A 72089-nucleotide genomic window follows, 5' to 3' on the forward strand; every position below is an offset into this window, starting at 1 on the left:
ATCAGCAGCTCAGGGACTGCCTGAGTCGCAGGTGCTATCTTTGGGTTTAATGTCCTTGATGGATTTTTTTTCTTCCATTAAGTATCTAATAGCTTCACAGAATGCATAGTTAAGCTGTAAAACTCTGTTTTTTGTGAGTGCCAGAAATTTACATGGGTTCAAAAAGTAAAGTGTGAAACCACATTACATTTCCACCTTCTGGATGTGCTATCAAACAAACACACCTCGATCAGGAAATCTCTTCTCAGGAGACACCATGACTTTGATACATTCTTCTTTTTTTCCTTTTTTAAATTTTTTTAATCCATTTCTGGAACAAACATGTTCCACAGCAAATCTTGCAGGAAGAGTGTTTTCCTGCAATTAGCAGCCCTGCTGAAAATGGCTTGCAGTGCTCCTCCAACCCACCCGCGAGGGGGCTGCTGTCAGGGCTGGTACCTGATTAGAGCCAGATGAAATGTATCACAAGGCATTTGTTCTGCTGCCCAGAAGCGGAACATCAGGAGCTGATGGACTGTGACCAGTTGAATAATTTTCGACAAATACATGGAAATAAACATAATCATCTTTATCACATTAATCACAGTCTCACAGGAAAACTTCACCTGGATTTCAGTGATTTCAGAGCCAGTTCGTTCATCATCCCTGATTCCACGGTGGCCCTGGGCAGCCAGAGCAGAATTCACCCTTGTGTAAGAGCCCGTGCAAAGCCAAAGCATCACCTGAATGCCATTTGCATAGATCTGCAGTCTGTGCTCTTTGCATATGTCTTCTGCAAGGTGATGTGGTGGTGAGGCCTTGCAGGAGCTGAGAAGCCCAACACCGTTAAGGCCAAGCAGCAGAGAATCAAATCTTTTTCTTAAGTCTTTTCCACCCTACAGGTAGTTTTCTTCCCTGTCAGGCTGTCAAGACCCTCTGCATGTTACACAGGCTCTAAGGAATAACCCCTTCCCTTACATACGGAGGGTTTCAACTCCCACCAAACCTTCCCACTTCAGGAAACTTGTTCTAACACCTGCTTTTGTCAGTAAAGAAACAGCAGTAGAAAGTCAAGCCTGCTGGCTTCAAGAGGAAGAGTAAGCCCCCACTTATGCAGCAAGCACCATGGGCTCTTTAAAGCTTTCCCAGTGCCAGGTTTAGTCTCTCTCACTCTCTCTCCCCCTTTGCTCACGTTTGTGCATGTTTTCCAAGAGTCTGAACTTCTTGTCTGAACTGCTTTTGAAGCTGAACCTGTTACAAGTCTCTCCAGGTCAGATCCCTGTCCATCTCCATTGCTGTTGGTTTGAGCTTGCGCTGCTGACAGTGGGCACTCTCCCTCCATAGCAAACGCCCTGGCAGGCCTCCCCTTGCAGCCCCACCACATACTTCAGATAGCTTCAGATCCGCATAAACAGACCTTCTGCACAAGTAGCTGAAACCTTTTCAGCCTTGGTTTTGCCAAGAAGAGACAGAGAGATGCCCCTCAGGCAGAGTGAAAAGGGCCCAACTAACGCTGTGATGACAGCACAGTAAAATTCCCTGGGCCCTAAATATTTTATCATCATAAAATAAACATAGATCTTCTCATCATGAAATATACATTAAAAAATGTTTAAACATGTTAATTATTAAACCAATATTGATTCATATTGGATGAAGTATTAACGGGTGGAGTTTGGAGGAGGAAAATTGGCAAATGTATTTAATGTCGAAAGAGCGCTTGCCACATATCAATATTCATCAGGTCTAACCACTAATAATCATAAAAGTGACAGGCCAGATTTACGACTCCTGTGCATGAAGGCAAGTCTGTGCAAAGGGACAAACTAAAATATTGAGATGGGAGGCACAAAAATTCAATTTTTTTTTTTCCTCAGCTCATCATTGTGATTTTAGGGATAAACGGGGGATTTGTGTATGAAAGTCTGAGCAAACAGTGGGAAGACTCTTGTGAGTTTATTTCAGAGGAAGTTGCCAGAAGGATATAATCAGCTGCTCATGATCACGACCACGATAAGGCTGTGTTCTGATATAGGTGCCATCGCAGTGCACAAGGAGTTAACTGTTGCTCATGTGCCTTCTCTTTGGACATTTATTCAAAGAATCTTAAATGGATCTTCTGAAAGTGGGAGAGTGGGAAATGGATCATGTGCCACCTTTAGCATTTGCAGGTTTGAAGGTGAAGCTTGAGCTGAGGAGTTTTACGGTGCAAGCCAGTTATTTTGATTTTGGGTTGTAAATATCCTACCCAGAGGAGAACACATTGCTCAGTGTGTCTGCAGGAATTCTTTCGCAGCATTTTTTCCACTGGAAGCTCTAGCTTTGATAATACGTTGGGATCTCAGCACAGGTAGAAAAAGAAGGTATTTGGGACTGTAATTGCCATTAGTATGGGAGACCTGCCAAAGGTCCTTAATTTGGTTGGTTTTAAATGCAAACATCCATCCAAATCACTCAAGGAGAAGGAATCCTAATGTGAATACAGTCTGTCTCAGGACATTCCTGGCACTGTTGTCTGGGTCTGGTTTTCATTTCCCTCCCCACCTAGACTTTCTTCCCCTTTCTTACCTCAATGTGAACAGGTATACCGAGACCTGGTTCCTCAATCTACAGTATTGTGAGACTATCTGTATTTAACAGTATTTTTGCAATATGCTGGAGTCTTAAAGAGCTGTAGAACTGCAGAGAGTTCATAGTATTTAAAAGATTTTCTTGAGAAGAGTGTCTCCTTTTTTGGTCTTTAAACAAAAAGCACAGTGAGGTTCAGTGACTGTGTTCAAGGACTACAGTTTAAATTTGTTCAGTCTACAAATCAAAAAAGAAATTTGTTTTCTTAACAGCCACCTCTGCAAACGTGCTATGGTACCAGAAAGTTAACAGGTGCTCTCTGTCTTGCATACCAAATTAATTTAATACTTTCTATTGCTGTGTCACTTTGCAGGACTAATACAGGTCAGAAGCAGCAAATGTACAGAAATCTTTCCTTCTGAGGTGAGGGGGGGGGGGTCATATGACTACTAATGGACAGAGTTATGCCAAGGAAAGTCAAATTAATTGTTCCTCTCCTTGCTGCAACTTGGTCTCAGTGTTAGGGCTGGTACCTGACTGAGCTGCTGGCATAATTTACTGCAGATATATAAGTGTGTAAGCTGTTGCACAGAAGACAAAGGTGGTGGGAAAAAAGAGTAGATTAACAGGACATGGCCACTCAATTGACCAAATACAAGCCTGGAAACAGGACTCTTTTAGGTCCTCTCCTTTACCCATCAGCCCTTATTGCCTTCAGAATAGAATTGCAATTTCTTTTGTCTCACTACAGAATATATGCCATCATAATAGCAAATGGCAACCTTTTTCTTTAGGACAACACATTCAAAGGCCAAAACCTTTAACATCTGGCAGCTGTAGTAGTCTGTTGAACAACAGCTTTACTGTCAATGTTTATCAGCTGGAGAAATGATTCTGAGCCTATGCATAGAGATGATACACTAAATTGTCCATTTAATTTCCACTTACTGTGAGATTCGCACACATTAAATAATATTTGATCATTAAAAGCATGTTTATGGACTCTAATATTGCTATCAGTGATATGTGACTAATACGTAGTAAAGCGCATTTTGTCATGATCGGTTGATTTCAGAGTAATTTGTCATTGACAATTGTTAATCTGGGGGTTCTCTTCCACTCTCTTCTAATGCAGCTCCAAAAGATGTGTCTGGAGGGAGTCCTGCTATGGTTGTGTCCTTGTATAACATCCTTACATAAAACAAGGAGTAGAGTGATCCACTCATGGAGAGACCTACAGTATGGAATAGTCTGTGGCACTGATTTCCTGAGTGTTACTGGGTTCACTGGAAGCATCTGGGGAGCAAGGGAGATTTCTAGTGTGAAGACTGTTCATGTCTCTAGTGTCCAGCTGGAAAACATGACATACCTCAATCAACGCAGAGCCAAATTTATCCTTTAAAAGGACTATAGTCCTGCTTCCCTAACAAAACCTGTTAGTCCTGCTCTGTGTTTGAACATGCAAATGCATGAGAATACCTTCACCTACCTGCTCCACTACACAGTCCTGTCCGATAACTTTTGTACTGATTGACCAGCTTCAATCAAATGTGATATAGAGATTATCAGCCTCAAAAATATTAAGTTCTCACAAGTTTCACGAAAAAGCTGATTCTGTTGGAGTTCCTAACTAACTACACACCCAAGAATTCAACCTCAGGATACATATCCATGGAAAACGAGCTCCATTTCCACCAATCACAGAAGTAGCTGGCATCTTGATGGAATGTGAAAACACTGGAAAACATTCATTTCTCAAAATCAAAATTTGCTTCAGAAATAGGCACTGATTTCAGTAAAATTTCAGTTGAAGACAGCTGTCTAGTCTGTGGTAACAGAATATTTTGATTTTTTCAGTCTTAAGGAACTGTCCTTCCCCTTAATGTGTGTTATCCTTCCCACCAAAAATACCAAACAAAACCGCAGAAACCCCATGTGTATGCTGGGAGGGAAAACTGTTGGAGATTTGTAAAATATTCTTTTCTTTAGAGTTTTCCCATCATAGGTCATGGGAAAATGGTTTTTCAGTACACCTTAGAAAAAAAAAGGTTGAAAAACTGGAATGTGCACTGAAAGATGAATTCCAAGTTTTGACCAAAGCATTAAAAATTCCTTCAGAGTGAAAGGACCAGCTAATCAGTAGCTATATCCAAAGAAACTTCCTATACCCACCTATACTATGCAGAGCAATGAGCAACTAAGTCTTCATCCACTATTTACCCACTGTACCCACATGATATCATCGGTAATGCTCATCTAACAGGATCAGTCAGAACACCTGGCATTCCGGCAGAAAGCAGAGCCAGGTACTACATACAGCTCACCTTGCCTTTGTCTTTGGCTACCTAATGCTCACATCCCCCTGCCGAGCTGTTAGTCTCTTGGTAACCAACCGCAGCAATGTCCCACTAGCTGATGGCATTGCTAGCAAGGGAATGCAGACCTCTATTGCTTTAAGTGGCCTTCCACAAATCCCTCCTATATGTCATTGCAATTACTTCAGCACTTTCTCTCTCAGATTAGGACCTTCTCTCATCCAAGAAAACCAAACTAGCTGCTTCCGTGACCTGCATATCAGAAAAGGCTCACCCAGTACTGCTCTGGGTGCATGGCAAACAGTCAGTCTTGGTCTATTGTTTAGGGAATCTGCAGTGAAACCAATTAATGGTGTATAAAGAATCGAGAGCTAGGTTTGTTCAAACGAGATTTATCCAGAGGGTTGGGATCCCTATGCTTCAGCTTCCTCTGGCTGTCCAGTTTGGTGGTGGTAACTCCTCTTGTGTCACCTCCCTGTTGAGAGTGTTCTTTTTAGGTATAGACTGTGTCAGAGCCTGGGCAGCAGTTAGTCTACTGACAGCTTGATCTCAGCTGGAATCACTAGATATTGCAAAAATAAACCGTAAAAGGCACCATTTGGCATGGTATGCTCGCTTGTGAGCTGGGATATAATGACATGGGACATACTTTGCAAATGCATCTGTCTTCTGGGCCTGAGAGCAGCCACATTGTGTGGGGTGCAATTAGGAGGTCACAGAAATGCTGTCACTGATGGCTTTCTGGCTGCCTTTGGAAAATGTTCTCAACACATAGCTAATAAGTAGGTTTCTTTGATACCACTTTGATAGTTAGGGACAGCAGGAGGAAAACGGGGAGAAGACCCAGCTCGATGCTATTATTCCTTTTAACTTTGCTTAGCAAATGATTCTGAAGTGCTCAACACAATAACTCTCCCTTTTAAGCATAGGTTTTCCACTCCTCTTCCTTTGCTAGGGTCTAATTTTAAGGGAGCACTTTGGGATTTTAATAACGGAATTATACACTTTGCCCACAGGTCTTTAATCTCTCGATGTTTATCCCATCAGTTGCGTCTCTGGTGAGCCTTTATCCTAGGATGTTTGTCTATTAAATTAACAGTATTTCAGAAGAAGAGAAGCCATTTACAAACAGTAAATCACAAGGCAGTAGCATTCACTTAGCTCTCTCACTGTTACATTACTCAGTATATTATACAGTGTTCTATATACTCAGTATATCACTGAGTTCTTCATCTTTCCTGCCACCCCCGCCCTCCGCCTCCATGCTGTCTGCAAAATGCACAAACCTTTCAGAGGCAGGCGAATCAAAAGAGGAGACAGAAGAGATTCGCGCAAGCAGAGAACTGGGAAGGTTTTGAGTGTTTGGATGGCACTGCTGGATTTTGGCTGGGGTGCCTATAGAGAAGAGGATAGATCAGAGCCCTACACATCTGAGTATTTTGAAGCATGCCAAAAGCAGTGACTAACAATGTCCCACGAAACGGCACTGTCGGAGTGAAACACAGCAAACATGGTGCTTTCCACCTACTGTTGAAGTAAAACCATCCTGGGATGGAGGCAGCCCACGTTGAACAATGTATGGTGAAGTACCATGGTGCTGCATGATCAGAAAGATATATATATGTTGTAGGGTGAAGGAAGAAAATTAGTTGGAAGGAGGCCAAGAAGATGGAAATAATAATTCTGTTTATGCACGAAATACAAATGAGTGTGTGCATCTTGAATGGCTTTGGATGTCTTAATTCTTGGTCTTAATTGAAGGGGTCCTTCCTTAAGAAAGCAACTTGCAGAGGGTGTTTAGAAATATTTTCAGAGCTCAATGCATTGTAACAGAATCACCAGCACTGAGAAATGTTCATTTTTGCTCCTTGGATCCAGCAGATGGAGTGGATTCAGTTTCATTTAAACATTGAGAAGTGCCAGCTCCCTAGCAGAAAGCAGGCATGGTGCATCTGCAAGCAGATGGGAAACATCTCCATGTAAGCTTTTATGAGATGCCTAACAGAGTTTTCCTCTCACAAAAAGGAGCAGACAGATGAAAATCTAAATGTTAAGGGCAGTGTGAACCAATAATTTTGGTAAAAAAGTCAGAACAGGTTATACAAAGCAGTCTGTGGCAATGACTTCCATTTTATTTGCCTGTTGACTTCTTGCTTCCTACCCTCCTTGCTATCACCTTTTACAATACATCCATGCAGAAATCCCATGTTCTGAAACAAAACTCTCATTGAACCAAATCAGTTTAGAAACAGCAAATTCTGGTCACAGACTCCACAACTCTGGAAATTTTGTCTTCCTGCACTCCATAATTTAACATCTAAAAAAAATAAAAGACAAAATGAAAATGTCCTGGTTCCTCTATTAGAGCATGCCTTTTCCTCTGTATCCAGATGCCACACCTTGACTAGTGACTTTTCTGATTTTACAGATTTTAAAGCCCAAAGGCCTCAGCAAGGCACTTGGTCCACCTCCTCCCGTGGACAGGCCATTTGGGTTCCTCTCCTTATCTACGAGCTAAGCAAGGTGACTGAGGTCACGCGAATCCCTTTCAGCTCTCTGAAGACTGGACAGTTGCATGTTATACACAATGGGTAACAGACATTGAGGTGATGCCCTAGAATCAGTTGAAAATGAGTTATGAGAAGCATTAAAAGTAGACAGATTTTTTCTCCTGGCTGGGGAGGAAATATGAAATGCAGAGCATATTTACATTTTTGCTCCAATCTGGAGCAAAACTGGTACCTTTCAGCATTGCCCAGAACTACTCCAAGTGAGGGATCCCCAGCTTCAGGCTCGTTCTCTGGGGTCTGGAGATTCAGCCTTGTTCTCCACGCTCCAGTTCTATTCTCCTACCACCCGCTTTTAGAATTGGGCTCTGTCACTTTGTTTGTTTGTTTGTTTATTTGTCTCTCTTTCTCTCCTGCTTCTTTAAATTTCTCTTTGGATCTCATAAATCTTCCTTATGGAAATATTTTTGCACTTGGCATATTTCCAAGAAATGCTTAGACTTCCATAAAGCAGCTTTTTTTTTCCATGGGGAGAAGTTTGTAGCAATTTTTCTGAATGGCTTTCCTCCATGAATCTTGGCAGCTTAGGAGTCCCCTCCAGTAGGATATAATTGGAAGTAGCTGCTCTGTCTGATAGCCTGGCTTTCAGAGAGTGGCCTCCAGTTTAGTAGCTGCAAATAACTGTGGGCAATTTTGCCTATGCTTAATTGCAACAAGGTTGTTTCCTCCAATTTTTAAGTCTTTCGTTTTCAGGCAAAAGCAGAGCTGAATGCTCATGTGCTCTCCACTAAAAACCCTCTATAATAAGTGTTAAGAAAATATTCTCTGCCACTGCTAACAATATTTCGCTCACAGACTGGAGATCCAGATGATGCTGGGACCATCGGGTGATATGATCAGCAGAAGTAAGACTATCTCTTGGTTGAGCTGACTGATAAAGCTCTGGCTCTGCCAAAGAGCAAATGTATAACTCGTTTACTCTTTCTCTTGGTAAATTTAGCAATTTTTCAAGCTGGGTTAATATTAATATCAGAAAACGTAAGACCACAAAGGAACACAATGGGCATTTCAAGTCAATCCCACTTGTCCAAGAGAGGATCAACCCTGACAGTGCTGTAACCAAGGGGTGTTCTCCAGTCTCTCCTTTGAACTCCCCAGTCATCATGATTCCATCATCTACGTGGGCTATTTTCTTCCAGCACTTCACTCACAGTAGTGTCAGAAACATGATCTAAATATCTTCTATAATGTAAGACTATGTTTGACCCACTCCAAAATTAAACTGCCTCATGTTTAGAAGAGCACAGATGAACCTCAGATACTAGATCTTACGGCAGTACCAGCTGTCAGCCCACAGAAACCTTTGCAGGAATAGGAATAACCTCAGTGTTATTCTGAATTTCTTAGAAAAATATTTTCCCAGGAAACTGAGCTAGTGCTTTTCCATGCTCTACCATCTGCGCTTGCTGGAGACCCGCTCGGTTACTGGCATCCCACAAATACATCAATAGGAGACAAAACCATTAAGAAACCAGCAGAGATCACTTTAAAATGCAAACAAAGCAGAATACTGAGACACTTCAGGCCATATCCCGAACTGCTGTAAATCAGCAAAACTCATGTGTTTCAAGCAAACTATGCCAATTTGCTCCAGCTGAGGATTCAGTTCTTCATCATTAACTCCTCCAGCAGTACACAACCAGGTTTCAGAGGCTTTGAATGACTTCCTGCTTTGAGTTTACAGCTGTTCCAGCAAGGCCTTTGGTTTATCCCATTAATTTATCATTAGCCTGTGCAAACAAAAGAACAAAATAAAAATGGCTAGGAAAAAAGAAACCCAAACGTACGCACTCACTTTTCCTCCACTTCAGACAGACTTTAGGCAAGAAGCATTGCTGAAGTGGAGACCTACTGGGACCTGTTTCCTAGTTAGGCTAAAGATGTTGGTTGAGATCTAAGGCTTGAAGAATCTTAGTTCAGATTAATGAAAAAAAAAAAAAAAAAAAAAAAGCGCCTTCAACTCCTACCCAAGAGTCTTCTTTTTCATTAAAAGAATATTTCACTCTTCATTTCAATGTTTTCCAATCATTCTGATTCCACCTGGAATCAGATGCAGATGTCCTGAAATACCAGCAAGGAAGAGAATTCTGACAGTATTTCTGAAGGATAAGCAAAGAGAAAATTACAAAAATACCAGGAAGAAAACCTGCTCTCCTGATATTTTCCATCCATTTTGCCAGATTAATACGGGCTAGACAGTTTGAAAAAGCTTCAGGCACACACACAGGAAGGGTTGAGTCCTCACCTGACCACAACCTTTGTGCCAGTTTGATGCCAGCTTGCAAATATCACCTTGTAGTTGAGCCTGGACTGCATCTTGCATTCATTCTTGGGGGTATCTGTGTATCCAAAGGTAACATCCACATGGACAAACTATTCTGAAAGTTTGGAAGTGAAGATCTGATATTTCATTTTTTTTCAAAGAAAAAATTAAAAGAAGGATAGTTCTTCCCTTGCCCACAAAATAACCTGCCTAAACCTGTCTAATTAATAGTTCAGTTGTTTTGAGCTCCAGTCACCTAATATATCTCCATTTTTTAATCTTCAGACTGATTTTCCACATTAAGGAGATGGATGAAGACTCACAGAGATGGTTGGATAGTTGACAGCGTGACAGCATTTTCAAAAGTACATGTGCAAGTTAGATCAACAAGGAAATAAATGAGCCCAAAGTTTTGCATTTGTGTAAGGACTCTTGTGGATCACCATAGGCATTATTTCTTTTACCATGTGAAGTTTTTTGTAAAGCTGACTTGACCGTGATCACGGTCGCACTGGCAGCATACAGCACTTAACAATTAAACCCCACTATACTCAAATCAGAAAAAATGCATCCTAAAAGGTTTTTTACTGATCTTGTTCCTGGTAACAGCACAAATACAAGACAAAGTTTTCACTGAGTAGGAGCCAACCAGGATCAATCTTTTGGCTAGCAGTAGCAGACTCAGAAATCTGCCCCCAAAAGCTAATGAAAAGGCAGCATCCCTGTCTTTTCAGAAGGATTGTCTTGTGCTCTTCCACAATCTCAGCTGTCGTCGTGTGAACCCTGCACAGGAGGTAATTCTGCCATTTCTGATACTTGTCCTGTTGTCTCCAATACGTGGCTTATCAGACCGACAAAAACCCATTCCTTTTCTGTCCTGTGGGTGGGACGGGGCAGTTTTATGCATTTCTTTCCATAGAGATCCTTGGAATGTATTTATGTAGACTTTTGAGCTGCAGGCAGGTGGCCATGTACATTCATGTATTAGCATGCAGGCAAATGTGCATATACACTGTGGCAGGTGTATGTACTTACTTCTTTGCAGAGGTGTGTTTTCCTAAGTACAGTGTCAGGGCATCTGTCCTGTCACACTCCTCCTTGATGACGGAAGCTCTGCGTGCTGCTGCAGCCTCATCACACTGACAGAGGCACTGCAATGTGGAGACAGCAGCAGTCCTGGCCGTGGTGCTCAGAGAACAAGGAGAGCAGCTGGACAGGGTTTAGAGCAACAGTAAATGAAATAAACTGGCGCTTCTCCAGGATGCTTCTTCTGAGGGGTTCCAGTTGCAGAATGAGAGTGGGGACCTGGCATCTGCTCCCACAACAGGAAAAAGGAGGAAGAAGAAACTTGGTGAGACTAAAGGCTCTCCGCAAGGCCATCATAAACTCTTCCGCTGATTTGATGGAGGAGATAGGCCATGTTTCAGATGGTCAAGACCGGTGCTGAGTGGGGTGTTTGGATCACAAAATGGCAGAACAATTGGTGTCATCACGATGGGGCCTCTTTTACTCCAAAGCTACTGCTCACAGTGTCCTGGAGTCACTTTGAAACAGACTGGAATAAGGTCTCTATTTTACTTTTGATATTTTGAAAGTCAGTTTGACATTTTAACTCATGCCTAGGTTTTTTTGCTCATGTGTAGTGTTGATCACTGCTCTTTTATCTTTCAACATGGACCTGAAGAAAACACTAGTTACCTTCTAGTACCTGTTTCTGATTTAGAAAATTCAGGGCCAGAAAGCTGCACTGCTCCATACGTCCCATATGGTGTCTGCTTCATGCTATTATTACATGGGATTAACATAATGATAAACAATGTTCTCCAGTTTTGGAGTTTTGCAGTGATCTTACATTTAAAGATAAAGCAGATGGAGAGAACTTGGTATCTGACACTAGAAATAAGACCAAAACTCAGGATGTTCTTGTTGAAGAAACACCCCAAATTTCACCAATATATCCAGATCAGGAAAAAATTACCCTGGAAATTTCGCTATATCCAGACAGGCTTCCTTTATGGGTTTTCCGTATTTCTAGCTGTCAACTGTAATTAAAACATGACATCAGAAAGCCTCATCCCATAATATTCTGCTGCTTCATTCTTTCAGTGGCATGAAAGTATGAAAGAAGTTGGGACAAGCACAAAACTGTAAATCAAAAATTACTACTCGTAGTAATAATATTCCTGTTAATTATTGTAATATAACTCCATTTAGGAACCCTGCCAGGGACTTTGTTTTAGGTCCTGCTCAAGGTGAGGAAGCAGGTGGCAAAATCATTTTCTATCTCAACAAATTTCCCCATTCCCTGTTTGTAGCACACATCAACCTGGCCCTTTGATCTGGTACATGATACTTTGCTTCCCTGGAGAATTTGGGGCCAGATGCTCTAACACAAAGTAGCTCCATTAAATCTCTATTGCCTTCCACAGGGTATCACGAATTTAAATTGGCTGAAGCCTTTGCTCTCGAGAGCCATTGGAGTGAACCAGGGAAAAGGTACAAGTTTTATCAGTTTTTGCAAGAAAATGCCAAAACAAGAGTGGAAATAGCAATGGGCTTCCCCCAGGAATGGAGTCAGCCCTTTACACAGCAGAGAAAAAAAAATAGCTGAAGTGTTAAAGCTCACAAAAGTTTTAACACTTCGGGGCAGGTGAGCAGGGGAATCAGCAGGTTAGTTATAATGCCCATTCTTGCCCAAAAGTGTGTTTAAATCTGAAAGCTGAGGAGCAAGGCTTTCTACCTCATGCTTGACACTGCTGGACTCAGTCTCTGTGCAATACCAGCATCATTACCAGCCTCCCAGAGAGATGGAGCCACAGGGAGACAGAGACTCCAAGGGAGAAAGGACAGAGTGATTTCCTCTCTCAAGGTGAGGGACACGCTTCACCATGTGCCCCATCTCCACAACCACCAAGAGTCGGCCACGCACTGGCAGCTGTGACTTGCTGTTGAGCATCCCAGGGGAGAGAGAGACCTGGTTCTCCAACCGCTTGGTTTCCTTACCACGATCTCTCATCATCTCCTCTCCAGCTGTATTCTCTCTCTCCATATTTGTTCATTACTTTTTCAGACCTGAGGTCTCTAGCTAAGATTTCTAAAGGTACATTTGACTTGATTCGCCTTTCTAAGGGCTGTTCACACCTGGGGCATATTTGTATGAGCGGAGGGAGGTTGTGCACTCACGCATGCAACAGTTTTTCTGCGCATCCACAGCAGTACATCCACAAAGGACTGGAGAGCGCTGCCTGTGTTTCTGTGCATACCCACATGTAGGTATTCCCAGTTTTACACTGGTGACTAGGTAGCTTATATCCAAAGGTGTGTGCAGCTCACTTAAATCTGCATATCACAAACATATTTAACTTGCTTCTGTGTTCATGGAGATATATCTTTTCTTACATTCATGTCAGCATGTAGGAGCTTTGTCTTAAAAGCCAGTCTATTCAGGAGAATATACGTTAACCTAGCTGGCTGCACAAACAGTCAGACAGCACCGTGTGTGGTTGGTCACATATACATAATTTCATATAGCCTGTGTTTGATTGCTTACATATACATACTGTCACTGCATGCACTTTACTGCATTGCCTTGGATGCTCATGTTTAAACCCATCTATATGGATTACATCTGTGCATTTAGCCGTTTTCCAAGTGCAGATAGCGCTGAAATGGCTTAGGACCGGATCTTCAGTGTTCCTCCAGCAATTCAAGCACAACTTTATAGATATTCTTCAAGTGAGAATGTAACTCAATCCTTTCCCTGCAGAGCTCAGGTTTTACTGCTGTATTTTATCCACTAAGAGGACATCTGTCAACAGTGGGGCTGTGCCTGTGCAAGTGTGCTAGTAATGGTAAGGGATGGGGAGCGTGGATACAGTCACACCTTCAGCTGTCATCAGCACTTCGGCAGAGACACCGTGAATGCTCCAGCAGCCTTCCCGCATGGGGGTGAGTGTACAAAGCCGTCGCGTGTGCACTGCTGTACGCTCACCCCCTGTGCATGTGAATGCACTTCCCTCTAGTGGGCAAAAACACTGCAGAGCTTGGGATTTTCTTGCAGCTGCAGAATATTTTCTTTAGCTCAGGCAGCAAAGTCTTGTGGTTTTAGTGCTGAAGGTCACAGGTTAGATCCCAGCTGAGGACATCAGAGCCTTCATGGTACCTGTCTGAGGGCTGACTCAGTTTCGTCAGCACAAAGGCATATGCGAGTCTTCGACATATGTACTCGGCTGTGCCTCTGCGTGTAATCCTGGGGTGCCACATCAGAGCCTTCGCTGGGGATCGTGTCAGGTGAGATGTGCCTCTCCATCGCTAACTGCTGGGCCGGCAGCCTCCACGCGTTGCTGCCTGCTGGAGCCTTTACAAAGCAGAAATCTCATTCCCTCAAATCAACCTGGGAAGTGAATTCTCAAAACACTGTTTTGATGGAGAATTCCAGGATATTTTTGATCAAGGAAGATCAAAACAAGCTTATTGAAAAATTCGACTTCATAATGTCAAAATGTTTCATTTTGAGAATGTCAAAACACTGCAACCTAAATGTTTAATCAAGTCGCATGTATGTGCAGAATATTGTTATTATTTCCACTTAATTTTAGGGGTTTTGCTAATATTTTCCTTAAACTGAAGCAAAATCAAATAAGAGGGCAAAAATGTCAAATCAAAAGATTTTCTTTTGATTGCTAATTGTTTCAGCATTTTTCTACTGTAAGTGGCTCTATGCTGGAAAATATTTTTAAACACTTTTTTAATCAAACTGTCCTTTCAAAAGAATATTTTAAACCATCATGCTCCTAATACGATTCTGCTGTTCTGTTCTTTTCAGCTGGTTCTATGGGTTATGCCTTTTTATCTGTGTTGAATTAAAATCTCACATTGCCTGGCTCACAAATTGCTGGGCTTGATAGGCCATCATGTTTGGAAGGTTTAATCAGAAGGCTAAGAGTCCTCCTTCACCCAGTTCCTCTGCTGTTTCAGATGGAGGGCGGTGGGAGTAATGAATGCTGATTGAACCTCGGCTGGGAATGAGTCAAGGAAAAAAAAAAGAAAGCCCCATCACTCTTGTGTGATTCAATTACCTCCGAGAACTTTTATTCTCTTGGGGATTTATTCATACGTTCATGATGAATTCAATTTGTGAGGAAATGTAAGGGACAGCGATGGCACCCGCACGATGCTGCTGTGACGTGAGGACACGGAGGTGGATGGGAGCCAGGCGGCCAGAGGGAGCGAGAGAAAGTCCTTCTCACCAAGGTGATGCAAGGGACTCAGGCAGAAGGAAGGGACTGAGGAGGCTCCATGGAGCCGGGGCACGAGGAGCAAGAAAGTGGTGGCAAGCAGAGAGGTGTCAGGGATGTGGCAGACAGAGGCGACGGGCCAGAGAAGCAGTGGGAAGAAGAGGAGGCCAGGGAATGTCACTGCAAGGGGTGCTGCCATTTTCAGACCTTTTTTTTTACTCTCCAGAATGCAAAGTCTGGTCAAAATATTGTCAGATTTGTGTCAAAATTTGTTACAAATCAAAACATAATCCTGGCCTGCAGAAGAAGAGATGAGCAGAGAGACAGGTTCTAGTACCTTAATTTGACAAATAAGACAGAGTTTTGGTGTTTTTTTTTTTTAAATTCTGTATTTTTAGGAAATCTGAGTCATGGATATGAGGCTCTTCCCCTAGTATTCATTCAAATCCAAATCGAGAGAGAACTAGTTGAAAAAAATGTGGTGGTTTTTTTTTTCCCTGAAAGACTCTTCCTTAGCTAAACAAAATTTTGTTGGATTTCTAAAGCACTTTTATTTGTGTTAATAATTAATTCTTTAACATCACAAATTTGAACTGTCAACCCTCTTTAATTATAGCAAAAAATTTCCTCATACTAAATCAGCAGAAGGGCTTCTCATCACGACCACTGTCCAAACACAATCACTGGGAAATACTCCTTGCTGAGAATAAGCAGAGCTAATTCCCTGAAATTTTAACATTTGTTTTTGTTATACACCAAAATGCAAATGCAAAATTACCCCAGCTCAAAAATGTCAAAATATTATTGGAAAGCATCACGATGCTTGATTTTTATGAACTTCTTCAACAATGTCGAGCTATTATAATGAAAAGTGAACATAGCAGAAAACATCAAATAATATTTGTTCGTTGTTTCAATATAAGCCATGTGTTTAAAGAGTATGACTTCAACAGTATCATCAAAATGAACATTTTTACCACAGCCAAAAAAAAAAAAAAAGTCCCACTTCAACAAAATGAAAAGTAAAACTATGTGTTTATGTTTTCTTCTGCTGAAAATGTGATGGAAATTGAAGCATTACTGAGACATGCTTTTGTTTCAATAGAATGCTATTTTTGTTTCAATAGAACAAGGAAAAAATATGTTGTTTTTAATTATAGACCAAACCTATTCTCCTAAACATCAAATAATCTTGCTGGAGATTATGCACAGGGGAGAGGGGAGGTGGGGTGGATGAAGCTGCAGACAGCATGATCCAGCAGAGATGGGGTTTGAACCTTGTACTTGGCTTATTATTTCCTGGCAACTTGCATGACTCCAGTAGATGTTCGAAGACAGAAACGACAATATGTTGTCTAACCAGTTTTGCAGATCCCGCTGTTATGAGTAGTGGGACTCCAAAGGGGTCCATAATGGGATGGGGAGGCCCCTGTTTTACTTTCTGTCTCTGCTTGAGAGCTCACCGCAGCAGCTGGCGATGGACCATCTCTCTCCTGCCCCTGTGTCTGTTCCAGTGATGGTGTTTGCTTGTTGTTCCCTAACATGTTGGATTCAATCAAAGCAAAGATTGACTCACAAAGGTGGACAATAAAATATTTATAGGTTCCGTCTGTGGGAAGTGGGTTGGCCCAGGGAAGAGAGACTGGGTTGATGAGCTGAGTAAACCAGAGAGCGAGCAATGTGAGGACCACAATGAGACTGGTTCAATTTGTATAGGAAAAAAGTAACAAAGAAAACTGGACCTTAAAATGACTGCTTTAAAAATATGATGTTTAGGCAGAGGAAAAGTAAGGCTTTCAGGATAGGAACAGGAGCACGGTATTGAGTTGTAAGAACACCATTTGAGGGAACAGAGGTTTTGTCCTCTCACTGTGGCAAGGACTGGGACAGCTCAGTTTTGCAGTCCACCTAGATTTTTAAACTTGACATAGTGCCAAGTTGCTTGAAAATAACAAGTGTTCGAAAATTCTCTACAGAGTAGCAGCATTAAAAAAAACAATGAAAAAAACCCACCCAAGCAAATAACATGTCTGAAGTTGGATGAATGTCTTATTTCCAGAAAACGTTTTGTTTCTATTCTTCAATCAGCAAAACTGTGCACTAATAATGTAATTCAAAGCGGAAAGTTTTTAAAAAACTCTAACAAAAATGTGATACAGTAAAAATGTTGAAAGAGCTAGTTTGACATTCTTTAGTTTTCCATAATTTTCCCATACTAGATTCTCTTTCCAAAGCAACATTTCAGCAAAGCAACATGACTTCAGGAAAGGTTTCAGCTTAATCCAAGATCCAGCAAAGCCTGAGTCCCTCACATTTGTTCTAGTAAGCCCTGATGAGCCTTAGCGAGGTGCCTTCTAGCAAAGGTCTACCATGGTTAAATTTATGGGGATAGACACCTTCCTCACTCTTTTCAAGTGAGGAAAACTTGTAGCTGTCTCCTTCATTCAGGATTGAAGGAGAGCATCACAAGGAGCTCACTAGCATCAGGCTTAGACCTTCAGAGGCTGTTTGGGAGAACAAGTGCACAACAGGGAAGTGCATTTCCATCGCCTGTGATTTGAGTGACCAGCTCAAGGCCAAAATGAGAGAGGCATGGTTGGCAGGTGGAGGCTGGACGAGATGACAAAGGAATCAGAGTGAAAGGCAAGAAGAGAATCCTAAAGAGTGAAAGGGAAAAGAAAAAAAACTACACAGACTTGAAAGGCAGATTGAAATTAGGGAGAAAATAAACCAGCCTGCCCTGGTCCGTGGATGCTGCAAATGCCGGGGACTGGTCCTGAGGCACTTAGAGCCCAGCCCAGCATGCCTCACTGGTGCTGGCTCAGTCGCGGACTTCTTGCACCCCTGTCTCCGAAAAGGCAAATGCTGCCTCTCTTTAAACTTGCAAGTGCAGACAGAGTTTGACACCAGCAAAGTCTTTGCAAATGTTTTTTTTTTCTTTCAAATGGGGGAAACGTCTTTAAAAGACAAAACTTTATTTTATTACTACTCTTACTATTATTATCTTTTGGGGGGATCTTTTTGTTGTTTTCCCAAGGTTTTTTACTAGTATTGTTGTTATGCACAAACAGAACTGCCAAGGGAGAATCTGAGCAATTCTCTCAGAACTGCACATGAAAGTAATGGGCTTCTTAAAGATTTTATTTACACTATTGAACACAGGGAGAACAGAGAACGCGAGTCAGACATGCTCACATATTAAAAGGACAGCTTGCCTATCGCTTCAGTATTAAGCAGTGGAATGTCAGATCATCCATGGCTTAGTCCCTCTCAGGTGTTCTCCCCTGATAGCTTTAGGGATGGAGCACAGGTCAGTCCCACCTGGGTGGGAAGCAGCTCTTCATCTCTTGTGCCTGGGCAGACCTTGCCGCTGAAAGTGTTCAGGCAGGCCTGAATTTCAAAGCGTCAGCAGCTTTTCTGGAGATCAGGAGAAGCTGAGAGGCTGGACATCACTTGCTTCCTTTTTTCTCCATCTTTTCAGCTCTTCCTCCATCCTTTCCCAGCTCTGCAATAGGGAGCTGAAATTTTAAATTTTAAAAATGCTGTGGAATTTTCAGTCTCAGAAAGATTGTCAAAAAAAATTGCTCTTCTGTGTCTCCTAGGACTCCTGCAGCCCCCACAAACACAGAAAAATTCATAAGCTTGTCATCATAACTTTTCTGAGTGTGATTTATCATAATCTGAAATTATGGCATTTTAATTTCATTTTAAGTGGTTCTAGCTAGCTCTGTGAACTCTATTTTGAATACCTGTGTAGTGCCTGAAACGGGAGATTTAAAAGCACTTCAGGAAAGTTAATGAATTGTGCTTGCTGAGAACTATGTTAGGAAGCAAAGTGTAATAATTTATATTCTTCAGATAAGGAAGCCAAGACCTGGTTTGATTAAAATTCTTCTTCAAAACTATGCTTCAAAACTGTAGCAGAAGAAAGAATAGATCTAGATGTCCTGTCCATGGTCATTTTTTTTCTTGCTAATCCAGAATCAAAAGAGCTACTGGATGTAGAAGATATTTTATGTTGTAACATTGTCTGCCCTTAAATTCTTTTGGATTATCCTCTAGCTTTTCCCTTGCCACAAGCTGCTCTTCCTGCAGATATTACCACAAACACAACAGTCACAACCATCACAGGATATAAAAAAAAAAATAATCAAAAGACTGCTCTTCTCTGATATGCACTGAAATTCTCAGATGATGTCCCGGCTTTTTAGGACATGGCTCACCGCCCTGAAAATTCACAGACTGGCTGAAGATTGTAAGAAGAGCCGATGTCCAGCCGAGAGCCTCCCGCCGACTCCTGCCTTATGCTGCAGCGAAAGCCGAACTTGGCTTCCTCCCACACTGCTGTTGTTGCCGGCACCGGGGACGGGGATGGCCAGATGGCTCGTCTCTGCCAGGGACCCTGTGCTGGCAAAGCCGGTGCAGCGCTTGGCTCGTTGCTGGCAGATGGACACAAAAGCTGGAAATACAATTAAAGTGCAAAAAGGGTGAATAGTTGGGTTGACACACGGCGGACTTGATTCATCCCGTGGGTAAATCAGCCCTGTTAGAGGTTGATCTCTACGTCCATTATATATTAATGTGTATTTTATATTCAGGATATATTTGCTGAATTTTGGCAGCACTGAAATGCTACAAGCAGTCATACAGCCTGACCTCCTCATATGGTTAAAAAAAAAAAAAAAAAAACAACAAAAAAAGAATAAACCATGTTTTCTGTGCTCATGATTTAGACTAAGAGCAGTGCTCAGCAGACATCAAGAAACTAATTTTATTTTGTAGAAATGTACCTGTCTTTCCTACCATAGAGAAGTTCTTTCCTTCTGTGTTTATTTTCAGATGTTTCTAATAACACTTTTTGGTTGAAAAATAGCAAACTGTCAAAAATGAAAATATTTTCAGTAAAGAGACAGTTTTCATGACTTTTTTACATGAAGCAAAAACATTATTCCTTTTAAGATTGCCAGAATTTCCATTTTCTCGCTTTGAAACAAAACCTTCCAGATTTCCCCTTTAAAATCACTTGTCTGTTACAAACTGAAGTAGTTTTTTAGAAAATGCCCAAATCAAAGCATGAGATTTCAAAATTATTTAAATTATATTTTCCAGAGCTCAGTTTTGTGAACATTTTCATGATCCTGGCTTCTCATTCTGACTGAGGATGAAACCAGGTAAAAAAGGAGGTTTGCAAGACAAGGAAACAATTTTCTCCTTCTTTCACTAAAATGTTGTACTTCCTATAATACAAAGTGACTGATTAATCCTTCACATACAGGACAGAAACAGCTTCACTGGGCTCTCAGGCTCTGAAAGTCAAATCTGATATTTTTTGGAGGCTGGGATGTGCAGCTCTAATTGCGGAGAGCTGGGCTGTTGCTGCCACCCGCTCCCGTGTGAAAACAATAATAGCAACCAGCTCTTGCTGTAATTGTGTTCCTTCAGTTAATTCTGTCCCATTAAGCTTAAAAAGCACAATCACACCAAATCTTGGCTTTTCCCTTGGTGGCAGTGTTTCAGGATGCTGAAAGCTACGTCCAAGGAGAGAAGCACGCACTCTGGACACAGGTCCCTCTGAATGAAAATGTCAAGGCTCTCCTGCCCGCCAGGACCCAACCCTGTCAACCAGTGACTGCTTTTTTTTCCCAGCAAAGATCTTCCTTCATTAACACTTGCCCTCACTGTAGTTCTTTTGCGCTTTCAGCTTCTTCCTCAGCTGCTGGATATTTAACCCCTGTCTGCTGGAGAGTATTGCCTTTTCAGCAAGAACAGGCTATTGCAATCGAAACACGGGGATTTGTTAAAGTGTGGAGATAACCCTGTAATTCATCCTTCGTAATTTCCCTAAACTGGACAGTGGGCCGATATCTGCGTGCTGCCTGCTCAACCATTTCAAATGAACTGGCCATTTATTCCCCAAGTTTAACAGAAAACAGTTTGCAGAGCCCGCAGCCCGCTACGCAGCTAAAATGTTCCAGACGGAGAATGTGTTAGTCACATCTATGGCTGAGTTAATTTGCAATTTAGGATCCCGGGAAGGACAGACATTGAGCAGAGCTGTACCCTGTCAATCAGTCTCACAGAGCGAGCTCCCTCATAAGAGTGCCCTCAAGAGATGTTTTAAGTGCTTTCAATACCAATAGGCCATGTTCACCTCTCACTTATGTCGGCCACTCCATTGGCATCAAAGGAATTGCTCTTGATTTACATCCGTGTAAGTAGAATCAAGCTATTCAAGCACACCACCATGCCCTGATAAAAGCACTGCAAACCTCCTAACAAGAGCTTTCCTCTGATCAGTGTTGCAGCAAGACCAAGCCTCCCCTCTCCTCAGTCCTGCTCAGCAAATCCAGGAAAGGTAATGCCCAGTATTTCCCCACCAGCAGAAGCGAGATCTGGCAATTCCCTCGCTAGGCTCAGCATCAGCCATGGTATTAAATTGAAAAATAGTGTACAATTATTTATGCACAAACCTCTTCTATTCTAGCAGAAGTGGCTGCAATTTCCGTCCCTGGCATGGGACTGTCTGGGGCAGGGGATAAATGCTTTGCTTCTAAAATGCACGCATCCCTCTGAGTTCACACACAGGACTCACACTGCAGAGCCAGGATTTGGACACAGGTCCTACAACCCTGGTCCAGCAAACCATGCTGCCTCCACGTCTGCTGGGAACTGTCAGATATTCTGCAGACTCTCGCTCCTCTTCTGACTTGCTCTAAACCCAGGGAGAAAGGAAAGCTTTCTGTAGATTTACAAAAGCTCTTTCCCTGCTCCCACCTCCACCTCCAGCCCCACCAGAGAAAGAAGCACTCAGAGGCAGGAGCCACAGCCTCACACTCTGAGATTGTTAATGAACACGTTTTCTGTAGATAATTATAGGGACTGGCATATTGAAAGCACTTAAAACATCTCATTCTTTTAATTCATTAATTATATTGCAATTATGCAATTCTCAGGCACTCGCTGGCACTTTGGAAATCAGCCATTCTTGGGAGATATAGCTGGGTTAGGAACTGGTGAAAGGGGAGAGGAGAAATGCGAGAGAAGGGGTGATGGGAAAAGTCAGAGGCTCTGGCAAGGCTAAATGAGTTTGCACAACAGATAACTGGAAACCAGTCCAGCCGAAACCCCGTTCCCATGAGTTCCAGTGATGTCTAGTAGTCTTGAACCTATGCGCTACTGCTGTTGCTAGGAATATTGTTATTCTAGACATGCTGCTGCAGGTATCTGCTTAGGATGGATTGATTTCTCCTTCTTACACCAAAGTCCCAACTCTACACACCTGAGAAGGTTTTTCTGATACTAGTCAATAACGTTATTGACTTGGCCTTACAGGGTACTCTATGGACTGGATGCCGTGCCACTTATGGGGACCTTGAAAGGTTATTGCAAAAAGTCAATGTAGATGATTTCCTTAAGATTCCTCTTCTATTTAAAGTTCTTTGCTCCCCCTACTCGAAGGATGCAATAGAGGAAAAGGATATTCCAGAGCAGTCCTGATGTTTCCCAGCTGACTGACCGCTTTATAGAGGTCATTATTCACAACAGTCATTATCAGTTCCTCCCAAAACTGGGAATGGTCAAGGGAAATATTTCACATCATCTTTTATGCCACCACACAGAGTCTCAGTGTAGCTTACCCCCTCAAAGCACTAAGCAAATAGTGATAAGCCAAGGACAGCAAACCATTTCTTGGCTCCTCAGAGAAGCAAGGTCTCACTATGAAGCTTACCTCAGATGCAGGCCTGCAAACGTAGCCTCATCATGCTTGCACGACAAGCACTGCCTCCTCTGTTGCATGGATGGGCTTCACTGTGCACGTCGCAGCTGGAAGCCCCAGGGTGTGTCCCAGCTCTGGATCAGCATAAAACCTGGCTCTGAACCCCATGATTTTCATTAATACTCTGCAGCAAACACTTAGTGTGGGCAGGTTGGAAGCCAGGAGAGCAGGGAGCATCAGAAAGCCCCCCTGCCTTGCCACACACACGCAGCCTGGCAGTCCCCAGTGCCAAAACCCCGGGGTGATCTCAAGTGTTCACCCCACCAGGAATTCAGGCCAAAGCATCCCCCTTAAGAGGACAAGCAAGACCTACATACAGCTGAAATAAGTGGAATTAGCAGGAGGGGCATTCCCCTGTGTGGCTGGATCCCAGAGGGCTTTGGTCAGACTTGCTAGCTCGTACAGAGAAGGTGAAAAAACGCCCTTTTGTCTGCAGGTGTTTCAGGGAAGGCAGCAGTAGACAGAAAGCTGCCTGGGATGTAAATGCTCTGTACTGCGGCAGTGCATGGGCAGAGCAGGGAAATGCTGCAGGCAGGAGGGTCACTGGTGGCCAGTCCCTGAATATACTGGGAATTTGCACTCCCCATAATTCTCATTTGTTTTGTGTGATTTTCAGAGAAAGGGAATAAAGCACAGTGGAGTCGAGAGAGACTATTTGGCAAGGGCTGATCATGTCTCTCTCTCTTTCTCTCCTGCTCTCTTGGGATGTTCGGCCTCTGTCTGAATTGGCTAATTTTGTATTCACCAACCACTCTGTTGGCTGTAGGGAAAGGGAAAAAAAAAATGAAAAGAAGAAAAAATGGAAAAAAAAAAAGAAAACCCTGATAGGAAAACCTGAATGCAGCAAGCAAAGAAGCAGGGAGAAAAAGCTCCGCTTCTCTATCATCTTCAAGATGAGAAAAACAAAACCAGGAGAGAATAAAGGTGCTGGGATTTACCAGCAACGAGGACTTGGATCTGCTCTGATTCAAAGCCAATATTTTTCCCCTGCACATCTCAACCTGACCATGCCTAAGTGTGAAATAGAAAGATGCAGATATAGGTGTGACGTGTGACATACATGTTTAGACAAGATGGCTTCTGTATTTGAGGCCAGATGAGAATAATCTTTAGAATAAAAACATATGTGTGTGTATTTCTCAGGAATTGTAGCATTAGGACTCCTGTTAATTGCTATTTTGGTCTCATTAGAGAAAGAAACATTCACTAAGCATATTCACACTGCAAAAGGGATTCATAACAATTTGTTTGATTCTGAAACCACTTGTACCTCCTCCTGGAGCAGAGCCAATCCCTATATTTAAACTAAAAGGCTGAGGGGAGCTGACATTGAGGCTGGTGCTGTATCGGTGTGTTTATTTATAGGCAGTCGTGTGTGGTTTTTGTGCAGCAGGAACCTGAGCACAGCAGGGGAAGCGCAAAGTGCTCGTGGGTGGCTGCATGCCGGCGTTTCACTGTGGGTTTGCTCCACGTGTGTGCTCGGGTCCATCGGTGTGCGCAGGCTGGATTGCCACTTGCCCGTGGAGCTGTCGCGGTGAGGGATGGGGGAGTACTTCTGGGGAGTCGATGTGAGTGCATTGGCTGGCTGGTCTCTAGCCAAGCACCTGCATTTTTTCCGTGTGGTACAGGACGGCACGAGGCAGGCACAGGACTGCGCTTGCAGAAGCCTGCTGGGTTCTGCTCTGCCGTTGCCGTCGCTGCCTGCGTTGCGTGCAGCCAGCCGCGCGGTTTGACAAGGAAAAAGCTGGCATCTGCTCGCTGCGAGGCCACAGCTGTCCAGACACCGAGCAGGAACAGTGACACAGCACCCTGGGGTGGGGAAAGCTGCCACGGGGAGAAAAACCAGCTCCGAGGCTCTGCCTTCAGGTGTCAAAGCTACCTGAGAGCAGCAAAATACCCACGATGATAGCAAAATACCTGCCCTGCAAAGCGTTGCTGCTCTGTGTGAGTTGTACTTGCCCCTTGCAGCCTGTGTGCCTGATTCCTGCCTGGGTCAGACTGCAGTTCTCTGAGGGATGGACTGTTTTGCCATTTTATTTCCTTCCTTTTCTTTTTTTAAATTTAATTTTCTTTTTTCCAAAGTCATGCCTGGGAGTCAGGAGAGTGAGCCTGCAGGACACCAGGGCAGGCACAAGGCTAAAGCACTGCGATTGCTTCATAAGCTACTTCATTGAAAACACAGAAAGCTCAAAGGCTTCTCTTCTGCTATTGCACTCTGATCACTCTTACAGAGGGATATTTTCCCTCCAGCCCTTCCGGGGGTGGGTGATCTCCGGTGGGGAACTTAGATGAAGGCATCAAAACAAGAAAGCTGCTGGAGGATGTGGCAAGGAAAAGGAATGGCATCAATCTGATAAAGTGCATCTGAATCCACATATGACCCAGGGTGACTTTCCAATGATTGCGACTCGTAACATCCGTTACAAAGGATTGCCACAGCCGAGCCAAGAAAGAGCATAAACTGAGATGGATTTGATCATATCAAACTGCTGGTCTTCCTAAGCTGAGGGTGACACACAAAAACGGGATGCAGTAGGAGGAGCAGGGATGCCAAAATAATTGCAGTGGTGAAACACGCTGCTGCTGGAAGGATCCGTACAGTGGCCTGAGTGTGGAGCCTGTCAGCTGATTGTCATCTGAAGGTCTTTAAAAGACAAGAGGGGTTTTCAGCTAAAGAGATTGTCTCTCTCTTTCAGAGAATGTTTGGTTCACTTAATGTTTTTAATTATTTCTTTTCCTCGGGCAACCAGAAAGCCTGAGGATCAACAAGTCTCTATTCTCAGCAGTGCTCAGGCAAGCACTGGGAGAGTTTCCATTTGGTTTTGTTCTTTTTTTTTTGTTAATGGAGTCTCTGAACAGATGTATCTCTATCAAATTTGGTTAGGTATTTCTGACAAAAAATGTTGCTTCTTTTCTTTTTTTTTCCCTGTGGAAAGTGCTGAAAACTATTTTTCAGTGTTGTTGAAATATTTCAGAAGAGAGAAAGAAAGAGAGAAGAGGAGGTGGAGGGGAAAAGCCACAGTATTTTCTTGCCATATAAGTTAGTTAAAAATCTAAACTGAAATCTGTCCTAAGCAGAGCCTGGAGACTGCTAAATCTATGGCTATGTCTACCTCAATCAACTCAGCGCTGTAGGCAGGATATAACCAGTTTTATAAAGAAAGAGGTAGAAATGTTCAAAAAACTGAAATTTTAAAGAGATTTGCATTAAAAATTCAAATTTGGATGAATAAATCCACTTACATAAAAGACATGAGTTTTTTGCCTCCTCTTTACCTACAGCTCTGCTATTGCTGGAACAGATTTTATTCTAGCACTTCTCAGCCACAGCATGGGGGCTGTTCCCCAAGGTGGGACATATGACAAAATCTACACCAGCAGAGGAGGTTAGTTCAGCAGCCAGGAGGGATTGTGTGCAGTCCCCAATGGGCTTATGGCGCTTCGTTAGAGCCCTGGTGGAGGGGACAGCGGGTGCCCCGAGGAAGGCTCTCCGTCCTGGTATCCTCTGCTGAGCGAGATGCACATTAACAGAGGGTAAAAGCCCTAGTAGGTTCAAGGAGAAAGACCATACAGCAGGGCTGAGCACAGAGATTCATGGCGATTTATCCATCTAGAGCAATTTTCAGGATGCCCAGAGTCAGTTCATTAAATCCACCCTCTGCACACACACACACACACACACACACACGCGCGCTCACAGCAACGCCATCCCCAGGCACACAGGTTTGCTGGCAAGCGCCGAGCTGAAAGCACGCTGCCGTTCTTGTGTTGGAGAGCATTTCTTTCCTTCTGGTTCTGCATCCCATTGCCTCCCACCACCTCCCTAGCCAGGAGGGCTCTTGAGGGATCACTGCCTTTATCTAGGGATGCAGAAACTGCGGGGAACTCTCATCAGCCAACAGCACTGATACTGGCTGCCATGGCTCTGCCACAGGGTGCGGGTTATTAAATTTTAAGTAACTTATATTTGGCCAAATCATGAGATATTTAGTGAGGTTTTATTCATGCTGGAATAAGCTGGAGAATTACTATGGAAGGAATTCAGTATCAACCTAAACAATGCAATCCTTCTGTATAATTTCTGCCAGAAAGGCATTTTGCTTCCAGAAAGTTTTGACCAAGTACTCTGTCCTGGACGTAGCTACCTTATGATAACAGGACACAAAACAATGAAAAGAGAAGAGTGCACAGTAAATCCACCTGTAAATGTGCATTTAACTCTGTTAAGCTATTTCAAAGAGCCTAGTCTCATGGACTGGTAACTCAGTTTCTGCATAAAGATCTATGAAAGGAGAAAAAAGCTTTCAAACATAAGCAGCCCTGGGGTGAAGAATAAATACATGTCATACAGACATGGCCTGGCACATGAATGATTATTATCATTGCAGATGCACAGGCTTGCTGTTTCTTTAAACCATTTTTTTTTTACATGCAGGCAGCCTGTGGAAATCTACTGCGCTCACTAAAAGAAGGCAACACTTCCAAAACGGGTAATTCAACACCTCTAGAGTTATAATTGTTTCCAAATGCAACATCTTTATCCTATAACACAAATAAACACTTGCTGGTAATGGTGTGCTTTGTTAATTACTATGATTCTTAAAATCTGCCCTAAATATGCATTATATTACAGCAACGATATTATAAATGAGTATCGAGTGACATTCACGTCACCTATTAATAGCTGGAGGGTTTTGGCAGGTGGGATTCTGGGGTTTATGCAAATGAGGAATGTGTTCTATTATAATTTCAGTGGATCTCCTCTGTAAACTTCTGCTGTGCTGAATTAATGTCTACAGTGCATTTCCTTTTTTTTTTAAAAAAAAAAAGAAGCCACTTACATATATTATAGGGAGATAATGAATTATTATTATTCAAAATGTAGGTTTGTTGCACTCATTTGCATATAATGTTTAATTTTTACAGAATATTTCATTCTAATGCATGCAAAAATGATCAAAAAACTCTCCAAATATGCTAATGTAAATTCTATTGCAACTACATTGCAGCCTTTATTTCTGGGACTTTATTATAAAACATTAAAAAAAGGAAACCTCAACCTTAGGATAATCTTTTTAAAATATTGCAATTGTTCTGATTTAAGTGCTGGGTGAAACTCCCCACACATCTCCAATTACTGAAAAGCCTTGGACAAAAATACCTTTGTTCGCGTGTGATAGAAATCCCAATGAAATCAAGAAAAAGTCATCCAGGGCTGTAATTGGCTTTTTTTTTAAAAAAAAAAAAAAGAAAAAATTTGCAATGGGAGGTGTTTGAGAGCCACTGATGAGCAAGCAGCTGAGCTGGATTTTCCTTCCAGCGTGGGAGTGCTCTGGGAAAGCCCCAGACCCAACCTGTCCTGAGGGCTACGAGTTTGTCTCTGTTAGGATCAGTCTTTTCCAATCTGTGTCAAAGGAATTCCATCACATAGCTCAAGACAGACCATTAGGACACAGTCATTAGCTAAAGATGCTTTTATACATCCTAGCCTCATCATCAGAAAATCCTCGCTGGTTCCCTGCTAGTCATCCTTTAACGCCTTCCGGTAATAGACCTACAGTAGCCGATGCCTCAAGGTCCCCATCCGCTATCGCTACGTCTGCACTGCTAAAGGCAAATACTGTTAAACGAAACCAGGCTCTGGGACAAGTGGTGGAACAGGCCTTACCTGCACTGCTCAGGGCTGTACCCAGATGGTGCAGCACTTGCCATAGGTCTCCTCTGGGCTCTGTGCCTGCAGTTCAAAGGTGGGAGCAGAGTTCAGGCGTACCGCTTTGCATCATTCATGGTCCATTCTTCCTGCTCTTGTTTCTGACACCAAATCTTTCTTTTAAATCTTCCTATGAATTATAATGATTGCAATCACACCCTGTTCTGGATTTACACACACATGTACACGCATTCATCAAAGGAATACTGAAACGATCCCTGTCAGTCCATATCTAAATGTCTTCTCCATTTTTTTCCATAGAGTTCACCGATGGGTCTGTGTTTTGAGAGCCTATCTCTAGACATCTGCTGCTAAAAACCTCCTTTCTAGGTATATAATTAAAGACATTATTTTACAGCATTCACATTTTTACAATCTGGCATCGTTTCTGTACATAAAAGCTTTGGTACTTCCATCTCTCCCTTATTGCATTACACTTGTTTAAGTTCAGTAGTTCTTATTCTGGGAATAATACCGGCGGCCATTCTGCAGCCACAATTATTAAGCTAGGGCCTATAAAAGGAGATGAGTTTTGGATTGCACCTATAAATGATGATATGTGGGTTTCTAATGCTTTTCAGTGACTAGAAGTCCTACATTACAGGAACTTCACAGAAAACAACGTGCACCCATGCTCTGGGTTGATAGTGAAGGTCAGAAAAGCTTTCTTCTGGGCGTGCTTGTAACAGAGAAAAGGGAGACAACAAACTCCACGTGAAAACAGTCCTTCCTGTTGTAGGCATTAGAGGAGAACTAGGGAACAATACACGGGAAATTAAATATGCTGAGGAGGTCTAGCCAGGGAACAATACTCACGTTAAACTTGTAAACAAGAGTGTGGGAGAACGAACACAGACTGCCACGCATGGCGATGCCTGAGAGTCGAATGATCATAAATGTTAAACAAACAACAAATTATAATGACATTTGTTTGAGTTCACAACATGGATTCTATTCATGTCACAGCTGTCATGAACTTCTATCTTCATTTATTTGGAAAGGGTAGCTGCCTAAAACATGCTGAGTATACCTGGGAGTGGCAAAACAGATAGGATAGATTTTAGAGGGTTGTGGGGTTTTTTTCTGACAAAGGGAATGTTTTCAGTATTTAGCTGAGCAGAATATTTTAATACGGTTATTTTTTTCTGGACTTGAGTATGGAAAACCCAAACGTTTATGCTGAAAGACACTAAAAAAAAAGAAAAAAGAGCTGAAAACGAACATATTTCTGACTTTCTTAAGTGAGACTTTCTCCTCCAGATCCCTGAGCCCAGGCCTTGTCGACGTGGTGCTGGGCACCCTCACCTTGCAGCCCTCCCCTTCCCAGGGGGAGCGGAACACCTGGAGAGGAGCAGCGCTCGCCACGTGCGGGATTCCTCCACCCCAGCACTATTCCCTTAATCGATCATTAATGAAGCGGTAGCCTGCGATCCGGTTTCACCCCGGCTGAGGCAGAGGGGGCCGGGGCCAGCTGAGCACAGCTCGATGGCTGAGGCTCCTGCCCCTGTCCTTTGTTTTGAGAGCATCAGCACTCTCAAGTGCTTTGAACAGATAATCCTGTTTGCTTTAACCTTGCTGTAAGCGCTCGGTAGCTGCTTTCTTTTTTCTCCATGCTGACAGCTCCTGGCCTGCTACTCCAGGCCTGTTATTATATCCCTGAACTCTCTGTTCGGGGGCAAAAGCGTGGAAACAGGGGGAGAATTGGGGGTGCCTTGCTGACAGGTGTGGTGGGGTGACTACCAGCGTTGCCGCGCCAGGGAGCATCAGTGTTAAAGTGATTAATTTCTCTTCTCCATTACTCTAAATTAGCTAAACAAATCCCTCGCTAGGGCTGTCATACTGATGTTCAGCATGCAAATTGTTTCTAATGAGCGGGGCACTGCGGCTGGTGGCGAGCTCGTAAATCGATCGGTTCTGACACTTGGTTCCCGCACCCGGCGAACAGGGTGAGAGAGGAGGCAGCGGGGCAGGAGGCAAGCAGCCCAGGCTGCTCAAAACACCTCTGCATTCAAAGGAGAGAAAATATCTCATGGCCAGTGAGATGTAGAAAGTTTTACAGAGAGAAAGATGGGGTGTGTGTTTTTTCCAACTGGAAATGACTCGGCTGTGGCTTTGCTAGCTAAACCCAAAGCACAGTGCCCTCGGTTTCATTTGATTTCACCTCCCTGAGTGCAAAATCCTAGCAACAAAATCTATCCAACCTTTTCCAGAAGATTCAGTGAAAGGGGATTTTCAGTAAATACAAATGGCGTTTTCAGCCGACATATTTCCGCATTTTCTATATCAAATAGTGATTTCTATACTAATTGTTAGGTTGTTCAAACCAAAAGCTTTTCAGCTAAAAAGTGTAAACATCTTGGTGTTCACTTTTTTTTTTCAACAAAATATTATTACTTCCCAGTGGAAAACAAACACATAAAACCTTTGTCCCCAACCAGGTCTATTCCTCCGCTGGCTTCTTGAAGGAGTCACTTCTTTGACCTGCAGACCACTGAGCAATCCTGGAAGGATCATAGAAGCTTCTCAGTCTCCCTTGCTTTTTTCTCCTCTCGGTGGATTCACATACATATTCTTAGTATAACTTCAACCTCCGGCAGGATTCAAGCATGTGCTTCAGGTCAAACGTGATAAGCTTTTTGTTTCATAAGTAATGATTTCGGGAGATGCTTTTGTGGCCTCATGCGGAGATCACTTGGTGGGGTTGCGCAGAAGATTTTCAAAGGATGCAGATAAGCACTAAGTGGGAGTTTCAGATGCCCAACAGCATCTGCTTGTGATGCACCCTATGCATGTTGCCAGCTTAAGCACCTTTGAAACTCTTAGTAGGTGTCCATTGGCATTTTTTTGCACTTGCTGCCTTTGAGCATCTACCCTGAGTGTATTTAAATGCCCTATTGGGTCAACAATGATTCTTGAAGTCACATTATTTCTTTTCTTGAGTATCCAGGCAGCAACAGAGAATTGATGAAAATGTTTGCAATTTTTTAGTGTTTTATTCACTTCAGCATGAAGACTCATACCAGGAAGTATGTTATTCGTTATTCATTAATCTTTTTCCTTTTACCCCCCCCCTCCCCACCTTTCCTGTTCGGAAGCATCATGTGTCGCACTTGACCAACCATAATGAATAATGAATTACTAGCAAACAGTCTAAAGCAAACAGTAAAAGCCGATAGGTTGAAAAATTATTTGTCCAACCTATTTGGTGAATACCTACAAATAATAAACCCATTTGTATAAATCAGGATCAGTTCATGACAAGTTTGCTAACTGGACTAAGGCTCTGGTTCAACAGAGCATTAAGCACATGCTGGAGTCAACAGGATTTTCATTTGTGCAAATAATTAAGTGGTTAAAATGTTAAGTAACTTGTTGATTCACAGCCTGGTGTCTTAATGAAATTGCTTACAACGAACAGTCCCATACTTCTTAATGAGACCAATCCACAATGTTTAATCTTTGGAAGAATAGTAAGAGGGAAAAAAAAAAAACCACAGAAAAAACCCATAACATTTCTATATTTGTTTTTCATATAACTCAAAGATTTGCCTGCTCTAGCGCAGCACTCAGACTCTCTGTGTTGACAACTAGGGCAGCCTAGATCATGTTTCCTACCCAGTGTACTTGTGATGCTGGTTGAAACTCATGAAATGTCTCTTTGGACTGGTAAAACACAGATCTGAGCTTGTTTAGCCCTGGGGCGCTGAAGCCAGGTTCCTGGTAACAGTAATTCCTGGTTCTTCAGTTACAGGCAGCCGGTCCTGGAAAAAGAGACTGGAAGGCTCCATTATGAGCAGTCAACACATGAATCCATCAGCCCTGAGGGAGTTGATGGTTCAGAGGAAACGCTCCAGGTGCTTTGTCCAGCGCATCCACTTCAGTATTTGATCTGAGACACCCCGAGTTTTCTGGCCCTTGAGAATATGTTTAAGCCCACAGAGTAGCCAGAGCCTTTTGAGGAACTTCCATTTCACAGTATTACCTGAGAGATAGTTTTTCTTGTTTCGAAATTGTCAGTGTGGTTTTAAATATAAGAAAGGAAGGAAGACAATGAGACTTACTTTGGTTTAGATACTTCAAACAGGCAGGAGCTGGGTTTTTTTTTAATAACCTTTCTCAAATAATTTTAAAAAAAGTTGAATATTAAATATTTTTAAGAAGGAAGCTATGACTAGCATTATTTATTAACTGATTTACCCATTCCTGTGTGATCCTGTTGCCATGAGTACTGGTGTTATATTTATTAATCAGTCTGTCAGAAATGGTTATGTCAGCAAAGACAATGCAGATTCCTCTGGATGATACCCATTTTCTAAAGTTTTGAACTCCACTATTCAAATTTTAGAAGATATAACCAACCTTCTGGAGCAAATATCATAATCATTAGCTATTCATTTGTTAGAAGAACTCCATGGAAAGACCTGACTGACTTCTGTGGATTTCAGTGGACACAAACATAAATTTACTAGAAATTCCTGATGTAACTCCAGACATTCTTTTGCACACAGGGAACCCAAACAGTTTTCCCTAACACCAGTTCAGAAGAAAACTTGTATTTTATTAATTTTTTTCTCCAATAAGAAATTTCCATTACAAAAGCATTATTATGAAACACCTGGGAATATGTATATATTTTGCCCACACACGCGTATGTGCATGAGTGCCGAAGTTTTTCTTCTGAGTACCTGAAAGCCTTTCAGCAAACCAGCAAGAGCAGCCAAGTCTGGACAAAACAAGAGAGTCCATTGGGACCAGCCTGAGATCTGTTCCTGAGCCAGGATCAGCCACTGCAGCTCAGGGAGGAATCCAAAGAGAAATTTATGTCCTTGTGAAGCTGTGATTAAATATTCAGCATCAACAATGGGAAAGCCAAAACAAAACAGCAAAACTTCATTTTTTTTTTCTGATTCCTGTTCAACAGGAATCTTTGGTGGCAAGGTAGAATTCCTTATGGATTCTTTGGAAATGGAGTATGTTCTTCTTACATTAGATGTAGGAAGGAGAAGGATTTTGTCCATTATAAAATAATGGCTTCATATTTGATAAAGGCCCAGCAGGTTCCTGAGGATCCCAAGTAAGATGGAGGGGCTTTTTACGTTCCATCCGTCACAGATGAGAAGTCACATTTCCCCTGGGGAGGCCATGTTTATCTAGGAAATGTGATTCTGGAAGCCAACAGATGGCAGTCGTAGAGCTGCTCTGCCAAGGCAACATTGCAAACACCATCACCTCTGCCAGCTGGTAGCCAGGCATTAGAGGCAGATGTAACCAATTAGCAGAGATACCCACTCCTCAGCCACTGGCTGGATTTGCAACGCATGAGATCAATGCATGACAATGAAGGAAGACTTGTCCAAAGTCCTTCACGGGCCACCGGCAATACTGTTACAGAGGGAACTGCAAGCTGCTTGAAGAGGCCAGGGCAGCTGGACCAAACCTGCTTTTCATTCAAAACAGGAATTTGTTTAATCCCAGTCTTTTCATTTAAACATGTTGTTTAACTAAACTTTTTGTTCAAGGTGGAATTTCTGGTCAGAAACAGATGCTGACTGCCAGAAAGGGTTAAGCTAGAGAGGCAGGAGATCATAGAATCACAGAATGGTTTGGGTTGGAAGAGATCTCAAAGATCATCTAGTTCCACCTCTCCTGCCATGGCAGGGGCACCTCCCGCTAGACCAGGTTGCTCAAGGCTCCATCCACCCTGGTCTTGAACAGCCTGGTCTGCATCTTGAACAGATGCAGTTTCAAATCCATTCTCCAAACCAGGACTTCAATTTGGGGGTTCATCTTAATGTTCTCAACAGCCTGTTGACTATTAATGGTTGTTTCTATAGAACGTTAGTCCTGTCACCAGAGAGAAATTGGTCCGCAGTGGCAACACAACATAAATGTCCATGGCTTTCGAGGGTGTATCCTGATATCAGCACTGCAATCACATTGGACACTAAGGTTTCTTTAGAGATTTCTTTCTACGGCAACAACACAGAACAGAAATTCCCAAAATCAACTTATGAAAGTCTTCATTCCTGGCAATGGCTCTGGGGCAGAGCCTTTGGAAAGCCATGGACATGAACTTGCCAACTGAGCAAATCCTTAAGCAGCCACAATTTTGTAGCACTTCTGATATTTGGGCAGATAGACGTGAGGTGACACCAATTGCTGGACTGTCATGAAAAAGAAAGAGCAGGTCATCATGCTGTACAGTGTGACATGGAGAACTGCGGCTGTGAACTGCAAGCTCTCAGGGGCAAGAGAAGCCCTTACTGTCTTTGTGCACCATGAAGCACAAAATGGAGCCCACTTTCAGTTGAGTCCTTTAGCTGCCACAGTAAAATAATAGCATTCAGACAGGGAACTCGGCACAGAGCTGAGGTCAGTTTCTGTCAGCTGCACTGATGAGAAAAAGGCATCTGAAAACCCTGCAGGATCTGAGGACTTGGCTATGGCTCTTAGCAGGTGTTGCCACTTGAAGTGGCGACCACACGGTGCCCACAGTGGGGGGAGGAATGTGCTGTGGTGGTCACTTCACTGAACTCTAAAGAATTAAGCTGAACGACTGCTCACATGAGAAAATGCATATACATACCATTTCTAAGCACGTTGCTGTCCAAGCTGAAAAGAAACCAGAGCCCACAAGAGGTTTATAATGGCAAATAATCATGGGAAAATTCCTTGCAGTGACTGCAGTAACTTCCTTGACCTTACCAAAATCTAGTAGCAAACCAAGTGTTAATAGAGCTCAAGAAGGGTCTGACAAATTTGAAGGACCTGGTTTAAGAGGCCCTGCTGCTGATGAGCAGCTGGTAGTAGTTGAGGTAATAACTGAGAGGAGAGCAGGACCAGGCACTGTATGATGGACTCTCTGTTGGGGCAGCAGGGGTAGGGCTTTGTCTCAGGGTGTTTATCGGACTGGATCAGTACTATCTGAAGAGGGTAATTACCTGAAGAAAGAGAAAGGGTTTCTAAATACCGCTAGTCATTGAGCTAAGAGATCTTCAAGAAGGATTAGAAAAGGTGAGGGATTATCCAGCAAAGCAACTGAACTTGTTGAAAGGCTGTGTTTTCAGGGTGTAAAATAGCTCTCTGATTCATTTAGGAGTGAAAGCTGTTCCCTTTTCAGGGTATATTGCCCATGAATCAGGAAGTTTTTGTTCTGTCAATGTGTGTACACCACCTGGCACAGTGGGCTCTGTGTTGTGTTTGAGAAGCTTAGAGTAATGAAAATTTATTCTACATTATGTTCTGTTTTAGAAGTTTTTTAAATAGATACAAAAAATCAATTAAATTCAATGTAAGTGGAAGAGATCTACATCTGACCTCTCTCTGCTGCAATATAGAACTGGTTAATCTATTGGAGTCAAAGGAAATAACCTTGTGAAGTAAATGGGCTCAGAATATGACCTGACGTTAGTGTGCTGGGGGTTGGGATTGTTCTGGAATGACATCAATGTGCTAAAGAAAACAGTGCCAATTAAGTACTCTGAATCAATTTACATGCCCATGGTGTTACCTTTGACATATGCTTTCAACAGTACCCTTGAGATGACTGTTTTCCCTTGTGATGGACAGTTTCCCAGAATATTTATTTAGACATGATGAACTTGAATATCATGAGGAGGTGGAGCTGTTGCATGCTATAGTAGACGCTTTCAAGCCAACATGTTTGATTTTTTCTCTCCCTCTCCCTCTCTCTTACTTACTTCCAGTCACAGTAAATGCAATTCCTTGTATGGCCATCACAATGTAAGTTTAAGCCATAAGCCATTCTATGTGATAGCAATGTGACTTCACTGAAAAATGGGAGACCCATGAATTTCCCAACAACCTCTCTGGATTTAGATTAGACCACACTGACATTGGTGACACAACATTCCAGCTGCACTAAATCATTTCAGCAGGAATGCAGCCTGCTAGGTATCTCCAGAGATTTTCATCATTTTGTTCTTGTATGGCAACGTACCATTGGAGATATAAGAGTCAGCTTTAAGGCAGACCTGGAGTAAACCAGGCTGCTGTAGTAAGAGCTACACAAGTGCTTTATGTTGTTCTTTTGCTGTCCTTTCTGCGTGTGCCTAACATGGGGCCCTTGCTTCTGTGTAGGAGGGAAAGTTGCAAATACACGGAGATAAGCAAGGAGAGTGTGAAAGGCAGTTTGAGATGTAGCACAGGAGGAAAAGGAGAACCAAAGACTGAGTGAATTCACTCCCGGATGATGTTGAGGAGTCGTCACTTCTATCTCATTTCTGTGCCCAGCATTCACTGGGCGGTCAGAGCTGTCATAGGTGGATTGTCATGGACCTGTATTGGAGAGGGGAAATTGGGAGGACACAACCTCGGAACATTCGTGTGTGTGCTCTTATGGGAAAAGCTTGTGTGCTCGTTGGGAAGAGTGTGGAAAAAAGAAGATGTCCCAGGTGAGGTGCAAAGCTACGAGGCTCTCTTTCACCATCCCTGTTTCAAGCCCCTCAGGAGAGTCATTATCTCCAATTTAGTTTCCTGAATGTCAGCAGGGAGTCTGTAATCATTTGTTTGGCAGAGGCAGGGCTGGCCAGGACGCTGGCGGGACCTGTCAGGGTGTCACTTCATCTCTCGCACACTTTGTTAGAGGCTGACAGCAGCTTGCCGTTACCATTGCAGGGCCAATTATCCCTGCATTGCGGCAACGTGCCCCAGTTGGCACCCCCCCTTCCTCACCCACTTGCCTTTCCACTATGGATCATTAGAACGATTTTGCACTCACAAACACACACATACACACAGGCACACACGTGCGGTTGCTTGGCTCAGTGGATTAAGCCAGTCCCAGCTGTGGGTTCTTCAAACCTCTTGCCATGGACAGGAGTACTGTAGAGTGGCAGGGAAAGATGTACTTTTTTTCTATTTTAGAAGTCATGAGATATTAAAGGCTTGTGTTTCCCCCTGGGTTTAATTACACTGAATGCATTTAAACTCCTCTAATAGGTAGTAAATCTCTGAAAATCTGCAGAACAGAAGAGGGTTCATCACCTTCACACAAGCTAAGGGGAATGTAGTTCTTCATCCCAGAGGGATTTCTCTGGTGTATAGAGAGCAGGTCTCTACTAACCTTGGGGTCTTGGTCTTCTTCATTCTACATCAGATTGTTGGAAGAGGTTTGTAGTTCCCTGTCACTGATCATACACTCCTTTGCCTCTTTGGCTACTTGCATCCAGGGGTTGGACAGTCTGCTCCCAGCCCTGAGGTATTCAGGCAGTCAGGGCTCTCCTATTAATGACCAAACCACAATCCTCTAGTTTGGGCAGCGGTATCTGGGGTCTGTCACCCACCCACACTTTATATGTGCCCACCAGCCTGAGAGATGAGCTATGCTTCCATGCCCAGTGTTGCTTTTCTACCTCCATGCCTCATTTCCACTGTCCTGAGTACACGTAGCTGATGTCACCCTGCTGTGGGTGACAAACTTTTCTCCACTCATTTGTAAAATTCCTGGCCTCTAGGAGTCTTAGCCAGACTATCTTTTCCTTCACCCTACCTAACCATACCATCTTTCTCTCTGTTTTTTCCCCTCTTTAATTTTTTTCCTTGCCACTTTTGTAAAACAACTTAAATGTCATCTTTCTGCAATTACCCACAGAAGAGAGAAATGAATAGGAACATTCCCACAGGGGTCCCTGTCTTAAATGAGGCTTTTGTTGTTATAAATTCTTACTCAAAGCAGTACAAGCCTTTGGAATCACTCACATGTTCCTGGTAACTTGATGCATGGGGCTTTGAATTCAGAGAGCTTGTTTGGAGTCTGCCAGCTTTTCTGGAGGTATGAAATCTGAAAGCATAATTCACAGCAACAGCAGCAACCCCTTTTACTTAACGCTGTCTGCCACCTCGTCAGGCACAGGTGACTTCGAGCTGTGCCCACCACAGCCTCCTTGTCCCTGCACACCTGCTGGCCAGCGGTGTCTTCCTTGCATCTGCGTCAAGTGACCAAACCAGGGAGAAGACACAGTAGCGGGGCCTGAAAATTTTCTGTACTGCCTTTGAATCCCAACTACCCTGGTTTAGGACGGATGTTCCCCACCCTAAAAGATGCGATATTGCCTAGTGATTAAAGCAAAAGGACTTGGCTTGAAGAAGGTCCAGGTGTACCTTTGCTGCTCTGCTGATGTTTTAAACGTCCTTTGGGTGAAGGGCTGCACCACCCCTCCCCACGTTTCAGTTTCCCCATTGGAAGTGTGAGGCAGTGGATAGTCTTCCCAATGCATGGGGGGAGGTATTGGGAGGATTAACATGAACTTATTTAGGTCCCCCTCTCAAAGGCTGGGAGAAAAATAAGTGTTGGCTAAACTCCATAGTGAGCTGCTATCCTTGCTTACAGCAACTGGACAGAAAGTGTCATGGGAGGGCTAAGATTTGCGATTGCATGGTTGAAAAAGAAAGCCTCTTGGTATATTTTTTCCCCCCTTCCTGCAAGATTTAGGGACGTGAGGGTAAACACTGAGCTTCAAGCAGGGTTACGGAGAGAAATCTCAACAGCTGCACAAAGCTGAGCTGTCACACTCCTGTACAAGCTCCCCCATGCATTGGTCCGGACCTCATGATGCTCCATCCAGAAAGCCAAGACCCACCAGCCATGTGAGCCCACAGCAGGGACCAGAGGGTCCCCTGGGAATGTGGGTAGCAATCTTTGCCTACTGCTGACAGGTCATATATTTTTTTTCTACTCCTGAGGAAGGAACGGATGGGGCATGAGTGCAAAGCACTGATATAGCCAGAGCCGCAACGCTAAGTTAAGCTGCCAGCCTGAATTAAACTGTATAATGAGGGTGTCAGTCACTTTTGTAAAGCTTAGGGAGGTGAGAGGGAAGGGAGACAGCCTGGCTCTGTCATGCCACGTGTACAGGCACACACCCATTTCTTCTTCCTCTCCTTCTGCCTCTCCCCACCACAAAAAGAAAGAAACAAAGCCTACTGCATCTTCCCAAACACATCACAAAATCATCATCCTTTGAAAAGGTGCTAAAAAAAGATATTAAACTTTAAATACCATTTCTTTCCATGCTGCTAAGCAGCTTATTTATCACGGCATGAGCCCACCTTAAGAGCTGTGACGACAGAAAGCTCTGCTGGTAATTACTGCAGGGAGCCAGCAGGCATGAATGAGTCACCACAATGCCAGTGTGCAGCAGACAAGGTAAGGGGAGACAGACAGACAGGGAACAAGGGCCAGCCAAGCATGGTGCCTTGAAATCCTCTTGGGAAGATACACTGGTACATCTTCTTTGCCCCTTGCAAGGAACCAGCTCGCCAAACAGACTGATGCTGCTGGAGCTTTCTCAAAGGGGCACCCTCAGATATAGGTCGCTTCCTTGGGTATGTGGTCCTGACTTTGCCAGAGGAAAATGAAGCCTTCTCGTGCAAAATGTTCTCAGCAGGCTTGGTCTGTGCATGCATCCAAGCTGTGCCCTTCAGAAATGGTGCTGAGCAAAGAAACCCTTAGTTCGTTGCTGGCTGTCCTCCCTGCTAGCAGACATGCTGGCTTCATCAGCAAGATCTGTCGTCCCAGTCCCACACACTGGGGGGAATGGAGCCACTTCAGTCAAATGAGTGACATCGGAGTGAATCTAAGGTGACAAGCTGGGTCTGCTGGGAAGGGAAGGCAGCTCAGCACCAAGAAACCTTCGCAACTCCTGCCCAGACATTAGAATATGTCACCTCCTCCTGTGCAGTGCTGGAGTTGACAGCAGGGTCAGCCCATGCCTTGCAGCAGAAATAGTAGCTCTGGAAAGAAGGGAGATCATCTCCTCTTGCATGCTGGGAGATGACAGTAAGTGCCATCCTTCCACCATCCTCCCTCCAGGGAACTGATGCCAGATGTCATCCCCCTTTTTTTTCTCTAATTGGATGCTGTTCCCAGAGCAACTTCTAAGGTGTTTTTAGGAGGACTCTACCATTGCAAAAAAGCAATTAAAACATTATCAGGTTTTTGATATTGATGGATTTTGATGGATTGATGGATGCTCCATGAACATGCACAGTGCTAAAATTTCTTGGGCCAATTTGCTGATCTAAATAGCCAAGACATATTGCGGAGGGGAGAAGAGACACAGCATGGAGAACTGAGTTGCCCACATTTACCTCCTAGCTCGGTGGCTGGGATGGGAGCAGGACTCAGCTCTTCTCATTCCTGTCCACCAGGTTTCCTGGATCTGGGCACAACCTCTTCCTCAAGATGGTAATTAAATGGGACACAGGCCCTGAGCAGTGTCTGATTTAGCTTCGCACCTGGTGGGCTTAGTCACCAGCACACACTCATCTCCATAAGAACAGTGCCTGTTACCTGTGCTCTGACACATCAGATGTGGTCTTAAAATATCACTGGGTTTCTGACTGAGCTCCTCTGGGATTTCTCCAGATCTGTCTCTCCTGCCAATCGCACTCAAATGATTGTGTTCTCTGATGGCTGAAAATTTTGTGGTCTTTCATCCCTCCTTGCCAGGGAGCTCTGGGCTCCTGTCCTTCACACCAGTCCAGATCCATGTTATACCCTTCTGCAAGCCTTGGCATTGTCTTTCTGCTGTGGCTACTCTCAGGAGCATGTCTTTAGTCTGTAAAGACACAGAGGCAGTCTTTGGCAGCCAACCCAGCAGTAGCAGATGGAAGTGTGAAGTGCAGGAGGAAAGCTACAAATGGCCCAATATGAAAAACCTGACACGTTCTGGGCTTGCACATCATGATCTCTTTCGTGCTGTGAGATAGCATCAAGTTCTGAAAAGGCCTATTTTAGGGATTGTTGCATGGTGTTTGACCCTCTCCACACACTGGCCTTCACCTGTGTGTGGAGATCACAGTTCACACAACAGTAGCTTCATCATTGCTCATGTCTTTCCCTCCAGTGACCACTTAACACACAGCGCCATAAAGAGCACCATCCTGAGCAGCACGGAGAGCCATGGTGGTCGCCTGTGTGCGTCTTTTCCCAGTAATGATCCAAAGTAGTTTTCTAGTGCATAAAAAGGTCTGAGGCCCACAGGTTTCTCCCTGTCCTTTTGCAGAGCCATGACCTTCAGGAGGTACAGACAAGCGCAGAGCCATGTGGCTGCTCAGCTGGACTTGTTAATGGCTGTCTTGCTTCCAACAGAGAGGCCTGAGGGGAAGATGGCTTTGACTCCAGAAGGGAAATGGCTATTTCCATGGACAGTTATCAGGATGGTGGCTCTGTGCCATCCCTTCAACCTGAGGTCCTGACTGGAAACTTCCAGCAGCCCCAGCAGGAAGAACTTGGGTCTGGCAGTGCCAGTAATGAGGTCCAGCTGGCTCCTTGGCCAGCAGCTCTCTGATGCTATGACACTAACACTGCCAAGAGCTGGTCAGAGCTGGATGAGTGAGGAGGATGAGAGGTGAGGAGGTATGAGTATGGCACCCACCAGCTTTGGAGATGCTCCGTCACTGCAGTGAGGTGGCCCTGTGGCATGAGGATGCAAGAAAACTGCACCCAGAAGGCCTGGGGGAGGACAAACATGAGTTCCTCCATGGCCCTTAGAGCTCTCTAAATTTGGAGATTTGGATTTAGAGATGATGTCTGTGATAACAGTTTAGAACTTTCACAGTTCAGCCTCTACAGAAGCTATGAAGTCCTGATGCTGAGGGGTACCTCCCTAATTTCTACTGTATTTCAGGTCATGTGAGAGCATCTCATCCATCTCCTTTGCCTGCTTCTGGGTATGACGCGACAGAGTAAGATGAGTGAGACTGTTCTGTGCATTACAGATCTTCTTGCTAAACAGCACACGTAGATGGCCAAGGATAGGTATGCAACAGAGGAACATTTCTATTTCAGAGGGAAAAGACACCTGCGGGGGCTGTATGGGCAGGAGGAAAGGGGGCTCTCCCGCTCTGATGTCCCCGGTACCCTGCAGGGAGAGCGGATGCTGCATTTTTCCCGTGCGGCCACCGGAGGGCAGCCCGAGGGAGGGAGCCGACCCCAAACCTCCCAAAAAAGGGGTGGACGGAGGGAGCCGAGGGAAGCAGCAGGCAGGGATGCTGGGGGTCCGCAGTGGAGCAGGCTGCAGGGTGCAGCCACCAAGGCGAGCGGGCAGTGGGGAAGCTGCTGTAACTGCTGGAGAAAGTTCAGCAGTGCGATGGAGATGTGCAGGCTGAAATAGTTCAGCACTCAGTTAGGGAAAGGAATTTTATGCCTGTGCAATGAGGAAACCAATTAGAGGCATGATTTAATCAGTATGTTTTAGTGGGAGCATTAAGGGACCTGGATGCGGCATCAATAAGGAGCTGCCAGAACGCAGAGATGGTGTCCAAAGTGGTGAAGCCAGCTCCTAAATGGAGCCTCTCCAGGGGGCGTTTGTAGCCTCCAGCCAGGTCAGGGTCAAAGCTGTGACAGGGCAAATAGTAGCTACAGCTGACACAAGCTGGGTTTAGAAATAAATCAGGTGGATCTGACAGATGTCTCAGAACACCAGGGTAAAACCTTCCCCATTGAAGCTGGCAGGGCCAAGGGATGTCACGTTATCAGCTGCAGGGCCTGCCTTTCTCTGCTCTAAAGGGGCTTTAATAAAAGCATCTAGGCCAAAATATTCATCTGCAGTTCATGATCATAACTGCCTCTGCCCTTAGCATTGCTGCAGCGCCCAGCAGGAACAGGCCAAGCTGCAGTAGGAGTGCAGGGCAGCCACCAGGACAGCTTCATCCCAAAGAATTCATAGTTGAACATTTTGGGTTGACCTCTTGGGTTGTGTTTACCCCTTGAAGGAGCCCTCAGCATTTCTATTTACTTCATGAAATAAGACGATGGTGCGGCAGGATCCTGTGGCAGGGATGACAGCTTGGAGACATCAGAGGCATGGATTTTGAGCAAGGCATAATGTAGTACCAAGTTCCTTGCTTGCAATGTATATTTCTGTGCTATTTTATTGCAAGTGGGAAAGGCAGTGAAGGTCTCTGGTGAACTGAATTTTCCCTGCTTTGATTCCTTCTGCAATTTCACTTGTTTCTCCCATTGCCTCTCCAAAATCCAAGCAGCATAGGTGCAAACAGCTTATTTTTTTTAATTCCATGCAGCAAAAGCTGCATTTCAGTGGCAGGGAAACAATGCTTTGCATGGATCACTTGCAAAGTGCTTAAGGAACCCCCCCTCAGTAGAAGTGATGCATGAAAGTAAAATATTATGTCACCAAGAGATAAAAAGACAAAAAAAAAATTAAAAAAGGAAGACTTTTCCATCTGGAAAGAAGTCAATAAGACCTTTGTTTTCCCTGGGAGAGACCAGCTCCCAGCTTAGTGGCAGGAAGGTGAGTGCTATGTCTATGTCAGCACTCAGAACCAAATGCCATTTACTTGCTGTGAACTCATTTTAGTTGAAAAATTTAAGGGTGCCTAGGGAAAGAAGTCTAAAAGGAAGATAAATGGCAAAAGATTCAAAATTCTTGGGCAGGGGTCACAGCCACTCGGAAATGCTACTTCTGTGAGCAAAGACTTGGATTTAATTCTGTTACTGATACATCTTATGTGGCCACGAGTATATTGCCATCACTAAAATGGGCATCATCTCACTTCTTTCAGGAGTCTGTAGAAAATAAATATTTTGCAAGCCATGATGTACTCAAATGCTACAATGATATGAACTACGTAAATACCTAAAATAGATCCATTCCTGTCAGCAAATATCCAGACATTCTGAAATCATTCTCATCAGCTCAATTTCCAAAGATAGATGGTTCCAGACTAACCTCATTTCTCTGAGGAAATTATTTTTTTTTTGAAAGAGTGAAAGGAACACTAATGTATTTAACCAATCCTGATTTCAGTGTAATATTTCGACAATGGCATATTAGATTCATTAGCTTCACTGTGAATTAACGTAAGACTTGTAAACTAGTCTCTGCTAGTGGTTAAAGGAGAGATAATAACAAATAAAAGAGGAGTTGTTTTGTTGGAAGTTAATAAAGATTTCTTCATGAATGACCTTGGATTGCGATTTTTCAGCTCTGATCAAGCATTTGCTTATCGGGAGTTCGGAGGGAAGGTTTCGCAGAAGCAGCCAGGTACTGCACAGAGTAAGATTTGGATGATCTCAAAGGCTGGAGTAAGGGTCTGGCATGTGATGCTGTAATTCACACTCTTACATGTGTTGGGACTGGGAACACATCCTCTGCAAATGTCATGAGAGGAGAAACATCAGGGTGTACAAGCTGATCAAAGGAGGACTGTGAATCACCAATGAGTTTTGTCCATGAAAATGTCAAATGACATCCTAGGATGTACCAGGCAAAGAATTCCCCGAAGAGATAGGAAGATATTAATGCCGTTATGCAAAGCCCTAATGTTCTTTTATTGAGAATAGAGCATGACAGCTTTGGTCACCCAAGGTCAGAAAAGATAAATGCATCGTGGATGGATGCAGAGAGACCGTTTGAAAGGCTCTCCTTTCCTTCACTCAGTTTTAGAAATGTGACTAAAAGAGTTTAGCTTGTTTGGGACATAATGGCTGAGAACAGATGATATCTCTGTCTCGGGAAAGGGAGCTAAAGACCCAGTAAACAGTGAATAGTAAAAAAAAAATAGTATCAGCATGAAATCTAGTGGGCATACGTAGACCTGGTAAAGTAGGGAAACTGGAGTAAGGTGCCTGATAATTAGACCAGTGACATTAAAAGTAGCAAGCAATCTTGACCCTCCTTCAGCAGCTTATGGAAGATACGGAGTGTGACTAAGGCTAAGCAAAGGTGTCTTTTTTCAGGCTATCCTCTAAGAAAATTAAAACCTCCCATTAGGTACATGATCTTCCACGCCTCCCACCACGGCAAAAGGAAACAGGGCTGCTGCCTGCTCCGGTGTCAGCCCTCTGCAGCCCAAGGAACTGAAGCAACTCTGAACATACCTGAATAGATCTCTTTCCTTTATTTTTCAACAAATTGGTCTAGAATGGTCTCCTTTGTCATCTGTGTGTCCAAACAAGCAAACTTTCTATAAAACTTTCCATAAATATGTAATCTGTTTGCATCAAAGACTCTTTGGTATAATCCCTAAAAGAGACTTTCACATGAGAAAAATGTGGTCCGTTCTCTTGACATTCAGTGCTGCATGGGCTGTCTTCTCAATCTCACTAATGCCCAGTAAGTAAAGGATATTTTTGACAAGTCCTGACTAGTCTGGGATACACAGAAAAGTAATAAAACATATTTCAAAAAGAGATCTGTTATATTTTCAGATCATAGTAAATCTTAACATAAGCCATGTACAATACCAAGCAGCTATTTCTTCTGTGCCATACAAATGCAGGCAAGCTTCCTCTCCTACCCAGCAACGCCCAGACAGGCTGCATCAGAATGATGCTAGGAGAAATCTCCTTCTGTTCAGTGTTTTGGAAGGGAATCACCACAAGGGCTATGGAGTTTCAATCTATGGCTTGGAAAAAACGAGGGGTCTACAGAGCAGAGTTTTAACTTCCAGAAAAAAGAACTCAGACCCGCGGCAGGGTCTTGGAGGAAGACAACAATAACAAGGTAGCATGCAGCTCCTAAGCCAAAGGTAACCACTATAATTAAGATGGACTATTTGTCTGCTGCTTGGAAGAAGATGGCTCAAGCAGTGGGTGAACACAAGCTCCTTGGAGACTGGTGTGACCCCAGGGGGGATTTCATCTGGGACTTCCCAGATGGAAGTAGAATGGGTTCTGGGGCAGAACAAGTGCATATTGCTTTTTCACTGCTGATTCAGCATCCCAAGCCTTGCCAAGTGTTCAGGCTTTCAAGCCGTTTACATCCAAAGGCAATTGGAAAAATCATTTGACAAGCTTCATCCCGAGATGTTGGCAGATACTCAAGACTGACTTTGTTACTCAAAGATTATGTTTACAGTGAAATGATTTAGGGATTGAGGGATTATCCAACATGGGCCCACAGCCCAACACCTCCAGAAGTACCAAATACCTAATGATTCCTGACAGCAGGAATCAATCTCCAGGAGCTCAGATTCTTTTTCTTTTTAATTCTTTTTTTTTTTTTTTTCTGGGATAAACCAAAACTGTTCTGTTCAAACAGTGCTGTCTACAAATCATTAATAAAGGCAATTGGCTGATTTACATCTGGCACTACAGAGGTCAGAACAATAAAACATAACTTTATTTGCAGCTAACACACCCTCTCTGCTATCCTTTATAACGACTGTCAAAAGCCAGTACATGAGGAGAAAGCCAGGTGGGATACTGCAAGGAGCCAGACGGGGAGGATCAGGAATTATTGGTGTCAGGGGGATATTTCAGGAGAAATGAAGTAGTGCATTTCTAACAGGTTGGAAGGGGTTTTGGTTTTGTTTTTGTTTGAAAGGTTTATGACAAAAAGAATAGGGCTCTGGGATGTTTAGGAGAGGACTACTGTGTTATTCCTACCAGGGAGCAGGTTTTTTGCTTTTTTTCTGCAGCTGGGTATGTCATTGGGTTTTCCCCAATGGAAACTCCAGTTCTGTTAAGGACATCTGATATAAAGTGGTTTTAGATCCAAGTTTGCATGAGTCCAGTAATTGGAGAATTTCTTAATGAAAAATGTTCAGCAACAATGTTTTCTAGTGCCACCAGGCCTTTGGGTTTTTACATGCTGTTCATTTCCATATCTGGTTAAATGGGAGCACTCTAGTCCGCTCCAAACACCCCATTCGTAGAGTGTTTCTTCCAAGGATGTTAAAATATGGAAACAAGCAGTAAGCAGATGCCCACACCAAAGGCCAAACTTCCCCACGCTCAAATCCCAGAAATATATATATATATGTGTGTATATATATATATATATATATATTTACTGTATCTGGTCCAATTTATTTTTGGTTTCGGAAAAATCTGACCTTAAATAGTTGTACTTGAGCCAGGAGATGTCAGGGACAGAGTGAAAGCTAACTAAGGTCCAGATCCTACAAGCTGGTGCACAAAGCTTACACTCCAGCTGACTGCAAGAAAAAGCAGACAGCCCCTACAGTTTGTTTGTTCTGATTATTAGACAGCATAATCAATGGCCAGTGCTAGATCTTGAGCTGTTTCTTCGTTGTAGAAATCACAGTTAATAAATTACTTTATCAGTCATACTCCTTATATATTTTTTTAAAATACCGTCTTGTGTCTTTTCTATACCCAAGACCTTCCTTCCCCTCACAAAAGCAGAAACTACTCAAAAACTAAGTGCACACACATAAAAATTGTGCTGCAAAAAACTCCGTCGTCTTCCATGTATCATTCTGATCAAAACCCTGGTTAAATGCTAGACAGCAGGTCACAACCATTTACTTAAACTCTAGGGGCATCAAATTTTCCTGTCCATCCCTCAGCCTTTCAGGCTGCTTCCCTTAATGATGATATTGATTTTGATTTTAGTTTCATCTAGTTTTAGTCTATCCCAGTGATGGACTCCCACTGCTCCCAATAGGAGATTATTCTATGCTCTGGCAGACCTCACTGATAGGAATCTTTTCCTGACATCCAACTTAAGTTTTCTTTTTTGTTTTGTTTAAACTTTTTAAGCTTTGATTGGATGAAGTACTTAAAGCCAGGAGTTAGGGGTTAGAGAGAGAGGAGAGGGAAGGGGAGGGAAGGCCAGATGAGATAAATTGCCAACCTACTAAAGAAATGTGCAAAGGTTTCCTCCTGAGGCCTGACTTTCTGTTGCAGCCATAGGTTTTATAGAAAATATATTTGCCCAGAATACTTTGTAAGGAAAAGGAAGGAAAAGAACCACTATTTAGAGGAATCTGAGCCCAATAGGAGGCATATCAAAAACTTTCTGCATTGGAAAAAAGTCTGTCATTTAGACATGAGCTTTGGGTTAAATGTGTATATATATATTTTGTAAAGAATTTTAAAATAGTGTGGTATTGGCTTTGATGCTTGATGTTGCTCATTTTCCTGTTGCACCCTCCTATGTTCCTGTACTGATGTAAATGCCAGACCAGTCAGATGAGGCAACCACCTAGGCCACTATCCTGTCTCTAGAAGTTATTAATAATAATGCCAGCGAAGAGCACAGGAACTATTGCTGTTCCCCACAGACCATCCTAAGCAATTCTTCTTTCTCCTTTTCATGCATACACTTCTCAGACTGGGAGTTCTTGTAATCCTCTTTCCTACCTCTGATTAGACTGGGTTAGGATCAGTGGCAGGCACACTGAAGATCAGGAGATGAACAGTTCAGAAATCTTCTATATTGCCCATTTTAATGATGTTGTGCCCACAGGGATATAATCTGAGTTATTTTGTGATCCCAGACAGCTATAAACTGGCATCAAAAGGAGTCAGACATAAAGATCTCCATGCAATAATCTACTGAACTATGTGAACTACTGAAAAAATCTGCGAAGAAAATAGCTTGGGAGGAGCAAGCAGCACGTAAGATGGAAAGACCAGAGGAGGAAAAGCAAGATGAAGTTGGGCAGGAGGAAAGATATGAAAATCTTTGAACTTGAAATGCACCCAGGACAGAAGTCACTTATCTTTTTAAGGCCAAAGAAGGCCATTAGGATGATTGCAGCCTGACTTGCTGAAAAACACAAACGGCAGGAGCTCACCCAGTGATTCTCTCATCAAGCTTAAGAACTGGTGATTTTAATTCAAAAATACAGCCTTTAGTCAGCTTCACAAAAGAGGCTGACTCACCATACCTCTTAGGAACCTTCTCTGATGACTAATTGCTCTTATTGTTAAAAACGAGCCTCTAATTTGCGACATCAACACTGACAACCTCAAATTCCAGCCACCTCATCTTGGTCTTTTGTCTGTTAGGAGGAACTGAAGAAGTGGGTGTGTGCAAAAGAAAGAGAGAAGAAGAGATGCTGTCTTTATATAAAATGTTTTTCTTATAAACTGCAGACTGAGGGAAAGGTAATCCATTGACCAAGGAAAAAGACACAAAAATGTAACATGATGACCAAGGCAGGCATATTATTAGGGCATTACTGAAAGGGGAAAGGAGAGATTTCAATTAGGATCATTTGGATTTCATGATCTTTTTTATCTTTTGGGGCTTGGGAAGCCAAAACCAATCTCTACCTTGCATTCTTCAGGGAACAGGGAGGGGCTGGAAGGAACAGAGCAGTGACGAGAAAGATACTGAGCTGTAGGGAAAGCCTAGGCAAGAAGGCAGGGTCTTTGAGAGAGCAGCAGCAAAACCAAGGGAAGGTGGCGCAGTAATTTGGACTCAGATGCAAAACAGGATGGGTGAAGAGACTTGGGCTGAAGAGATAAATCAAACATGGTAACTGATCAAAATGTGTGGACTGATCAACACATTCCAAGTGTGGACAAGCAGCCAGAAAAAGGCTAGATACATTACGTGGCACCTTCTATCTTTAATTCTACGCTTCTAGCTAATAGACATAAATCCTGACAGATTAACTTGAAAGAGGCAAATTTCTGTGTTGTTTTGTATAAAAATAAGAGAGAAATATGTTTCAGAAAAACATGGTTTTGCAAAAATTAACAAATAAGACTAAATTTTAAAAGTGAAACTTAACCATGACACCGTAAAGCAGGATTTTTTCCCCCTTCTAAGCAGTTTATTACTCAGCTACATAAAAATATCACTCCTAATGAAAGTCAAATTGCCACTATATTCTGATTTTTTCTGAAGTCACAAAGAGCCTGTTAAGAATAGGAATTATAACAGCTGAGTTCTGGCAAGACATTATGTCAAATCCGCACAATTCAACAAACTCAATTCCCTTAAGAAAGATTTCTGTAACCAGCTATAACTGTGTCCCTTCCAACACTCCTTTAATAAGAATCAGCATATAATTTTGGTGTCCTGTATGTATCAACAGCTGGTAAGATCAGAACTCCTCATTGACTGGTGGGAGTTGAAGTTCGTGCCCTGGGTCACTGAAAGGTAATTTCCTTTCGCTTTGCAATAAACCCTCTGCATTGACCTAAGACCTCCAACGTCACGAGTGGTTAACAGCATCCATAAAAATAAAATGTGGGTACAAAATATCTGAATTTGAGTAGATTTGCTAGAATTTTATTAATTTATAGAAGTTGAAGGTTATGCCATATGTCACTAGAAAGTAATTTTCTCTGAATGTGCAATAAGGGCTTAGATTTGATTTATGACCTAAATATTGCAAGATATTCATACATCTCCATGCCAGATGGTAATGTACATGTGAGGAAATGTACCTTTTCTATCCTAAAATTGCAAGAATTTTCTTTAATTTACTAGGATAAACTCAATCAATGGCATTCATTAATATTTGAACACTGAGTACTTACGTGAAACATCCCTATCTCTCAAACAGATAGCTGTGTTATTCCTGTATGAAATATATTCAAAATGTTTCCAAAAACTGCTTCAGAGACTATACATGTGGTACCCATATGTATATCTACTAGGGTTGTCTAGGCTTGACGTACTTCTAGAAACAAACAATGTTTTGGACTCTTGGGATCCAATTTAGATGCTGTTGGGTATTATAGCTGCAAACATATAAAGGGGAAATATATATTCAGAATCTAGTTACAGAAGGTAACAAACACATCAGGCAGGTTAGAGGGAAGGTCTGCTTTACAACTCCAGGGCAAAAATTCATGAGAAGGGTGTACAGCTGACATTTTTTTTGTGAAATGTAACGGTATCTCAAACTTTGTTTTCTAGGGACAAGAGGTAGTTCACTATTTTCTGCTGTTTGCTTGTAACTGCATTAAGACCAGTGATTTCCTGGAGAGATGTTAACATTGTATTTATACACTGGGTAAACAGTATGTACTTTTCTACCTCCAGAATAAAAGCTATGCATCAGAAATTCTCATATTCCCTCGCTATCAGTGCATGAAATCAATCTCTATGCCAGCTCCTTTTGGAAATATAAGTACAGACTAAATAATAAGGTTTGTTTCAAATAAGAATTTCTGTCCCTTAGGAAATTCCAGTCTTTCAAAAAGTAGTTTCATCTTGAATCAGGAGATGTTAATATGAGAGTCACCTGACGCAAAGGAGGACCACAGTGTGTGATGGGAATTGAAGTCCAGCTGAGGAATGCAAATCACAGGGAAGAACAGAAATGCAAAGCACTGATGAACAACTGTTCCCAGAACCTCTCACAAAATCCATTCTAATGTTATTTCAGTACAAAACACGGTAATTTTGATTTTGCAGGTGGCCACTTTCATTTTAAATTCACCTCTCTTCTGCTCAGTGGCATAACCTCACCCTAAACCTGACTTTAGCACAAATGGAAAATGTGGTACAGGGAAACGGTATCGCTTCAAAGGTTAGGTGGGCATTGTTCAAATGCAGACTGCTGTGTGTCTGAAGTTTTGCTTCATAGTTTATGTGTACCTTGTATTGGGTTTGCATGGCAAGGTTGCGGTAGCAGGGGGCTACAAAGGTGGCTTCTGTGAGAAGCTGCTGGAAGCTTCCCCCATGCCCAACAGAGCCAGTGCCAGCCGGCTCCAACACAGACCTGCCGCTGGCCGAGGCCAAGCCCATCAGCAACAGTGGTAGTGCCTGTGCGACAGCACATTTAAGAAGAGGAAAAAAAACCCCTGCAACTGGGCAGCAGCAATTGCAGCCAGAGAGAGGAATGAGAATATGTGAGAGAAACAACTCTGCAGATGCCAAGGTCAGTGAAGAAGGAGGGGGAGGAGGTGCTCCAGGTGCCGGAGCAGACATTTCCCTGCAAGCTGTGGTGAAGACCAGGGGGAGGAGGTGCTCCAGGTGCCGGAGCAGACATTTCCCTGCAAGCTGTGGTGAAGACCATGGTGAGGGAGGCTGTCCCCCTGCAGCCCATGGAGCTTAACGGTGGAGCAGATCTCCACCTGCAGCCCATGGAGGACCCCCCCACCAGAGCAGGTGGATGCGTGAAAGAGCCTGTGATCCTGTAGGAGGCCCGTGCTGGAGCAGGCTGCTGGCAGGATCCATGGACCCATGGAGACAGAGAAGCCTATGCTGGAGCAGGTTTGCTGGCAGGACTTGTGATGCTGGAGCTGTCTGTTCCTGAAGGACTGCACCCCATGGAAAGGGTCCACGCTGGAGCAGATCATGAAGAACTGCAGCCCATGGGAGGAACTTGCTTTGGGGTTCATGGAGAATTGTCTCCCATGGGAGGGACCCCACACTGGAGCAGGGAAAGAGTATGAAGATTCGTCACCCTGAGGAGGAAGGAATGGCAGAGACAATACATGATCAACTGACCTGATGGCAACCCCCATTCCCTGTCCCCCTGTGCTGCTGTCAGGGAGGAGGTGGAGAAAATTGGGAGTAAAGTTGAGCCCAGGAAGAAGGGAGGGGTGAGGGAAAGGTGTTTATAAGATTTAGTTTTATTTCCCATTATGCTACTCTGATTTGATTGGTAATAAATTAAACTAATTTCTCCAAGTCCTGTCTGTTTTGCCCGTGACAGTAACTGCTGAGTGATCTCCCTGTCCTTATCTCGACCCACGAGCCTTCCTTATATTTTCTCTCCCCTGTCCAGCTGAGGAGGGGAATGACAGGGTGGCTTTGGTGGGCACCTGATGCCCAGCCAGCGTCCACCCACCACATGCCCTCGGGTCACTTTGCTGCTCTTAGCAAGGAGCCAGAGTCAGATCCACACTCGCATCTCCTTGGCAGCCACTCCTGTTTCCAGTACTGGGCTTTCAGCAAGTCTGATGTTCGCCTCACTCTGCCTGTTGCATTTGCTCCCTGCATCCTCGCAGCGAGCTGTCTAAAAGGCCTTCAGGCTCTGTGAGTTCAGGAAATGCTTTACACGGATTAAGTTTACAGTGAAAGCACAGACCAAAGGCCTTAAATGCCTTGTGATTGCCTGCCGGGAAGCCGATGGACATGCGAACAGTGGGGGTCCCGTCAAATGACAGAGGACATGGGTTATTATTTCCCCTACCCTTCCCTGCCATCCCAGACCTGTTATTTCAGGGCAGAACAGTCAGCAGAGGAAGCGGAGCCTGACTCCCCAGCTTGGTTAGCATTTCAGATGCAAGACACCAGGTGGCTGGAGTGACGAGAGGCTGTCACAAGCTGAAATGTTTGCTGTCTTGAATGAGAAATAAAGCTCTGAGAAAAGTCTCTCCCCTGCAAAGGTCCAACTCAGACCAGGCAGAGTGGAGGTGGGGGGGAGGGGGGGGGGCAGTTATACAGGTTGGCAACCAAATTCCCTCCTACTTTCTGGTTACAGTTTGGACAAAGGCATACAGCACCAGCCAGGGCTGGGAAGCACGGAACAAGATGTTGCAGCTACTGTCGAATTGAGAAACAGCATTAGCAGGAGAAGTGAGTGACTGATGGCTGATTTGTCCTGAGCACATGTCGAAAGAACGAGCTTCCTCCTGTAAATTGTTTTCCCCCTGCCTCAACCAAGAGAGGGCTGCTATTCTGGTGAAGTGACAGATGCTGCTACCAGTCATACGACTAAGCAAAAATGCTCTCATTTTTAGGAATACAGGATGATGTGTTCTAGTATCCAAGGGTAATTTCTTACTATTTATTCTCACTTGCCCCTGGCACATCCCCTGCTATCTATTTCTAGAGTTTTCCTCTTGGTTAGCAGACTCAAGTCTTTTCTGTAGTCCTTACAAGCTGTAAACAGGGAAGTACAGCATTCCTGCAAAACTACACACAAATACAAAGATATTAATGCAATATTGCATATGCCAGTAACATCCCAGAGCCATTGCTGAGGGCTGGAGCATCATTGTTACACGGGCACAATTGTGACCGCGATGTGAGGGCAAATAAGAACCCAGTTTCACAGACATTTAAAGCAGTACTTTTCCACTTAGGGAAAGGGACACTCAATTGTCTTTTGTCATTTCTGTGTCACTACTCATCTCAAGCTAGGACTGGGTCATGTATATTCTAGGTGCTTTACATAAAGAATGCAAACCAGACACTGTTTCAAAGAGCTTTCCATCTAGTTATAAAGAAAGAAATGTAGGGAAAAGACAGGAAATAATAAGATGATGTGGGTCAGTGAGAGACCAGAGACAGAAAAGTAATTGCCATGGGTTTTGCAGAGATCACAATGGTGAGTCTGATTTAGGAAGTGTTTGGGGGGAGTATGATGAGGTAGCCTTGTAGATATTTAAGAGAGAATGAGGAACAATATGGGATAAGCACAACGATTACTTGTTTGAAGATGGAAGAAGTGGGCGAAGGAAGACTGTCACCAGGGGCCAACTGAAGGTGAGAAGTAACCTTTCCAAGCTGAATGACAGATGAGGGAGAGGGTGGGTGAAGATGGACTGTGAAAGCAAGCATGTGCAACATATGTTTGAAGCGATAGAGAAAGGGTGCTACTGGAGGGGAGGGTGTGGAGGGAATGACATGCTGACAGCAGTGGGCTGGGAGAGGGATCTCTGAATCCATATCCTGGAAAGATGTGTGAGTGGGGCCACTGCATTTGTTAATACCAGAAGAAAGGGCAGACCCCGCAGTATTATGAGATACAAAGTGAGGTGCTGGACAAAATTTTTGGCTGCAAGGCAGGAGAAGAAAGGTCACATCTGATTAGAAACGTTATGATGGAAAAGGCTTCTAGAGGCATAGCCTGGATGTGAGGCTTTGGACTGTAGTCTGGGCTGATGCCGAAGGTTACAGGGCCAGCATGGGTATACGCACACTGCAGGAGCTAAGAGACAGCAGGAAAGCAGTGCGGTAAAAATTAAATTCTTCGCACCAGCCTTTATGACCCTAAAGTGATGGCTAGGCAGCCCCAAGGAGATGTCAGAGATTTCCTAGTAAAGTGATAGAAATAGAGAAGCCATTGTTATCCTGGAGAAACAATGCAGGCGGCGTTTATCCAGTGTAGAAACGACAGCCTGCTGCCTTGCTAGAAATTGCATGGCACTGATTTTTCTTTGGATAATTGTTCATCTTATGCATTGCAAGTTACTTGCTGGCTAACACCCAGGACTCCTCAGACTAGCTTTGGCATCCCCCGTCTAAGCTGTGATCATTTTCATATTTCACATGTCTTGGCTTTCACGTAGGCACATGGCATGTATAGGGTTTTCTTCTGCGAGTGGTGGGTGCGTCTAAAACAGGGATGCCACAACAGGATTGCTAAGAGATGCGATTCGCCCTGAGTCCTCATGAGCCAACCTGGACCTGGCTGTGGGGATGGGTTTTGCTTTCTGCAGATGCTGATAGCTGTCATTACACTGCTTGATGAACCGTGCTTTTTATTTCTCTGTTTTTCTCTATTCACTGTTTGTTTATAATAGGAACAGATTTTTTTTTTTTTTCCTACAGGCAGAAAATGAGATTTCCACAGTGTGGAGTACAACATCTCTGTAAACAGGAGTAGGACCTGTTTGATTCCCCTTTAGCCCTGGATACAAACCCTATGACCAAACTTTTCCCAAGGGACCAGTCGGTGTCTTCATTTTCGTGTAGTAAGGGCCACACAACCTGGCCTCTCAACAGCTGGATCTCTCAGTGGATCCTGATCAGATCGTTCCCAACCATATTTCTTGAAAACATCCACAGAGCAGGTGGTAGCCAGAGCTTGTACCCTCCCACCCCACCTTCCATAGCCTCTGGCAAATAACAGTGTGCAATAACTTAGAAGCAACTTCTCTTGACAATGAAAGTTATATTTTGTTTTGAAAACACCCTGTGCTTGGACAAAAAGCTAAAATTAAAACCCTGCGCCCATAATGTCTGTCCTTTGCATTTACTTTGCCTTGATGTCACCTGCTCTCCTGGGGAACCACTACAGCATGCTTGCTGCAGCCCCCAGCTTTATGCTCTTAATAGCTTTGTCTTCTTCTTTGTGGGTCCAGTCCTTTAACAGATCAGTGTCTTTTGATCTCACTCCTCTCAGCATTGTCAAAACAGCCTTGTCAAAACAACCCTGTCACTGGGATTGGGAATGAAGAGTCCTTCACAGCTACAAACCTCCCTGTTCCGTTTGAGAGTTTACATCTTATCTGGGCCACTCTTTTATATCTCCTGTCTTTCTTTTTCTCTCTTTTACTAGAGTGATGAATTCTAGCAGGGTGACTTTACAAGGGTGCCCTGAGGATCATGTGGTAGTAATGAGTCATATTGCAAATATTTCCTTATTTTCCCTAAATTTTATCACCGCAGTGCCTGACCACCTCATGAGACCAAAACATGACAGGAAAGTGTGAAACTAAAGGAGTACAGAAACTGTGCTGTTTTTGTTAAACATCAGAAAGGTTGTCTGTGAAACTAGAATGATAGGTTTTATTGGTCCTGGACCAATAAATCTTAAAAGAGCTTTTTCGGTTTTGTGTGCTCCTTCAAACAATTTGAAATTTAATTAAAAGTTTATGCTAAAAGCATCCTATTTTCATGTAGCTAAAATAATCAGCACAAGCCACCACCATCCAAGGGTATATTATGACTCCCTCTTAGGCAAGGTGCATCTAGAGAAAACGTAAAGGGAGGAAGATGATTAAAGAACTTTCAAGCTCGGTGGGCAAGGTTTTTGAGGAAAGACTTTGGGATTTACCTTGTTATCTGCAGTTTTCCACTTCCTCTAAGACTCAAGAGAGATAGGATAACTAATTTCTTCTCTGTTTCCATTATAAGGAGCACATTTTTCCAATGTAACCCCTGGAAAAGGTATCATCAATCACTGTTCTTTTAATCTGGGAGTTGTGACTTCCAAGAGTTTGATGAATAGGTCCAGAAGTTACTGTAGTTTGTGACCTTCCTTTCTGGACAGATGGAAGGAGAAATTCTGAATTTCTTATACTTTATACTTCTTTGACTTTGATTAGGAGTTACAAAGTAGAGAAGATTTGGAAAAAAATCTTGGCTGGATTTTGGCATGGAGGAGAAGAGTGGCTGAAAACTGTAGCATTTGTCACAAAAAAAAGAAAAGAAAACTACTCCACAGGAGAAAAATCTTTCTTTTATTGTGTTATCTGTCCCAGAAAAAAAAAAAAAAAAAACAAACCACAAAAAACAACCAACCAATCTCTGTGATGCTTTATATGTGACTTAGAGGTATTTGATAGGAAAGTTTTTAAAGAAGAATTTGAACCACTATATATGGAATTTATATAAAATTCAGTTTGCCATGTGCAAACAGACCTGTCCAATATAACTCATGCTAAGAACCAGTGAGGTAGCTAAACTCCTTGATACACAAATCCAGGAGGGCTAACCCTCTGAGGTGGCTTAGCCCATCAGCACTAAGTACCTGCGCACCAGGGCTGGAATACCTGTTGGTATATAAATATATATATTTATGCAGAGTTGCTCTTCCCCCATGTCAACATCTGAGACCCAGGAGGGACAAACAGTAAAACCAAATTGTATGTTATTGTCTTAACATCAATAGATTTTAGAGACTTCAGATATGGCTGAACAGCTGCTTAATTTGGAGGGAAATAGGAGGTATTAGTAAGGGTAAAAATCTCAGCATCCCAGGCTTCAGACTTGGTGTCTTTGATGGCAGAAGATGCCTCTGACCTGTGATGACTGTAGTGTGCGAGTGTGATCCTGTTGTAATTCTTCAGGCTTGAATCAATCACGCCAGCAAAATCAGTGCTTCTTTGATCAGTGCAGCTCACTGTCCTGCATGGCTGAAGGTATAAATTCACCAGCCCTCCTGTTGGAAGTAGAATGGGCACTCATAAATCAGGCTGGCAGACCATAAATTCATTTACCCAACAAAGACATGGTCAAAAGCAGCTCAATGAGCTTTCAAAGGCCTTTGTGAAATGCTGGAAATAAACAATGGTTGGAGGGGGTGTGAGGAGAAGAAGAAAATGGCATCTCTATCCTCTTCTGAGTGAGGTACTGCTGGTCTGATGTAGGGTGGCCTTTCTTCGTTACTTGGTGCTAAGGGGCTTTGGGAGGCTGGGGCTGGGTCTGCTAGAGCTGTGGCACAAGGGTCTCACCCACTGCTAAAGCAGAGATGGATCAGCGCGGGGACTGATAGATCTCTTGGCAAAAGCCTTAAGTAGATCTGAAAGAATCCAAAAAAAAAGAACAATCTCACAGCTGAGTCCCCGTCAGACAGGGGACTTTGAGGTGTCCTCAGTGAGGGACGTCTCAGGCTGAGCAGCAAGGACTCTCCCTGGCTGTGTTTCTAGGCAATGCCACATGTTCACATCTGGATTTAGTGTTGTGGAAGAGGAGAAAGACCATCAGACATCCAGACTCAAGTCTCAGCCCAGTCTATTAAAACAGTCACTTAAAAAGCCTGCAAGCAGTCATGCAAAGCAAATGAAACCTTTCGAGTGCATCAGAACAAACCTGAGACACAGAGTTTCCATAGCTGTTTCCCTTTCCCTACTATCTGATTTCATCTGGCTTGAGAAATATATCTATATTATATATATATTTAAACAATATCACAGCAACTGTGCCAGTTGCTTCTAATAAAATAGCTCTGCTGAAATAATGCAGTGTCTGAGAGATTGGGTGTAATATGGTTAAATGCTTTTACAATCCCCCATTAAAGTAAGTGGATAGAAATTCATAAAATATTTATAGCATTTGAAAAGTGTTCATTCACAGATCCATCCAGAATGCGAAGCAGGCCCAGAGCAGCGAGTGCTGAAGACAGATGTTGATACTATGATGTTCCTCTTGCATTGAAAGAGAAGATGGACTTAGGTTAAATCACATTGCTGAAAAGTAGGATGTTTGAGATCAAATCCTGTGCTGTAGTTTGTTTTAATCCAGTTACTAAACCAAGCAGTGCTCTGTTTTCCTGCTGAGTATAACAGAAATAACAATCCCAAGCTGGCAAGGATAATACATGTCTACTGTTCCTATCATGAGTCCAGGGGCATTAATGAGACCTTGGTGTGAGAAAAAGAGCTATTATTTAAATCTAAATGATGAGAGAGGGGTTGGGTGCTTTTGAGTCAGTGCTGAGATGACCTGATCTCTTGCTCAAAAGGCATCTGGCTGAATGGCTTCCTGTCTGTGGCGAAGGTAATAGCAAAGCTGGCTGCATCCCCCTCTTTGGCAATTATAGCCGAGTCCCCTGGGTATTATAATCAGCTGGCACTCCTCCAAAGGCTAGGTTTTTAAAAGAAAAAAAAAAAAAAAAAAAAGTTGTATCTCTGGAGTTGTTTTCCACCTGAGCAAAGTACACGTCTGTCTGCTTGCGTTGAGTCCTGTGTCTTGCAGCCAGACTGCTTGATGCAATGCCTGGGGAAAGATGAAAGGGCCTGGAAAGCTTAATGACTATAAAAATAACTGCAGGATTAGAAGAGGTGGCTATGAGAGGGACTAGCCTGAACTGCCTGAGCAGAATTAAGTCAAGACCTGGTGTTAATCCAGCAGCTTTAGGTTGAGAGCACCTTTGAACCCTTTGACAAAGTTGTGGACGAGGTTTTAACAGAAGTAATCGAGAGCTGCAGAGGAATAATCACCTCAACAATGATGGGAGGGAGGAAATCATCTGTTGGTGAGGAAGAGGTGGAAAATGATCAGTGCAGCCCCACTGTGTGGCTGTGTCTGAGGTGTCACACTAGAGGGGACTTCTGTACGTCACACAGGGAACTGTCCCAGATTCATCTCTGTCTTGGGTCTTAGAGAAACTCCTTTGGAGGGAAGCATGCAGAAATTAAGATACCTGTGGATCCTAGGGATCCCACAGGGTTGAATTTCTGCAGTAAACACCCAGCTGTTTCCAGAACAATCTTGGGAAACGACCCAGGACAAAATGTTCTTCCTCCTGTGCCAGTCTGTTTGGAGCAGTCATCATCTTGACATCTTCTGCAAGTATCGGAAAGCTCCTAGTGGTTCCTGTTCATTAGAGTTCCCAATTCTTGTTCATGCCAGTTTTACCTTCATGTCACTCAATTGACTCGATAGCAAAGGAGACGAGAACCTGGGTTCCTATTTCTCATTTTGCAAGAACAGCTAAATTAACCCTGGGGTCAAAGCCAAATGCCAGTCTCTCTGAACTCCTCCAGGATTCAGTGGCTGTGCAGCAGCACTGCTGTAAAGTACCCAAGCTCGCTTTAAGCTAGCAGTACTCTCCTCAGAGTGGGCAAATTTATTCTACTCTTTTTTTTCAGGGCTTTGTAGTCCTCATTGACTTCCAACCTGCTGTTATCTAACTCTAGAAAGCTTGTTTCCCCTATACACAGACCTTTAATATAGACATCCCCTCAGCTGGATGATGTGGTTAGGACTTTACTCACTGTAAACTAGTCTTTTACTTCCCAGCCTGCACTCAGCTGTGGTGTTGCTATTCTGGTTACACAATTACTGTATCTTATCTCAGAGACCGCTGCACATCAAAACTGAACCTCTCACGGGTGTGTAAATTACAGTAAAACAGGGCTTTGGGATCTGTGAGGGAGAAAGTGTCAATCTGAAGTTATTTTTTGCTTAGGTTTGCTTCCAATGTTCTTCACCTTGTTTTATCCCCCAGCATGGCAGCAAGTTGTGTATGTTTATTAAACACACTAAATATTCCCTTATAAATATGTATTTAATTTGCTTTAATAAATATATATTTACAAATACATATTTATACATACATTTATAAATATTAGTATAAATACATATCTATTTATACATTAGTATACTAAAGAAAAGCAGCTTTAAATGAATTAAATATAATTAAAAGCTTACTGTTTTCCATCATATTGGCAGCTGATCTGTCTTTCTTCTCCTAGCTCTGAACTGTTATCCAAATTTGCCTGTGTGTTAAACTCTTATATCCTCCACTTTGGGGAATTTCTCTCATGCTGTACAACGGTCTAACTGTCTGAGAGGGAGCAGGAAAGTCAGTCTTCTGATTTATTGCTGATAGGGAGCAATAAATTTTCTTTAGGGGAAGCACAAGGATGTAGATCATAGATGTGGAAACTCTGGATCAATATTTTTTTCTTTTCTCTTATATAGGGTATAAGTAGCCGCTGATCCTCTCTCACCGGAGCAAGCAAAGTGAATCATCTCTCAGTGTTATCTTCTTCAAGTCTGTGCTACTACAGAAAGACAAGTTCAAGAAGCCCAAAGACTTTTTTTTCCCTAACCTTTACAGTGATTTTTTTTAGGCTCACTAAATGCTTAGCAAATATGACCTGTTCTCTGCAGAGGAAACCATCCCTGTGGCTTGCGTAGCTGCTTCTTCCACCTAACGTGTGAAGGACAGCATTATAATCAGTCTATCATCTTCTCTTCAAAGGTGAAGATGAAACAGCATGTTCCCAGCAGCTGAAAGAGATGCTATAGTTAAAACCTGAGCATGTGAACTCAGGAGGAATGGGAATCCCCTGCAGGCTTCCCCAAAAAGACATGCTCCCCAAATGTCCTTGCTGCAGAGTAGCGAGTCCTCGGTGCTCCAGGCCAAGCAATGGACTCTTTGCAATAATACATTACATTCATATAATTAATACAATTTTATTCAAGACTATTTTTCACTGCCTTTGTCTTCAGGATTATGAGACCACTAAGGCATTAGACGATTGATAACAGAGATAACACATACCAGGAACCTTTTATTTAGAATATCTGTGATCATGCTTTTTAGATCTTGGACAACTCCAGTCCAAGGATTTAAGGTCCCTTACCAATGCTTATTATCTGGTAAAGAAGATGATTTGTGTTACAATCATCACAATCCTCTTGCTTGGCCAAAATCACACTTTAAACCCATGCCTGAGCCTGGAATTAGAACCTGCAACACAGACTCCTTCTGCACCCTGTCCCCTAAATCTCTATCTGCAGCTGACGTTCTCCACTTATCTGCCCTATAACACAAGAAAACAGGCCAGTTTGTGGAAATTTGCCCTAGCACTGTGGTAAATCTACATAGGGGCATGTGGTAACCTGCAACTTGCCGTCAAGGGCAGGATTGTCTGGCCAAGATGGGTAGTTCTGCTTTCTAGTGTTAATGGATGCTACCTTTGAAGGACCATATACACTTTTCTTACACAGCAAATGCAGTATAACCTCTTTTTTTTCCTCCTTTTCCTCCTTTTCTCACTTACAGATGCTGTCTGCACAGCTGGTAAAATAGATAGGTCTTTCTAACCCTCTCATGCATGCTTGGTGAGTCCAGGTAGCTTTATAAATATGGTAATGGTGTCCAGAGCATGTCTAGACTGGAAATAAGACAGAAAACCACAGGGGCTGGACTTGGAGAGATAACTGCAGAAACAGCTCTGCTGCAGGAGAGACTAAATCCACACTCCAGGTCAAATTAACTGCCTCCCCTGTCCCCACCATTAGTATAAGGAAAGCTCTTGTGCTCACCTGTTTGCTGATTACATCCATGAAGAAAGCACCAGCTCTTGTTTAGTTTATTACCAGAAGGCCCCAGCTTGTGATAAAATGCATTGATTTATACAATGGGGGATCCTGCCTGGCACTTCAATGCACTTGTCCTGCTGAGAAAATTACAGATAAACTCTTAATTTATTCTCCCTTTAGGGGAGAGGGGGAAAAAAAAAGAGAAAGGAAAAAAAAGCCCCAAACTCAACAACAACCTTCCGATATGCATTCATGAAAAGGTTTCATCCATTTTTACTAGTCTGCTTCCAAGTCTGATTCTGTGGAGATATCATGCTGGGGTTGCTCCCATCGAGGACTGGACCCAAGGACCATTTATTATGGTCCCTCCAGCAAAGGCCTTTCCCCCAGAGGCTGGCTCATGGTGGCATCTCACTCAGGTGAGTGGGATATGATCCCCTGGGCTTCTGGTGGCAAGGGTATGGCTGTCTGCTCAAGATCACACTTAGGCATCTCCAGGACTCTCTGGAAAAGTCATCATCTTTTCTATAGCAGATGATAATCAATAGTGACTGATGGTTTAGCCAAGGGGAGCAGGGGGGTGGGGGGGGTGGGGGGGGGGTGGCGGGGAGGGCGGGAAGAGGAAGAGGAAAGCTGTGATTTCTGGGACAGGTTAGAGCAGTTTAAGATAAGGGAGGCAGGAAAAAAATGGAAGGGAGTGGCAAGCGGAAGGAGATGGATCTCAGCTTCACAAGCGGTGCCTTTGACAAATGTTTGAGATCCAACCTTGCCTTAAAAAATTAATATTGCCCAGAGCCCAGAAGTAAAATGAAGTGGTACATCTAACCTGCCAGGAGTGCAGCCCTGGCATTGTGCACGCCTCTCTTCTGTTAGGTGCTGTTTGTGCTAGGATTTGGGGATGACTGACAACAAAAATGCTCGCTGAGGAAAGGAGTCCCTGCTCCAGAGCCCTGGCTTCCCTTGTAGCTTGTTAACCAGTAATGGGTTTAGAGGGTGAGGGATGCCCTATTGTGAGGGAAGAGATGTTCAAATGCATCTAGTGGAACAACAATCTAGGTCCCGTGAGATGTATTTGGGACTTCCAGCATCATGAAATGAGCCCTGCATTAGCCTTGCCATGGATTAGCAAGCAAGTTCAAGGTGAAGTTACCTCTCTCTCACATGATGCTTAAATGTGTATTTGCTCTGCCTCTTCCTTTTGATGTCTGATCTGGACAGGTCCCTTCTTCTTTCAAATACATTTTGTTTCTTTCCCATTTTGAGGAAAGCTGAACTCTTCAATTGCTGGTGTCATGCTGTTTGCACTTTGCTGTGTTTTCTTGATTTCTGCAATATTCCTTATACAGTAAGGTGACCAAAATATGTACGTTGTCGCTGTTCTGACAACGGAGGAAAAGTTTCCGTATCAGAACATCTGCCCAAAAACTCAGAGCAGTCTTCTTGGCCAGTCCGTTGGGGCCCGGGGATTCCGGTTATTAAGATGACTCTGAGTCTTTCCAAATTTGAATGACCTGGCATGATATCTTCCAGGAATTTTAATTTTGTTGGTGTGGCAAACGCACACAAGCGTTGTTCTCTAGATCCTCCCTACACACACATTTATTTGGGAGTGAAAATAAAGGATGGAAAAAATATAGCAGAAAAAGAAAGAACTCATCGTTTCCTAAGATTTTCCTTGATAATCTAGGCATAGAGTACAGACCTTCTCAAGCTTTTAGATTTATTTCCTAAGGTGGGAAAAAATAGCTGGAAGCCCTACTCCATGCGATATTGCTCTAACCTCCCCTTTTTTTCTGACAGTGATGGATTTTACCCTCTGCACTTAAAAAATCTTGCCCTTAGACATGCTCTCCCTAGATAGCCAAGCGAAAAACCAACCAGATGTTCTGTCCACAATCCTTGCTTTAGAGGACCCATAGCCCAGCCCCAGCCACTGTTCTCCACCCTAATCCTTCCTCAAGCAGCTCTTGCCTAAGAAGGAGCAGGAAAGCATGAAGGAGAGATGAAGGAAAAAATTCAGAAATTGGTGGTCAGTTTTATCCTCTTCCCCAGCCCACAGCGAGCCTGTGCTCTCTATAACGTTGAGCTCGATGACAGCAGAATTGTCCCAGGGCCAAAAGCTCTACTCCCATATAGGAACTGTCAGGAGGAAACCAGGGCTGGACTCTGGTTAAGTTTTTGTCTCTCTCTGTGTACGCGGCTCACCTCGGGGAGCTGGCACATGTTCCCTGCCCATCATGTATCTACCAGTGCTGGCCCAAGACTTCCCGCACATCCTGTAGCCTGGTGTCTCACTCCAGTTGTGCTTTCTGCACAGATGTGCCACCGTTTTCCACCCTGATGTCTGGGAGAATACGCTCAGCAGAGGCATCATGATGCCTATTCACAGCTTTCCTCTTGCCAAAGTTAACAGCCTTCCCCTTGTCAGCTTTGACATTTTTTCGGGTTTGTGTGCTCCTTCAAACAATTTGTTGGGCTTGTTTTTTTTTTTCTTTCTGAATCCATGGCAGCTATCTTTAATTAAATCGCAGTTCCCTAGGTGGTTTCCCTCTTCTGTTGCTGATTAACATTGCCAGTATCTATAACGCACCCCCCCCCCCCCCCCCGGAATCAAGACTTACAGGTCTCATGTTTCCTAAATCTCTTCTCCATCTCCCTCTAAATACAAGTGTTACCATTAATAACAATAAAAGCATCGTACGGAGCTTCTCATTCCTTTGGCGCCCAAAGGGCTTTTGAGACCATGAAGGGAGACAGGCGATCCACTCATCCCCTTGCAAAAAGCTGCTCTCTGTGTGGAGAAATGCAGCTTGTGTCCTGTGGCGGGAGCACTGCACGACAGAAATGGCTTCTTACTCAAAAGCTAAGGGATCCTCATGCTATGATCCTGCCTCAAACACACCTAGCCAGCTTGTGCCACTGGATGAAGCTTCTGTCAAGTATATGAATCAAAATATGAAAAGCAATGGATACTGCACTTGTTTTCACAAGCTGCTTTTGTACCAGCGAAGAGGGGATTACCATAAAGGCAGAGCAGAGCAGCCCTGGCTAATACAACTGGCGTCCCTCTTCAGGTGAACTGGGTACCCCTGGTATTGACTGAATGCAGCCTTTCACCATACATTTTCCTCTGAAAGGCGAATGCTTTTGTGATTCAGCCTGTCTCCACCTTGTACCCTGCTGCAACTGTTTGCTTAATGCTGTGTCTGAAGGAAAAGCATCAATTACTGAATCACTCACCTCACCTCCCGCAGCACCACAGGCTTTGTAGCCTGCCCCCAGCCCTCCATCAGCTGTGGCTGATGCTAATTAGGTTATAGCACGACCATGGCTCAGGGCATTATGAAGGACATTATCACCGTATTTTAACCCCATCGGTATTTCTGTTGATGTATTTCTTTCCCTCTTCCACTCGGTTCCTTGTGTTCTTGCCTTTGACATCTTAATTCTAGGGCTCCACAGGATTGGTTTTTAGAAGGTTTTTCTTCTCCTCTGCAGATACATATTGCTTTGTCACAGTCTGTTCTACTTCAGAAACTTTTATTCCATTTCCATCATATTTTTTTTCTTTCAAAAGATATAACTGCCAAAATGGAATCAAATTCCATGCAATTTCTATTTAAAAGACTTTGATTGCAGGGGAAGGAGGAGGTTAAATGTCAGTGAATACATTGCTCTAGCTTTTATGAGAAGAATTTAAACTAATTGTTGCGTATATGCATATTTTTATACATAAAAAATTATCAGCCCCCAGAATGCTCACAAATTTGACAAACCTGACAATGGATGAGAAACAAAAAAAAAAACCTTTTAGTTTAGAGATAGGATCTGAAGACTCCATGTGTAGTTGTTCCCTATTTGTGAGGCTGTACAGGATCAGGGGAACAACAAAATCCTCCCTGGGCAGAGGCCAGTGCTGACACAAAAGAGGGACAGGACCTCCTGGTTGGGGCAGAGGAGGCAGCAGCTCTGCCTGTGTCACCTTAAAGCACCTGAAGAGCTGCAGCCCCTGTTTGGGCGACTCCAAATCAAATGGGCAGCCTGGAAATTCAGACCAGTTCCTTGAAGCTGTGGCATTGCTTTAAACAACTTTGCTCCTTTGTCCTCCATATTCATCTCGGTGGCATTTCTCACTGAGGCAGCATTCAGCAGCTTTGCTGGGTCTGAGCACAGCCAGCCCCTGCCTCTGCGCTGGAGGGAGCACAGCCCCGATCGTGCAGATAATTTGGTATCTGTGTTTGCAGCATCACTCTCACAACCGCCTTGTCTCCGCTATTTCCCGGGGCCCTGACTAATGCCTTTGCTGGCCTCTTGATCCCCGTGTGTTTGAAACACTTCTTGTCATTTAGCTTTCCCTTCACTGCCACCCCATTCTCCTGCTCTGCCTTTGCTTTTCCACCTTATACTGTTTCATGCTGTTTATTGCAGAAGTCTCCTTATGTGCTTAATCAGTAATATCAGTTCATGCCTCTTTGTCCTGTTCATTCATAGGGAAAAAATGTGGCAAGAATCATAAGCCATGGAAATCACAAATTTTTGCCTGTTAAGGTGTGTGTTGGGGTGGTGGTGGTGGGGGGGATATCACAATTTTTCTCTGCACATTGAAGAGCCACCTTGAAATTAAGGGTGAAGCAACCGTCAGATGGCTCTGAGATCCGAACTCACTAATTCAAAATGTCCTTGATATTATTACAACAGCAAGCATCAAGCCTATCTAGGATGCTGCCAGCACTTTCTCCCCCTCCAGTTTCATTAGGAAGCAGGGAGGAGCAAAAACTATTTCAGATCCTCAAAAACAATAACAAAAGTATGAGCCTAAAAATGCACAAAGGTTTGGCATTTAAATATCACAGCTGTAGCCTTCTTAGAAATACCAGAGATACATAATGAATTATAGATTGGGCTGAGCTGCAAAATTCAACCCCTCTGCTTGTCCTTTAGTGAAGTTCTGGTCTGACCCAGAGGTTTGGTTCAGGTCCATCTCTAATTCTGAGTTCACTCCCTCTGTGATCCCTGCCTTTTCCTGCGCTCCCCTCAGGTTTAACTCTGAATGTTAATGAACTGGGAGGCATTGTCAGGCAAAGGGAAGCAATGCCAGGTTTTGTACATTTGACACTTGAACTCAGGGTGGGGTTGTAGTTCCTGAGGCTTGGTATGGGCTTTTTCACTCTTTGTTTTTGTTTTGGTGTCTCTCCTCTGCACCAGTAATAGCATGGTCAACACTCCTTAACATGAGAGGTTAAAATTTTAAGGTGTCCCTGTGCAGTGGTGCTGGTCAGCATTCATCAGTCCTGAAGCTAAAGATGCAGAGAGAAACAGGGAAGACTGCCCATGTCCAGCAGTCTCAATACCAAACCACCGTATTTTACTCCATCACCATGGCCCACATATTTATTTGTTTATTTATTTTCCAGACACACAAAAATCTCATGATGTTTCCTGCATCTCAGCATCTTGTCCATGTTTTCTTTCCTCAGAAGTATCCCAGTGGTCACAGGACAGAATAGCTGCATTGGGAAGGAACCACTGGTGATCTCCTAGTCCAGCCCCCCTGCTCAAATAGACATTTTAGCCCAATCGAAAAGGCATCTATTCTTCCTCTGATGATGCTGACTTCTGCTTCTACCCCTCTCACACCACTGCCTCATCCAGCTCCAGTTGTTCCCTCCAGTATCGGGCCGCACTGACATCATGCCCTGACTGAAATTCAGCCTTCCCACAGCCCTGGAAAACCTCATAAAGGCTTGCTGGGGCTGAGGTGAGGGTAAAAAGGTGATCAGCAGCTGCTGGGTTTGGGATTTATGGCAGGGGAAGGATGCTCGTCAGCAGAAGGAGAAGGTTATCAGTCCTGAGAAGCACTGTCTAAGTGAAAATTGAAACTGTCAGACTGCCTGTGCTCCCTGCTCTGTTTCTGCTTTGGGATTTTTAATTATTATTTCTCATTGGATTTTTTCATCCCTTCTCTCTTAGTTTCATTTGAAAAATGTTGTCTGCAGATATAAAAGCAGGATAAATCACTTATGACCTTCAAAGATGTCACCTTGTGTTTTACTCCTCCTACTGCTCTTGGGCCAGCCCTGAGCAAAGCCATGCACTCCTCAGGACCCTGCACTCACTGGTTTTCGGACCTCATTTTCCTTTGGGGAAGGGTTTGTATACCTTCCTACTAGCTCTGGTAATGTTTGCACATCCAGGACAAGACTTAAGTTGGGATAAAAGTGTTTTCATCCCACCTTTCCCCCCTACATCTCACATCTGCTTCCTCCATGGGGCAGGGAATTCTCAGGACATCCCAGGGCCATGGCGCAGCCTCCTTCTCTCCCCTCCAGCCCAGACATGGTCATCAGTCTGGCAGCCGATGGGACTTGGTAGGCAGTTACCATGCAGGAGAGAAGCTGCAGAGCCATACAGCAGCCAGAGCATTTGTATGTTCTCCTTTGAGCTGTTTCCAGCCTTAAACCATTGAGCCTTTCCGTCGCTTCCTTCCCATTTTGGTGCCAGAGCTTTGTCTCTTGTTGCTGGGTCCTGATGCTTAAGCATCTATCCTGTATGAACAAGAGCCACAGGATGTAGGTGGGCTGTGCTCTGATTCAGGATACCGGCATGTCCACCCTATGCTTGCCTCCTGCTGAGGCCCCTCTAAAATCCATTCTGCGACACATAGGTCATGGTGCTGCTCCTCAGAGCCCAGGGCTGCTCCGTGCCTAGGCCAGCACAGGCGGCAGCAGAGCCAGGGAACAGAGATGAGACACAGGCCAGCCGAGGTCTGCTCCATCTTGGCAGTGCTGCCTATAGATCCTGCCTCCAGGAGCCTTAATTTGTTAGGCAAATGGAAAATGCAAACAGCCTGACCTTCCCGGGACCCCTGACAACAGCCACAGTCCCAGACTAGCTGGGGGACTTAATCCTCCTTTGATAGGGCACCGCAGGAGAACAGCATACTCTCCAGAACTATTCCTATCAGACAACCACAGTCCCACCAGGAGGACTTTCACCCTCTAGCTGATTAGCTCTGCTTAGCCCTGTTTGGGACAGATATATTCATAAATAGAAAGAGAAGTGTGTCATGGCTGGGAAGACACACTGTTTTAGTATTCCCTTTGTTTTAAAGATAATACTCGCATAGAGACCTCCTGCAATGTTGGAGTTTGGGGTTGTTGGATGGCGGAGATTTTTTTTTCTTTCAGAGCCAGCCATTTGGTGAAAAGCTTTGACAAAGCAGATGAAAAAAATCTAGAAAAATATAAGAAAACAGGGAGTGAGATGGAAATGAGAACATGAAGGGCAGCCGGGGTGCCTTGTAAACTGCTCTAGCCCTTTGAGATAGACTTCCCCAGGAGAAGCTCACAGCAAAGTCAGCTTGCTGGGCTCACTTCGCAGTGTCTGAAATTGCAGAGCCAGAGATGGAAACACCTACTAAGGTTTTCAAAGGGCTCAAACAGATTTTGTAGGATAATTTCTGAGCCTGATTTAACCTGTAAGCATCCACGTATCAAGCATGAGAGGCTTATTACTTGCAGACTGATATTCAATGTACTGAAGATACAGGACACCACCGCTGCGGCTGATATGCCCATCTTTTGCACAGCATTTTCCTGTAGTCATTAAAATCCAATTCATGGAAGTGGAACTGAGGGATGAGGGATAAGGTATGCGAAAGTAAATCACTGGTGGTCCCTGACAAAGCCACTGCCACTGTCAGTAATGAGTAACTAGCCACACATGTCTTATCTTCACGGCTGCCTTTCGTGGGCAATCTCATCCTGCCCGACACCGCCTGGACTTTTTGTTCAGCAGGAACCAAACACTTGCAAACCCTTCCAGCTGGGACAGGCAGCCTGCCATAGCCCTGTCCTGGAGGACTGAGGACCTGCAATGAAAACAGAGACAGTCAGATGCACAGACATCCCCTTGTGTCCCCTCGGATTTGCCGAGACTCAACCTAAAAGTTTTCTTTTTTTTTTTTTTTTCTTTTTGCATTTCCACTTCCCATTAAGCCTCCTCAGCCCTTTTATTAAGGTTTATTTTTACCTCAGTGCAAGAGGTTAGGAGCATGCGGCTCTGGCTTTGACTGCTTGGCATTTTGTGAAGATTGTGTCACGTGGTACTTCATACCTAGCCAAAAATAACTCCCTGCGCACAGGAGCTGCTTACCTACCTGCAGAGACCACTTATTCCCAAACCTTTTGGTTTTGTTTTAGGGGGATTGCTGGGATGTGAGCGTGGGGGGAGAGGGTGAAGAGACGCTGGGTTTGAAGCCTGAGGGGTGGGGAAAGGCAGCATGACATGTTTCTGCTTTTTCAAATAGATAGTCCTCATGTTTTCCTTCCTCCCTCTTTGCCATGGGAGAGGAGAAGGAAGGAAAAGGCCACTTCTGTCAGCACCAAGCAGGCCCAGTGTTTGAAAAGAAAAAGTATGGGAAGTGTTGGAGGAAAGAAAAGATTTGTTTAAGTGATGAGCAATCATTGGAGGGTGTTAGGAGTGCCCTAGGGAAAATCAAACTGATTCACTCCAACACACTGCCGAGGGAGGGCCCCCACTGAGCCCAACATGACGTCCTCATGGCCTCAGCAGGAGGGACAGGGATGCGATGACTCCCAGCAATGGGCTTTGTCACGGCGGCTCTTCCTTTTAGAAACAGAGGGAGAGCAGAAAATGTGGAGCTGTAATGTGTCCCTGGTGCCCGTGTCACTGCTGCGGTGGGACTGACGCCTGGGGAGGGCCCAGCCGCAGACCTGACATCGCCATTCCCCACTTGCCTCCCCTCCTCCAGGGCAGGTGCAGTTGTGGTGGCGGTGGCTGTCCCCAGCCTCTGCACGGGGATGCGGGGGCTCAGAGAAAGAATCAGCCATTCAGCAAAAATTCAAGTGAAAAAAAATTCCTCCATCGTGTCTGCTAACCCCCTGCTCATCCAGAATCACCTGCACGAGAAGACCTGGCTCGTCCTTGAGAGTCCACTCAAGAACCAGCTGTGCCGTACCACTTACATGCTAAATGACATATGTCACAATTTTGACCCCAAACCTAGCTGTCCAGGATAACAAATCCAAAACATAGCTGGAATGAATCAGTTGGAATATGTTATTTTCAAACTCTTTTGAATCTTGACTTTTCTTTTAGTGAAAATGAATGACATCTCAAATCTAGTTTTTTTCCCATGAACGTCAAAATAAATACTGACAGCCTTATTTTCTGCAAGCCATCTCTTTCTGTGTTTTAGGTTGGTTTTTTATTTATTTTTGAACAGGAAAAAATACAGTAAACTGTTTCTCCTCTTTATTTTAATAGCTCTCTGCCTTATAATCAGATGAGGGAAGGAACAGGTTATTAAATCTGGAATAGCCTCATTGCACTTGGTAGCAGTTGGTGTTCAAATTCCACCCTTCTGGTTATTCAAAATCCATGTTGCTCAGAAGAGAGACCAAAATCCTTGCCGAAGGTGATGTGATGCCTTTCCATGCATATCCTGCACACTACCCTGCCTGAGCGAGGGGATCCCATCATGCTGGGTTA

Source organism: Leptosomus discolor, chromosome 19 (genome assembly GCF_034619465.1).
Source record: "Leptosomus discolor isolate bLepDis1 chromosome 19, bLepDis1.hap2, whole genome shotgun sequence".
Classification (NCBI taxonomy): Eukaryota; Metazoa; Chordata; class Aves; order Leptosomiformes; family Leptosomidae; genus Leptosomus; species Leptosomus discolor.